Source organism: Papaver somniferum, unplaced genomic scaffold (assembly GCF_003573695.1).
Source record: "Papaver somniferum cultivar HN1 unplaced genomic scaffold, ASM357369v1 unplaced-scaffold_81, whole genome shotgun sequence".
NCBI lineage: Eukaryota > Viridiplantae > Streptophyta > Magnoliopsida > Ranunculales > Papaveraceae > Papaver > Papaver somniferum.
Genome location: NW_020651082.1, coordinates 6211301 through 6282007, shown reverse-complemented (window position 1 = coordinate 6282007; position 70707 = coordinate 6211301). Strand labels below are relative to the sequence as shown.

The 70707-nt window shown below is 36.6% G+C and overlaps 8 protein-coding genes across 12 annotated transcripts in view; 1 reads left to right on the top strand and 7 right to left on the bottom strand.

The window, feature by feature from the left end:
- Positions 1-11092: 11092 nt before the first annotated feature.
- On the bottom strand, positions 11093-12044 carry LOC113345515 (non-specific lipid-transfer protein 4-like). Its single transcript, XM_026589281.1, has 2 exons — positions 11594-12044; positions 11093-11436 (listed from the first exon to the last, which is right to left on the bottom strand). The coding sequence occupies exons 1-2, from the start codon at positions 11935-11937 to the stop codon at positions 11427-11429; spliced, it is 354 nt and encodes a 117-aa protein (XP_026445066.1). The 5' UTR covers positions 11938-12044; the 3' UTR covers positions 11093-11426.
- A 16143-nt stretch (positions 12045-28187) lies between these two features.
- Positions 28188-32867, bottom strand: LOC113345533 (protein BONZAI 3-like). The gene is made up of 16 exons (XM_026589296.1): positions 32441-32867; positions 31676-31723; positions 31419-31567; positions 31274-31322; positions 31109-31165; positions 30719-30898; positions 30482-30613; positions 30325-30386; positions 30124-30220; positions 29901-30015; positions 29726-29802; positions 29463-29600; positions 29211-29372; positions 29012-29125; positions 28708-28804; positions 28188-28609 (listed from the first exon to the last, which is right to left on the bottom strand). Exons 1-16 carry the CDS (start codon positions 32594-32596, stop codon positions 28437-28439), a joined length of 1806 nt encoding a protein of 601 aa, XP_026445081.1. The 5' UTR covers positions 32597-32867; the 3' UTR covers positions 28188-28436.
- A 3705-nt stretch (positions 32868-36572) lies between these two features.
- Positions 36573-37908, bottom strand: LOC113345170 (GDSL esterase/lipase At2g04570-like). The gene is made up of 3 exons (XM_026588988.1): positions 37526-37908; positions 36958-37441; positions 36573-36861 (listed from the first exon to the last, which is right to left on the bottom strand). The coding sequence occupies exons 1-3, from the start codon at positions 37787-37789 to the stop codon at positions 36836-36838; spliced, it is 774 nt and encodes a 257-aa protein (XP_026444773.1). The 5' UTR covers positions 37790-37908; the 3' UTR covers positions 36573-36835.
- An 8529-nt stretch (positions 37909-46437) lies between these two features.
- Positions 46438-48452, bottom strand: LOC113345492 (60S ribosomal protein L19-1). Its single transcript, XM_026589262.1, has 5 exons — positions 48280-48452; positions 47547-47669; positions 47048-47361; positions 46878-46927; positions 46438-46768 (listed from the first exon to the last, which is right to left on the bottom strand). Exons 1-5 carry the CDS (start codon positions 48389-48391, stop codon positions 46741-46743), a joined length of 627 nt encoding a protein of 208 aa, XP_026445047.1. The 5' UTR covers positions 48392-48452; the 3' UTR covers positions 46438-46740.
- A 200-nt stretch (positions 48453-48652) lies between these two features.
- LOC113345331 lies at positions 48653-49930 on the top strand. The gene is made up of 2 exons (XM_026589121.1): positions 48653-49705; positions 49828-49930. The coding sequence occupies exons 1-2, from the start codon at positions 49173-49175 to the stop codon at positions 49928-49930; spliced, it is 636 nt and encodes a 211-aa protein (XP_026444906.1). The 5' UTR covers positions 48653-49172.
- A 105-nt stretch (positions 49931-50035) lies between these two features.
- On the bottom strand, positions 50036-53944 carry LOC113345329 (kinesin-like protein KIN-14K). Of its 4 annotated transcripts, none has more exons than XM_026589119.1 (10): positions 53644-53944; positions 53412-53545; positions 53253-53331; positions 53041-53154; positions 52816-52961; positions 52588-52691; positions 51825-51935; positions 51428-51679; positions 51088-51223; positions 50036-50309 (listed from the first exon to the last, which is right to left on the bottom strand). In XM_026589119.1, exons 1-6 carry the CDS (start codon positions 53813-53815, stop codon positions 52677-52679), a joined length of 660 nt encoding a protein of 219 aa, XP_026444904.1. In that variant the 5' UTR covers positions 53816-53944; the 3' UTR covers positions 50036-50309; positions 51088-51223; positions 51428-51679; positions 51825-51935; positions 52588-52676. The 4 variants fall into 4 exon arrangements, with proteins under 4 accessions (XP_026444904.1, XP_026444903.1, XP_026444902.1 ...); XM_026589118.1 differs by having other exon boundaries at positions 50038-50462; XM_026589117.1 differs by having other exon boundaries at positions 50038-51223.
- On the bottom strand, positions 51096-52018 carry LOC113345223 (kinesin-like protein KIN-14C). Its single transcript, XM_026589027.1, has 4 exons — positions 51825-52018; positions 51659-51727; positions 51428-51558; positions 51096-51223 (listed from the first exon to the last, which is right to left on the bottom strand). The coding sequence occupies exons 1-4, from the start codon at positions 52016-52018 to the stop codon at positions 51096-51098; spliced, it is 522 nt and encodes a 173-aa protein (XP_026444812.1).
- Positions 53945-69262: 15318 nt separating the features above from the next.
- The window catches only part of LOC113345320 (kinesin-like protein KIN-14J), a 4468-nt gene continuing 3023 nt past the window's right edge, over positions 69263-70707 (bottom strand). For both annotated transcript variants that reach the window (XM_026589108.1, XM_026589109.1), the window contains exons 10-11: positions 70517-70652; positions 69263-69679 (exon numbers count right to left, since the gene is read on the bottom strand). In XM_026589108.1, the coding sequence (XP_026444893.1) occupies positions 70525-70652 (128 nt within the window). In that variant the 3' untranslated portion in view covers positions 69263-69679; positions 70517-70524. The remainder of the gene's footprint in view (positions 69680-70516; positions 70653-70707) is intronic.

Genomic DNA, 70707 nt, shown 5'->3' with positions numbered 1-70707 from the left:
GATATTGGAAGTGTTCTTATTTTAATATAATGTAAGGTTCTCAACCAAAACCACTTCATCCAAATAAAAAGTCAGGCAAGGCCACCATGGTGCAACTTTATAGTATTACATAAGCAAAGAAGATTATTTTTCCTTAATTTTGAGGTGGTGGAAGGCCCTAATATGAAAAACACTTTGCTAATTAAGATGCCACTTTAAAGCATTACCGTTCAACCATGTCGTTAAATAAAAAATACATCACATTCGAGGCAGAGTAATCAAGAATTTAGAGGTAGTGTAGTGGATGGTACATTAGTAGTAATAACGAAAATAACTTTGTTACATTGTGAGATATGGAAGGTCAGAAAGTCATCCTACGTTAAATAGGAGTACTTGATTTATAAAATGAAAATATAGGGCGATATATGAGGCTTGATTCAAAAAAACAAAGAAAATGAGGTTTGACACTTATCCAGCACCAGTAAAAAAGACCATTTTCGTTACATGAGTATATAACTATTGGAAAATAAAATCACCTTATACTTGTAATTATAACAGGTGGATGAAATCTCAGGTGGGCTTTTACCATGCCATATTTCAGTGTTAAATTCCCATTACTGCTGACTGTCAAATGTGTTCTGATTGTGTCCAATGGAGCAACTAAAGTTATAAACGCAACCCCTGCAATAACCAATCCAGAATCGATTAGATGATTCAACCAATCATAAAAACGAAACCAAATGCATCACCTATTAATCGAATCTGACTTGAAGAAGATAAGGCGCATGGGAGAATTACTTCTTGCACCTGAATTCTACTCAATCTGATGGCTTCACAGAGAAAGTGACATCTACATTATTACCCACTGCCTTGTTCTTAGAAAGAAATCTGGATTTCATGAAGATCTGCCAGTGTGAGGTATAGCCGTTAAAAGGTGTAGCACCTGTTAAAATACCAAAGAACTTCAATTGTTTTCACATATGCAGTCTTACAAAAGTTGCACCCGTTTTCCACCTCTCACTAATTCTGTTGAATCCACACTGTGATTTACAATTAGAAAGACCCGGTCTTGTTAAAAACAATGATAAAATCAACCTAATTAGCATGTGCTTTTCATGCCATTTCCCCCCCCCCCCCATTCTTGGTACCCGTCCATATTATTTGTAAATAAACCCCATCTATTAACAATTAGGCTAATCAACTTAACAGAGGTTTATCACCATCCAAATACACTCAAGTTTGAATTTTCGTATGGTTTAAGTTTAAAGTTGGAACTTACATTGACTTAACCCTTGAACCGATTCCCACTAAATATAAGTATTACTGGGATCCAAATTAGATTCAATTGTAAAATGGTGTGCAATATAATTCAATTGTAACATAGTATTCCTGATAATCAAATGAGTCAGTAATCAATTTATAAAAAAAGCTTTCACTTTTCAAGAGCCAGAGTACCTTGTCTTCAAAAATAATTTGGACTACGTCTCATGGTTTTTGGTTCAGCCCGTATAATAGATTGAACTGAAAAAATGAAAGATTGCCATTGATATGTCTCTGTAGGGATATTAAAACCCATAAATATGTGCAATCACAAATCTAGAATACTAACCACGGAAAACATCATTTACTTAGTGATTTAACACTGGAAAGAACAATTGAACCCACAACTTAAAAAAAGGAATCAGAAAATGTAAACTAAAAAGAAGAAAACCAAACCGAATTGAATTACCTTGTGAAGCTTACATTTCCATTAATTTTGCGCGTAGTACGCCTGCTGATAGCTAGACAATTTCAGTTTTCCCAAATTTAGTCAAAACCATTCTATATTTTTATATTTTTAAAGATTCTGTAAAGCAACATGATCGGGAGCAAAGCAGAATTACCAAATTAGGAGGAACATAAATATTCTTCCAAACGAAACTGGGGGTCACTAACAGAGTGAATTGCAACTAAAAGATTCTGAACATCTTTCAATGTAAGTTGAGTTGAATTACCTTGTGCATCTTACATCCATGTCATATCAAAAATATCCCATCGTACATTTCCTTTAATAAACTATCAAAATCACAGTTTTCCATATCATATTCAATTCAAGCCAGGACTGGACAAATGAAAGAAAATACTGCTAACAGGGATGGAATTAAACGGTAAGGGAAAATCCCACAATGTAAGAAGAGCACTCACCTGTAGGATTAAATCATCAGTTTTCTTCTTTTTTCCATTAAAGGTTCTTGCATTTATCTCCCTCCAAAAGTCCCACGGGATAGCATACGAAATCCATTTCCACATTGTGTTACACCTGCCAGTTGCACATTAAGATCTTTCACTTATCAGATATCAATGGAAATCTTTATGATCATATTCATTTGTATACATAATCCCTTAGGATTCGAGAAGAATCAAACCTTTACTCGACACTAATTCGAGATGGTAAACTTCTGCACTTGATAGATACTTACCTGTGGGAGAGCCAATATCTTCGATCAAACTCTCATGCCCTGCAAAATTTTAATAAAATTCAGAAATTTTAAGAAAAAATTAAACATATATTTTCAAATAAAAAAGTTGTTAATCGGAAATTTTCTGCATTATCTACCTAGATTTGTTGACAATGACGCAGAAACCCTATGATAACAAAAGAAAGATCAGATTGAAAATATGGGTAAAAATCAGGGCGAACCCTAACCCTCAGTGTACCGAAATAAAAGTGAAAAAAATAAAGAAAAGAAAAGCTTACTTTTAATCATGCTCATAAATCATATTTAGTGTGACCTTAATTACTCAAAAGTAATGCCTCCTACATTAATAACATTGCTGATTAATAGGGAAATTAGAAACGACTGACTGAGCAGAGTAATGGGAAGGAAAATATGAAGTTGAAGGGAAGACCAGAAGAGTAACGGGAAGAGTACCACGTAAACACAATTTTGGACATGTGATTTGAGTGTATCTAGGCCGCTCTTTATATGCCCAAAATATAGATCCACATCCATTAACAGTAAATGAAAACACAAATTCGTGGCTTAATCTGGACCGTCTTTTATATGTCACAAATGTAGATAACCGTCCATATATAAAAACACCATTGTCCCTTATAATATAGACTAGGATATGACCTGTGCCGTAACGGCATGGGGCTATGAGTTGTTTTTCTGTTGGTTATATATTTTTTTTCTTGTGAGACTACCAAGAGATGAGCGTGGGAATCCTAGGGGAACTGTAATCTTTCTCAAATTGGATTCTAAGCTTTGATCAATACTATTAACATCAACCAGATCGGTTTCTTGTTAAATGGCGATTAGGATGTCCACATGAATATACACTGACATATATACAACAGAAAATATATTTTTGGTGATTAAGATATCCAATGTAAGTGTGTACACTGGGATCTGCACCCGTTTTCATTTATGGTAATTGAGATAACCATACATTGATAGTTGTTGCAAATAATACGAAAAAACTTGAAAACCTAATGTCCCAAGAGGGAACACATAGAAATTCCAGGTTTGAATAAAAGCAACTTGTCGATTGCATTCCAAATCACAAATGCAGTTCAGTCATCATTTAAATAGATAGTCATTTTGTGCTAAAAAAAAGTTTAGTAATTTTTTTTTCGAAATTCAAAAAGTTGAATCTGAGTTGGGAATCCTTCTTTCATATCCTTAAAAAGTGTTATATCTATATTTTTGAATCGCTAACAATTTTATAATACGAATATTGACCTTGTGCTTGTATCAATGTATAATTAGCATGGTTACAGATTAGTAATACTTGAACTCATGGTAAAAAAAATTAATCGGTTGGGGTTATATAATTTACGGCCATTAAACGTCATTATTCCCTACAATATTATAGGTTTGAGAGACGTTATATTGTACTATGAAATCTCTTGATAAAGAATGATAGCTATACATTTATGGTTTAAACTAACATATGAAAAACGCCCAGCTTACAGCGTCACACAAAAATAAAACAAATAAAATGTAAAAAATTAAATCCTACAGCATTCCCTTGGATATCAGTGATACGGAGCGTCCTTAAATCTTTCTTAGCGGTGAAAAATGACGCACGTGATGATATTGCATATCATATGCGAAATATGCTTTTCCTTGCAAATTAATAATACAATCTTATTGTCTTAACTAAGCAGTGAAAGACTCACGTTAAATAAAATTGCATGTCCAAACAAAAGAAATTTCCCCCTCTAATATGATACATGTATAAGAGAGTTCTTCTTTATCAGCGTATGCGTTTGAGACCTAGAAGTAAATAAGAGACCCAGTCTAAATATGAATGGTATGAAAACTTGCAAATGGAACTGATGTTACACCTTAAACTAAGAGTACATAAGAGAGATAAAACATCCATAATTTTATAATTTTCTAGCATAAAATGAACATGACAATACAATTTAATATTAACATATTTTTTAAATCAACTTCTATAAAGTGTAAGATATTTGTACCGGTTTTGGTTACTTGGTATCTTCAATGAAATAAAAGAAGCTCAAGTGATGATATCCACGTAGTAAAAGATAGGTAATGCATCAATTATTAGTCATGGTATCTTTAGATGAAAAATGTAGATGAGTTCCTATGCACTAAGCTCTCTTATACCAAGATAATCTTTAAAAAAACTCGATAATTTAGTCATCGCAATCACATATGTGCATATGAGCCGCATCTTTTAGCAAAATTTGGACTTGTACCTTTCTGGAATACCAAAACTTCTTCATTTGCATGAACAATAAAATGCATGCAATGAAAATTTGTATATTTCCGACACATATAGATATAGTGACGCATCCCACGGAAAAAAAATTATATTATTGTATTGCTCCCTAAACCGCTTTCTTTATTGCTTAAAAATAATCTCTTGAAATCAGAAAATGGAAGATTATAGGTGAATTTTAATAAGCCAGTTCCGCGTTGCTTTGAGGCTTCTTAAATTTCAGTATTAGCAAGATGGTTGACTATGTATAAAGAATTTAGGATGATCTTTTAAGAGAATACCTATTTTTAAATGTCAACTGCATATAACCATTATTTGACTATGCATGAAGAATTTAAGACAAAAAAAATACTCACTTTGTAAACCATCAAAAGGCTATAAATATGAAGAGATGTAATTTCAAGTTTCACATGATACAAAAAATTTGAAGTATAACATACACACGTAATCAAGAAACTTTAATCCATTTTATACGAACATGTACACGACTCTATTCCAACAAAGAGTATGAACTCTCTAACATCAATAGCAATACAGTTAAAAAATGCTATTTACCGACCCGAGTTAAGTGCATAACAATGGAAACATAGTTTTCTTCGTCATTTATTTTCTCTCCATGTAAATCCTCTGATTTTTGCCCGAAGAAGTCAGAGTCTAATTAGAAAATTTCATGTCCACAGAAAAATAAAAAATTTAGTGTAAAAAAATAGAAATTAAATGATATGGTATTAAAAAGAACCTAACATAATAATAAAAATGAATAGATAGCAATATCAAATCTGATCAGTATCTTTTGACTGCAAATGAAAAAAATCGAGATAACAAAATACAATATTAATGAAAAGTAGCAAAGAGAAATTAAACTGCATAGGTGACACAAATATTAGGCACGAGGCACCCTTAATCCATTGATGTTAAACAAAAAATTAAAGAATAAAACTAACAAAAATTATCTCAATCAAGCAAAAAAACAGAGAATCATACCTTGAGAATAGAGGTGTGCAAAGGATGAAAAGCGAACAAAAATTAAAGAGAAAACCTAACAAAAATTATCTAGAGAAATTAAACTGCATAAATGATACAAATATTAGGCGCGACGCAACATGAATCCATTGATGTTAAACAAAAAATTAAAGAGAAAAGCTAACAAAAATTGTCTCAATCAAGCAAAATAACAGAGAATTATACCTTGGAAATAGAGTTGTGCAAAGGATGAAAAGCTAACAAAAATTAAAGAGAAAAGCTAACAAAAATTATCTAAATCAACCAAAACAAAAGAGAATCATACCTTGAGAATAGAGTTGTGCAAAGGATGAAAACCGAACAAAAATTAACAAAAATTAAAGAGAAAAGCTAACAAAAATTATCTAGAGAAATTAAACTGCATAAATGACAAAAATATTAGGCACGACGTACCATGAATCCGTTGATGCTAAACATAAAATTAAAGAGAAAAGCTAACAAAAATTGTCTCAATCAAGCAAAATAACAGAGAATCATACCTTGGAAATAGAGTTGTGCAACGGATGAAAAGCTAACAAAAATTAAAGAAAAAATCTTACAAAATTTATCTCAATCAACCAAAGCAAAAGACAATCATACCTTGAGATTAGAGTTGTGCAAAGAATTAATAGAGTTGTTGATTTGGATAAAAGAAACAGTTTGGCATTAAATGGGAGGAATAACTCCCAAATAAATGACATTAAAAATCTGAATTTATTGTCTTAAATAAAATTAATATGTGAATTAATATGGACCCTTCTTTATATGCCTAAAATGTGGATTAAAAATCTTAAATATTTAGCTCAATCTGGACCATTTTTTATATGCCAGAAATGTAATTGAATAACTTAAATATGTATCTCAATCTGGGTCATCCTTTATGTGTCCAAACTGTAGATCTCCGTCCATAGGGAAAAACACCATTGTCCTTTATAATATAGATATAAGATATATCATTATTACAAAACACATTTAGGCTAAGTTTTCCATTGTTAGTGGTGGTCAGGATTTGTCCAGACAAAGATAAATCAAGGGTTGTGGTTATCCTGACCACCCCCTACAACTCGCACACGTGGCATTAATTCTAATATTATGAATGAAAAATGAATACTCAAGTAAAGATATGGATTTTCAAAAATTATAATGGGGAGGTTCGAACTCATGACCTATTGTGTTATAAGAGTGGCCTCTAACCAGCGTTCCACCTTGGTTGGAATTAATAGAAAAGATAAATCAAACGTGGTGGTTTGTTCAACTTAAATATCATAATTGCTTTATTAATTAGTGTTTTAATAGACATTTTTGGCGACAATGAGTAGTAGAAGAGGTGGAGGCCGAAAGATTAGTGGTGGTTAAGGGCGGAGCCAAACACAGTTATATTTATTTTTGTTCTTTTATCGTAAAATGGGATACAAAGTCCATTTTTCACATGTATCCAACTTGCCAAGAATTTTTTCTCCCTCTTTCCTCAAAATACTGGCTCCGCCCCTGGTTTGTGGTGGAAGAAGTAGTGACGGCGAGTGTTGGTGAGTAGTGATGGACAATATTAATTTTATGTTGTCGTTACAACATCGATAACATCGTAGTGTGGAAGATGTGGTTGGTTGTTTTTAACACTTTTGATAAATGAAGGTACCATATATTTCAGGGATGATATCATACAAGATAATATTTTCATGATCGTAGTTGGATCACCCAAATGGTACCCCTGTTATCTTTGGTACTATATCGTATAAATCATGATTTTTTAATGTTAAAATAAAATTGATTGCAATACAAAAAAGAATATATACACGGAAAAAAAATTTATGAAACAAATCAGTTGACGACATTTTGTTCAATTTAAACCTCATATATGGCATTTGTGATTGAAAATTAGAATTGCATCCAACAACCTACATAGGGTGGGCGGCAGTGATGGTGGCAGTGGTGGAGTCAAAAATTGAAATTGAGGAGGCCTACTTTTTTTTTTAAAAAAGAAACATGTAAATTTTGGTGTACTAAACTATAAATATATATGGACAAAGTAATATTTATAAAATAAACTAAAATATTTATGTAGTTATTAAATATTTAAGGGGTTAGCCAGGTTAGTCAACCCTTGGCTCTGCCGCTAGGTGGTGGTGGATAAAATAAATGGATTCATATGGTTTTTTGGTGGTGGCGGTTATTGGTGAACAAAAACATATTATCCTAGTTTCGTAACGCCACAAAATATGTAACGTTATATTATAAAGTATAAAACGTGGTTGATCATTCTAATGTTAAAATAAACTCGATATAACACATGTCCATTTTAAAAAATTGGTGCAATCAATTTCCATGTTATGTAATAACTAAACGAACGACACGAATCAAGATCAGAACATATGAAATTATTATTATCGATTTGTCTATGTAAAGAGTGGTCGGGATTTGTCGTTGGCAAAGATAAATTTACCGCTGGGGTTGTTCAACTTAACATTTTTAAATGTTTTATTAATTAGTGTCTCATTGATTGTTCATAATGATTAATTAAATTCTATTATAAATGTCCCTTTAATAATCTAACATAAATACATAATTTTATTAATAAATAATTTTACTAAAAACTATATTAATTCTAATGGTGGTAGTGGAAGTAGGGGTAGTATAAACGGTGGCGAGTGTTTGTGAATGGTGGAGGCGGTAACATTATTATTGATGGAAGAAATAGTGGCGGCGGATGGTTTTTATGGTGGTGGGTGTTGGTAATAGTAGTGGATAATAATAGTTTTTGCTTTTTAGTGAGTTTTATTGACCGAGTAAAAAAAAATCTTCACAAAACATGCAACATTGTATTGTGAAAGATGTAATTGGTTGTTTTTAGCACGATTGATAAGGACAAAAACCAAATATTTCGAGGATGATACCGGAACGTATAAGACAATATGATCATGACTGTTAGATCACCGAAACGGTATCGTATTATATAAAGGAAATTGGTGTACCCGCGTAAGAGAACATTATCGCTCTCTCAAGTACTATTACATTCTTTTTCCTGAAAGACCATCAATGTCGAATTGTTTTGCGACAACTACCTACAAAGACAACAACTTTCACTCAATTCCCGATAACCTTATTGACCGGGAAAATGTATTTGCATTCTAAAATATTTTTTTGAAAATTATGTTTGTTCATCAAAATCATCATAAAAAACTCTAAATCATAAATCTAAATTTCTCCTCCGATGTTTATAGAATATTTTTTATATTTTACATTCTCAAATCATGCGACCTCTTGATTACAAATCAACAATATCAAATTACGGATCAATATGTATAGGTTTCATTCACTGGATTAGAAGGTATACTAGATACAGATGGGTAGATCACACAAAGCAGAACATGACTGAGAATACTTTAATAATTTGGTCAAGAAATAAAGTCAAAAATTTAAGATTAACTTTTTATACGACTAATTAGATCGGCTTCGATAGGAGCCGACTAAAATATGGATTAATAATAATTTCCACGTAAGACAATTGCAAAACATAGTTTGGCTAATTCTGCCTATGTAAAGAATGGTCAAGATTTGTCCTTCCTCAATTTTTATGTTATGTGAGAATAAGGTGATATCTAAGATTGAGGTACAATTCAAATCTATTAGATTCGTACCATTTACAACTGGACGCCTTGAAAAAATTGACATGTTTTTATTATTATTACAGGTAAGGGATACATTGACCACACTTGCGCAAATAGCTCACTTCGCAAATGATTGGTGTTGCATGTACTGTCTAGAATGCAACGAGGAATTTGAGGAAACAAGACACCAGAAGCAGTGTCCGGGGTATTTTGGATATAGTAACTTAGACCCGATGTAATACTTATGTTATTTTTTTTTTAGTTTTTCCACAATCTATTTATTTAAGAAAAATGAACATTGCAAATACATAACATCAATAAAAATTAGACAGATTACATTTGACAATAATGGCTACTGATGGTCCGGAAACGGCAAAAGAAAGGAATTGATGTAGAAGAATTGTTGGGATATACAACGGATTACTTGATACGAATGAAAGAGATATAACTATTTCGATTCTGAAATCACATAAAGTTCACAGTAGAAGATGACATCAAGTTTAAAGTTAGTAACAAACATAATATGGCTAACTAAAATGTTAAAAACAAATAGGATATATAAACTTAGAAAGTTGTGGGACTTTAAGAGGCCAATTTTGAAAACTACAATCTTAGAAAGCAACGATCCATAATACATATTTTTTTTTAATAAATATTCAACATAGAAGATGTCAACTTTTGGTAAAGGATCTATTGACAACCTATTAATTTGAAATAGGATCATGAAGTACAATATGTGTTCAAGGTTCTTCATGAGGTAATGTGTTGCCAGATTGTATTCCAAGTGAAGGTAGGAACATATAGAAGTGACAAAATGTCCAAGACTTTTGAAATTACCAAAGCCTTCGTTAAGACGAACTGCTGGGCACGATACTTTGTTGAAGATTTAATGGCAGAGGTTCGCATATATACAATCCCTTCGAAAAGGTAATGGGTACACATTTTAAACATTGTCATATAATGGGTTTTGAAAAATTACAGGAAAATCATGTCACGTTGGAGAGTTTGTATCATCCTTTCGATGAAAAAAAAATACTATTCTCTGCCTATTTGGAGGATCGACAACATGACCATGATAGATGAGTCAGCTTGAGCGAAATAGGAGCATGGGGAGACTTTTATGGACGATATTGATTAGTTGATTTCACTGAGATGAGCGCTGCTGACTACATATTTACAAAAAATATTTAAACTTCCATGTTCATGTAGAGCATTATCTCATTATAAGCAATGAATCTAAATAAAAAAGTGTCTGCAAGTTAAGATTATATTTCTTTCTTTTGAGCAAATCTCCGGCGGTAAAATATTAAAGGAAAAAAACAAGAAAAAAAGAGAGGAAAATCCCAACTATTTTTATAACAAACCCATATTAAATCATAAGGAATTGATAAGTATTCGGAACACAAATTATGCGATATATTAAAAATGAACCAACATCATGGCCCGTGCCGTTTAAGGGCTGGTGACATAATATAATAAAGTTAGGTATCCTCTCTATTTGATCATGACATTCTGCATCAATCCACATTTCTGAAAAGATTTCATGGAAGAAACTCAAAATTTTCCCTCAAATACACAAAGAGATAGAACTATATGGTCAGACTCAAATACACAGAGAATGCACATAAAAAGAAAGCTTTAAGCCTCCAGAAAATTAAAATGGAGATACTTAATCAGATGAAACAGCAAGTCAATTTCGAATACCCTACTCTATACCGCAAATCGTACTGAAAAGGAATATGCAATAGACATAATCAATAAAAAGATTAAGCTAACTAATAAGTAAATCTTCATTTTCATTAATTAAGGGTAGGAGGATTACATATATAAACTACAGGCAAATGTCTGGTCTGAAAAGACGATACTGAAAAAACCCAGCAGATAAACTACTTCTACAATAAAAATAACGACAACATCATAACAACACAGTATACTAGGAGGCACTAAGCAGTGAATGATAGCTAACGAAGCTCTGCATAATTATGTGCAACAGACCTCCTTATGTGGCATAAAGCTCCATCACCTAAACATCCATTTTATTCTTCATCATATAGTATCTATTCATTCCGGCTAAATGCAAATCCTCCAGTGATATAGTTTTGGCAATTACTGAACCCTGCAGCGACACGCATTAGCAAACATTCAGTACAAAACTTTAAGCAAAATTATATTAAATCAGAGCTCATTTACTCCGAACTCTGAACGACTTTACCATCTCTATTAAAAAGTTGTTAATTAGATATAAAAAAAAAACAACAACTACAGATACGTACTGGGTGCAGTCAGTGGAGGGGCTGATCTCGTAAGGGATGTTAACACCACATTTACTCGGGAGTGACGCAGCATTATCATAGTTGATCCCGGGAATACTAGAGGAGGCGCTCTTCAAACAATTACAAGCAGCTTGACGGTCTTCAGTGGTCGTAGCAGCTGCAAGGAGAGACTCAACTCCTGCACAACAGCTAGGTTGAAGATCAGACCCTGTCAGGTAACCAAGGCATGGTGCCATCTGTGTAGTCACCGTACCACATGAGATTGCACCTTCAGATGCATAAGGTGCAACCACAACCATGCAAGCAAGAAGCACACACGCCAACTTAAACATTGCTGCTGCCATTTTCTTGGTTTCTACTCTCTAAACTTGGAAAACAAGATTTTTACTTTTTACTAAACAAACAGTACTCTATTTATTGTATTGAGCTTAGATGATTGGAAATTTGGAATGCTTATGAGTTTATGGTTTGGTTGCAAGCCATAGAAGGGTTTATATATAGGGACCGAATGCTAGTCATTTTGTGCTGGTTAGGTTATAGTTGGGGGTTGGCTTAATTAATTGATCTGTTTTTCCTTAAGATTTCCTTGTCGATGATATGCTTTAACTAGATTGTTTTCTTGCTACACATTAGTTTAGGAAATTGAATTTGCCATTATTGATAAATATCGTTTGATAGTACATTGAGTAGTTACTAGTTAGATTTGGACTAGTCACTTAGAATTGTCTACATATATGTGTTGCCTGGTTGTAACTATGGTTGAAGCATTACTATCAAGAGAGATGGCTTTAATTACTGATCTACCTAATTACATGTTACAGGCCACGTATCAAATTCTACCTAATTTCATTTTAATCATGGACCATTTGGATTAATTTGGAAGTCGAATGTTGATTTTTTCCTTTCATATAATTGTACAAGAATTTTGAACATTCCTTACCTCGATCATCTCCAAATCTCTCCTTTTCCATAATTCTATCTATGTGATGTGATCTTAGACTTGGACAGCTATCCCAGTTTCTCTAAAATTGACTATTATCTGTTTTATGAACCCTCTTCAATTCTTTGATTAAGAAATTATTTCTTTTTAACCAACAATCTCAACTTCCCAACCATATTTGTCTACTAACGACATCCCAACCCAAATGTGTACAGCTCCGCATGCTGTACCTAGATTTTGTTTCAGCATTTGGTTCAATGACAAAGCAAAACGCGGAAGGCCTATTCACCCGACTGCACCGTCCAGCCGATGCATGATGTCCAAATTTTCAACGTAGTCCAAGAAAATAATCAAGTCCGAGGAAAATGAGATGCTTCAGAAGGGACCCACATGAATGAACGGGTATCCGTTTTCATATTGGACAGAAATAACTTTGTCTTATTTGAAAACGGGTACCCATCCCAACAAACTGGTACATCTCATTAACATCCATGCAACATTAAACAATCTTGTAATAGGGGCGGCAAGTGTGATAGCAATGTCCCTTTTATTGGTTAGGGGGTGTCCTATAGGGGGTGTAAATTGACTAGATTACCTATTTCACCTTAAATTGACTAATTTACCCTTGCTTTTTTTGTTGAAAAGACTGAATTGTCCTTCCCTTTTTCCTCCTCCATCAAAATTGAAATTTTCATCGTCGGAAATCGATTAATCGACGATTAGAAAAATTGATAATCGTTGATTGAAACTATATTAGAGATGCCGAAGAAGAAGGTTGACGAAGATTGTAGCCGTTCTAATGAACCAAATCCTCCATTAGGTCAAGAATATCAATTTGAAACTCCTCAACCGTCAAAATCAAGCACAATGACTTATTTGAGGTATGTTTCGAAAAACCCAGTTAGGGTTTAGTCCATTGTGTTTGATTTAAGTTAGTTTTGCATCAAAAATTAGGGTTTTGGATCGAAATTGAAACTGAAATTTGTGTGTTGCATGTGAGTTACGGTTGGTAATAACCCAGATACCAACCGTAACTGTATATTTTGATGAACTTAGGGTTGGTAACAACCCAAATACGAACCGTAACTTCTAAGTTTTGAGAATTAGGTTCAGTTATGGTTGGTATCAAAACCTTAGTTAGGACCCGTAATTCCTTCTGTATGTTTCAAAGTTTTTTTATGGCTTATATTTGCATCTCACTTACGAACCGTAATTGTGTTACGGTTTGTAACTTTAATGTCCATCATTCTGTATGTTAAGAATTTTTGAAGTAGTGATGTACGGTTCAAAAGTATAGTTGACTTACCAACCGTAGTTTAGTTACGGTTGGTCTCGATTCATTACTTAGCAACCGTAATGGGTTATGGTTTGTAATTGATGTCATATTACGAACCGTAAATAAACCTACTCACTATTTTTTTTGTTTTTTGTTTTCTATATTATTTGCTCTACGCTTAGTAAATCAATCAATTGTAATGCTTGTGTAGGAATCCTGATAGAGTGAAGAAAAAGAGAGGAAATGACTTAACCCCGGTTGATCATACGCCAACCCCTCGCGGTGACAAGCATTTAGGGATAGATAATAGAGGTATCCACAAGAATGAGAAGAAGAAGAATAAGTTTGAAATTAAGTTGAGAGAACAACCTGTGGCTGAATCTGGAGTTGAGTTAGAAGGAGTGGAACATAATGATCAAGAAGAGGTCGGAGTCGAAACTAACTGTGAAGGCAACGAAAATGGAATTTTTGTAGAGGAAGAAACTAATTATGATGAAGATGAATAAAAATCTAAAGAAACCGATGATGATGGAGAGGATGAAGAGGAGGAAGAGGAAGCAAATGCTGAAGAGGAAGAAGATGAAGAAAATGATGAAGAAAGGGAAGAGGAAGAAAATGATGAATAGGGAGAAAATACCAAGATAAAAAAGGTAGTTGTAGCTGAACCTCCAAGGCAAAAGAAACAAAAGAAGCCGAGAAAGGAGCCCGCACCGAAAGGGATGCATATTCCTAAAGGCAAAAAGTTGTTGTTTCCACCGAAGAAGAATAAAAGACCTTAAGAAGAGTCCCCAGATAAGTCTTCAATCTTATTTGGTTATACCGGTTCCTGGTCCGCAAAAGTCTGTCAGACAAGGGTATGCTTTTTGTTACTTTTCTTAAAACATTCATTATTTTGATACATTTTGTTTGTTTATTTCAGTTCACCATAATATGCTTATATTTTTGTATATTTGTTTTCTTAGGACCACGCAAGATGCATAAAATTGCTGAAGCGTCAAAGGGCTAAACATTGGCCATTAAGTCAAGAATGTGCTTCGGTTCGCAATCTAGTGGTTAGTACAGGACTAGGGCCTGGAATTCTTCATTTCCAATCGGAGTATGATAGTGTTGTGGTCTCTTCCTTCAGGGAACGATATTGGCTTGAAACCGATACGTTTCATCTTCCATTTGGAGAGATGACAATAACACCGGACGATGTGAAGCAAATTACTGACCTTAAAGTTGAAGGACAATCTGTGTTTGAAGGTTTCGACAACAAAATGTCTTGGACTGACCTTTACATCCTTGTTCAATAAACACTTGGGTGGGAGAAAGATGAAACTGAGATGGAGTTTCAGTTGGTTGGTGGTCATGAACCTGCTGAACCACATAAACCAAAAATCATCAAAAAGCTATTGTTGAAGAATTTGAGGACCAAGTTTGAAGGAACAGCAGCAAAGGAAAGGGTAGGTGAGGCGATGGATGAAACAAGAGTTAGGCGTACAGCCACAACGTATTTGTTGTATTCTCTTGGGACCGTATTCTTTCCGGATAACTCGGAAAATGGGGAGAATGTTCATTACCTACAAATGTTGAAGAATTTGGACAACATCAAAAAGTATTCGTGGGCCACTGCAACCCTTGCATATTTACTTGACAGCCTAAGAAAGGCCTCTAGGGTTGGAGCTACTGAAATTGCCGGGAATGTTGCGCTTCTAATGGTAAGTTTGGTTACATTTTTATTAGTTTGTTATATTTTTAGTCATGCGCCAATTTTTTATAATTTATTTATTTTTTAGGCATGGGTTTATGACCACTTTCCGAGCCTGAGACCTCCTACTGAATGGGAAGAACATGATTATGTTCCTACGGGAAAGAAGTTCAAGTTCACTGGCAGACAACTAAGGAACAAAGAGGAGAAGCTCATTAAAATTAGGGAGAAAATAGATGATTTAACTGATGAAGATGTTATCTTTGATCCTTATTTGAGGATTGAAAATGGAGTTGATGTTCGTAGGTTCACAGAGACCGAAGGCTACAACGGACCATTGTATCATCCCCACAGGTTACGTTATGACCAATCCTCGTCGAACTCTACGCCAAATTGGTCATATTCAACAAAGGGTTATCAAGGAAAACTTCAAATTATCCAAGCAAGGATCCGAGACAAAAGGCCCCATCATTGTACTCTACTATAGCCCAACTCCAACGGTTGATGTTTGGAACAACCGCCATCAAGAAACATACCAACTCGCAGCGGGAGAGGCAATTCCTTGTAACAACACGAAAGAAGTCGCTGCTGATTACATGGTTTGGTATTCTCATTTTGGTCATCCATATGTGATCAATAATGATGCGGAGGCCCAACCATATATTCAAGAGTCTATAGATCAAAGGAAGGAGGTCGACGAAACTAAAGAGAAAAAAAGTCTATTTGGTTTGACTTGGAAGAAGCTATATTTCATGTCGGTACGTAATTTTGTTATCCTCGTGACTTTGGATTTTAAGATTAATGATTATTATGAAATAATCTCTTAACACTCTTTTTGATATGTGAAAAGAAAGAGCGGGGACAAGCTTTGGAAAATAGCATGACTTCATGCATCCGTCGTAATGGTGTGATTAAAGCTCCTCAACAAAAGATCTTGCAAGAGAAAATAAGGAACATGCATAATCCAAACATGGTAGAATTGTATGAGGGGTTGGTCACGGAAGAAAGAGGCTTAAAGAGGAGTAGAAACTCTCTTAGAGGTGCGAGTAGTAGTCGTAGTCAACCTTCACCTAGCAGCGAAGAGACAAATGATGAAGAGGAGGTGCACGGTGTGGGCACTAGCCAAAGAGGTAGTCGTGGTCGCGGTCGCGGTAGTCGTGGTTGTCATCGTGATGGTCCTAAAACTCGTGGTGGTGGTAGCACCAACAAAAGGGGTCGTGGTGGCCTCCATGCTTAGTTATGGATTTATCTTAGTTGTGTGTTGTTAGTTATGAATTTCGACTTATGAATATTATGACAAACTAATGGTTGTGTGTTAGTTATGGATATTAGCTTATGGATATTATCTATGAATTTAAAGTTATGGATATGTGTTTTTTTGTGACAGCTTTTGTTTGAAAATTTTAAGTTACGGAGCCAATTACGGTTGGTAACCAATTATCGAGACCAACCGTATTTTCAGTTACGGTTCGTAATTAAATTCTTGTTTCGAACCGTAAAATACACTGGAACCCAATTCTTTGACTAACTTTGGTTACGGTTCATAACTCTTTCACCTTAACCAACCGTAAAAAACCCTGTAACTTATAGTTTTGGGATCTCACCAATTACGGTTAGGAAATATTTATGTTACCAACCGTAATTCTGTAGTTTTTATTTTTGGCAGAGTTACAGTTTGTAACTGTAGATGGGGAAAACGATTTGCTGGTTTTTACGGGATTGAGGAGACGACCGTGCGGAGGAGACTCCTTGAACCGAGCAAAATGTTTAACCTCACACAGATGCACTACAAGAAGGGAGTGCTTTAAGTTCGAGAGATCAATCTGTAGGACTCCGGCCTAAACCAAGACAATGGTCGTTCCAGAGTCAATTCGGTCACAAGAGAGGATGGGTTGATCTGTAGGAGGGAAGCAGAGAAATGTGTGAGATCAATGGTGATCGAGATTGTAGGTGTGTTGTGTATTCTACGTAAGAAAGTTCTGAATGATTGAATTTTACTCAGTTGAGAGCGATTGCTCAGACGATGAGTTCGTGTAGACGAAAGATTGTCTGTGTGAACTTGTTGAGAAACTCTTGTCCTTTCAATCAGGATTCAGTGACTTGTATATTGTTGAATTGAAATACCATGATCCCATGAAGTGTGACAGTTTCGGGAGTCAAAGAGTGGGGAAGTGGAAAATCGTGTTGAAACCAGTTGCCCATCGTGCGGATACTTGGTTAACTTTCCACCCACTACTTTGCTAACTCCTCCAACTGATTGCACGACTTGCTCACATTCTCATCGTGTGTATGAACACACGTGTCGTAGACCTCCAGACCAAAACCCTAGTTAATATCCCCCCACGTGACACGATTGATGTCTCGTGAATGTGGAGTCTGCAAGGCAGACGTGTATTTAGTTGGTCAGTTGCTGACTTTATGGGACGATGAGTCCTTTTATTGTTGAGTTGAGCATAATTTGCAAATGTTATGAGACTCATGAATTGAACATGTCTGTTGAGACGAAGATATAATTACGTTGATTGTTAAGGTGAGCAAATATTGCTCGTACGAGCAAATGTTGCTCGTTTGATAAACTGTTGAACATTAATAGTCAATATTCATGGACTGAGCAAGTATTTCTCATATGATGACTTATTGAATATTGATAGTCGAACCAATATTCATGGACTAAGAAAATGTTGCTCATCTGAGCAAATATTGATAGTTGAACCAATACTCATGGTCTGAGCAAATATTGCTCGTATGAGCAAATGTTGCTTATATGAGAAAATGCTGCTCGCATGAGTTATTGAATATTGACAGTTGAGCCAATATTCATGATTTGAACAAATATTTCTCGTACGAGCAAATGTTGCTCGTTTAATGAATTGTTGACATCGTCGAATATTGATAGTTGAACCAATATTCTTTTAATTGAGCAAATATTGCTCGTTTGAGAAAACGTCAATTTAAGATGCTGACATCTGAGACGAGCATAATTATTAAAATGTTGTTCACGCGAACGTAAAATTATTAGTGTTTGAATCTGCTCAAAATTATGTTTTGCAGAGCTCTGGATTCGAAACCCTAATTTTGATCAATTGCCGAATTGATGATAAATTGATGATTTATTGAAAATCATTCATGAAAATGAAGCAGGGACCAGCTACAGGGATGATGAACCGACCATATAGCGCCCAGATGCTCAAGTGAGCAAAATACTAAAGTCTCTTGAAGATCAGTTGGTGAAAGGATGATTAAATGCTGGTTTAATCATTTTTCAAATAGTGCTCGTATGAGCGCCAGGTAGTAGAACCTGATTATGGAGAGATGAGGGACTGACCAAGGGATCGCGAGATCGGACCTTGGTGGACACAGGACCAGCTGATGGTCGTTTTAACAAACTCTCAGCTGTTTGGGAAGAGCTTGGACCCAGTATGAGCAATTGAGCAAATTAGGTCAAAATTATTAAAACACGTGGGACCGGCTATTTTCAAGCCTCAGAGCCGGCCTTGGTCGGTCAAGGAGACATGCCCGCGTCACCATAATGTCCATGTCTCAGTCCTGAGAGTTTCGATATTTTCCGGTGTGCGTTTGAGCAACATTTTGAGAAAATATGAAGAAATCAAGGATTTTGCTGAAACAGTGAAACTTCATGAGATGAAAGAATACAATTATAAAATAATGAAGGAATCATGAGGTGTGGGACCGGATAGTCCAAGGCATGGACGGCCATCCAAGGAGCCAGTCCCAAGGCATTTTTTCCTAATTTATAATATTTTCATGATTTTAGGGAAATATCATAAAAATCAAGAAGTCTGTTGAAACCAAGGAATTTGTTGAAATTAAGGAGTTTCCATGAGATGAGCGAATCATAAAATAATAATAATAATAATGATAAAATAAGGGGCGTGTGGGACCGGCTATCGCCCGGTCCCACGGGTTTCCCTAATTTTATATTATTTTTCATGAACTTGAGTGAAATTTCATGAATCCAAGGAGTTTGCTGAAACTAGGGAATTTCCTTGAAGTGAAAGAGTTTCCATGGGATGAGGAAACAAATAATATTAAAATGACAAGACATGGGCGTGTGGAACCGACCATGGCTAGAGCATGGCCGGCCGAGAGCCGGGGTCCCGTGCATTTTCTCTCTAATTTATAATATTTTATGAATTGAGGGAAATATCATGAAATCAGGGAATTTTCATGTGATGAGGGAAATAATAAAATAATAAGGAGTCATGAGGTGTGGGACCGGCCACGGCTAGGGCATGGATGGCCGGCTAATAGACCTGGTCCCGCAACACCTTTCCTAAATTTTATTATTTCTTTGATACGAGGAAACACCATGAGACTGGGTAGTTTCCTTGAGACGAAGGAGATTTGCTCAAATTAAGGGATTTTCATGAGGTTAGGGAAAATAATAAAAATATGATAAAATATAAAATTGGACATGGGACTGGCTACAACAGGACCGGCCGGCCGGTGGGCCCAGTCTCCAGCACCTTGATTAATATTTTATTATTTATTATTTTCTTCCTACTTTGTATAGGTTCATCGTTCCTTCATGTTTTGGAATGCTCGTTTGCGCATTCAGGTGCTCGTTCGTGCATTATTGTGAGTACACTAACACCATTTTGGTCAGGGCTTACTCGATAGCTGCTCAGATGCCCGCACGTTGAATATTTATCACTAACCCGTGGAATTCTGCTGGGAAGAACCACAAATTGAAGTGACAAAATATTACTAAGAATCGTAGAATATTGTTGAATATTCAGTTAACGATTATAGATAATTAAGTGACGGCTCTATACTAGCAGGCATGCTGTCTAGGAGCATTAATTATCTGAGAGTTAAGAAACATGAGCTTGTTTAAACGTCATATTTCCTTTATATAGTCAGGGAAAACCTTGTTGTATCATGAAGACGTTGTCGCTCTATACTAGCAGGCACGCTGTCTAGGAGCCGTCCAATCTTTCGATTATATATAGAAATAATTACTGATATTGCTCAGTATTCATGAGATGTGACGTTGCCTCAGCTGGGAGACTACACATTTATATATACTCTGAGACACAGCCTTCTCAGTCAGAGATTTTATGGCATGAGCTTTCATGCTTCAACGAGAGACATGAGCCTCAATACTCATCTGATTGCCGGATCAGGAGCATTATAATTATGGTTTTACGATTTTAACCCTTGTCGAAAATCCACCATCTACATTAAGTCCCCTACTTAGTTAGGGAGAGTTATGTTCCTCAGTCAGCACTGAATGGTGATTTTCTACAGACAAAATAAGTAATTGAACTTAGTCGTAAGATAAGACGTTACCGGATTTTTGACTGAATGAGCAAACCATGGCTTGAATGAAAACCCAGTGGCATAATAGAGCGTCATCCAACGAGCATAAATTGGTGTAGAACCGTTGGTTTGGTGATGGGACCTTGATCGAATTAGGATTCACGGGCCCGGCCCGAAAAGGAAATCCTTGTGAAATTAGGTTTTGGAAATAAAAATTGATATAAAAGGGAATTAATCCCTTTTTTTTTCTTCCATGACCACCACCTTCGTCTCTTCATCACCTTCACGCCATCAGGGAGGAGCAGAGAGATTTCCGCCGGAGCAGTCGATCGTCAGCGCCGTCCGAACACCTTCCGGCCAACACCGACTGGTGAGTTTTTTTTTTGCTGATTTCATGAGTTGTTCATGCTTTGATCATATTAAAATTTTATACATGTGTATATATGAGTGTGAGTTTTGTTGAAAACCATTGTTTTATTAAACGTATGTTTGTTCGATCGTTAGTCTGAGACATCTACAAAATAGGCTAGAAATCAAGACTTATGGTTTTGATCACTAACACTGACAAACATGCTTGAGATATCAACGCATGCGAGTTCGACCGAGCAATGATCTTACAGGTCTCTCTGGCACATGAATCATATCTTATAGTGTTGATGTTCGATTAAGCTAATTAGGTTCTTTCCAATGCACAACCGGGATCTAGGGTCAGAAACTATTCTAGTTTGTATCTTGAATATTATTACTTGAATTTCCATTTTTTCTATTCATATTTTTCTATTTTTCAAATAATGGTATTGAATATATTACACCCTATTTGAAGAAAAAGGTTAAAATCGACTTTTCTACCCTCTTAGGGTTATTTGTGTTAATTGTACGTGAACCCTATTTACCCTGTAAATAGGTTCTGAAATCCTGCAGTCTTTTTCCTTCTTTGAAACTCTTTTCATCAAAAGGTCTCTTGTAGAGCTGTTTTAATTGTGTTTCCTTTCACAAACCAATATTTCAAAATTATGGAGACTCCAAGCACCATTTCTTCTGATGGAAGTATGATTGTCAAATCTTTAATCACGAAGGAAAAAGAGAAATCCCATTCCTCTACAACTTTGAAGAGAAAAAGGAGAATTTGAAGAAACCAAGAGCTAACAACTCAAATCTTCAAAAGTTTTTTGTTATTCTTGAAGAGTTAAAACAAACCAGGATGGAGATTCAGCAAATAAAAGCTATTGTACTAAGATATCTGGAGATTCAAAAAGCCCTGGTTCGACAGCAGTCAAGAATGTTAGTTGGAATTGACTCATTTCTTCATGAACCTTATCTTCCAATGTCTATTGACGATAAGGAGTTTGGGGACGATAAAGAATTTTTCAAGAATCTTAATGTCTTAGAAACTTCTTATGAGAATTTATTCTTGTGTTTAAGAAGGATAACTAGGGTTTAGTATAGCAAATATTGTGATTACACATAGCTATTTCCAACGATTTTCATCTTGCAATGTTTAGATTTATTTGTTTAAATTCTAAGTTGTGTGGAAGATGAACTTGCAGTATTTAATCTTATTGATTTTATATATTGCAAATGTTTTATCAGATATATATGACTTTACGTTCCTGAATTGTGCTCTTATCTCATATACGCTCAAAAGTTAAGTCTATTATGTCTTTATGCATATATTTATAAAAGATAGAATGTACTTCTTGAGAAATTCCGCAGTATTGATCTCTCCCTGATACACTTTTATGAGAAAGTATAGTATTTACTCCGTAAGTTTTCTTATGTTGAGTGATTTCTGGTTAGATAAATCAATAAAATCTTCTTGTGATTAATTTACTCGAGGTAAACTAAATATAAATCCATGTGATTTGTTGATGTCCGAAGAAATCCTTCTTTTCTTGTAAAAGTAAGGTCGCTCATGTTTTTCTCTTGGGAATGATATCAAATGGGAGAGAGTTCTTAAATGAACTTGTGCTTAATTGTCCTATCTTTGTTGGGAGAGCGGTTGTGGAATTTGAAGGTGTTAACTTGTATCTTAATAAAATCCATGATGAATACACTAAGTTTCGACTATGTGAAATCATCGAAAGAAAGTTAATATGTTTCTTTTTAGTCATGAGTTATATTTTGAGAATTCATTATGATTCCATAGTTTTCGTACATTTGTCATTTTATATTTACAAAAAGGGGGAGAACTATTTAGTAGTTCACACTACATACATATGGTTTACGGATCATTATGTAAGGGGGAGTGGATTCCATTCTATAGGAGTACCATGTTCCATCAAAATAAAATATTCGTCTTCTGAGCACAAAATTATCTTCAACCAAATCTTTTGAAGAATAATTATTTTGATAGGATTTTTATTTCTAGTTGACAACAATGTTGCGGCAAATGGTTCTAAAGAGATTTCTCAGTGGTGCATCAATACTCAACTAATCATCAAGAATGTGTTCAACGGTGTCAAGCAAAGGGAGATATTATGGAAAGCAAGAATTTCAACGTACAGGAGGTTGTTATCCAACAAAACTTATTGATATCTTGGAAGAAAAGTTGAATATCACAAGAACATGAATTAAATGTTTGCCAACCTTCAATATTTTTGTTTTTTACAATATTATTGAAGAACCAATTGACAAGGAAATTTCCAATTTTGCTCCCCGTGATGTCCTGCATGCTATACATCTTTAACATACCCAATTGGAACTTCTGATATTTTCAAATTTATTGTGCAAGAACTATTTGGTCCGAAATTTTTTTGGAGTGACAACTATGCTGGACGATTTCCGGGACGACTTGGAACCTTGTTTTCAATCGATTCCTTTTCAACAAAATATAGACAAAATCAGGTTATGAAATAGTAATCAACAAATCCCCTTAATATACTATTTGTATTAATTATTAAAATACCCTCGATTAATTCTGAATAATTTTATCATTTTATTGGTTCAGTTTCCGATTGACATGATACACAGGAACCTTGAATGATGCGCAGATTATACTAATTGTGAATATTGGTGAACAATCATCATATATTTCTATAACTCTACTGAGTCTGAGTCCTCATCAAAGTAGGTGCATGATTTGTGCTCCATGGACAAAAATCTAATAAATTTTTTGACATTCTGCTGCTGCAATGTTTATTTCAGATTTGGAAAATAGCATTGTTTGATTTGTGGATGCAGTAGAGTCGAAGAGTAAGAATAATCCATCTTTTGGACTTATTAACCTGATAAGTACTGGTATCTGATCAAACAAACTTTAAATTTATAATTAGTTTTTGAAAATCAAAGATCGAATCGTTTTTCTTTTTCTTTTTTCTGGAAATTGATGTTACGGTTGGGAGTTCATATTTTCCTAACAGTAGACAAATCCAGAATAAGTTACGGTTGGAAAAGTTATTTTTTTTTTTCGAAAATTCTTATACGGTTAGATTTCCTGACCGTAAACTGTAAATACGGTTGGGAGTTAGTGTTTTCCCACCGTAGATAAATTCAGAGTAACTTACTTTTGGGAAGATTTGAAAAGAAAAAATTGAAAATACGGTTGGGTTTTTAAACCGTAAATCATAAATACGGTTGGGAGTTCATGTTTTCCCAACTGTAAAAAATTTCTACATCCCTAGTTTGATCAAATCTAATCTATTTATCAATCAAAAAGAAAAACCAAAGGATGGGTTTTTCAATTCATACCCAGTTAAGTTAGTTATCGAAGGATAATTTTGTACTTTTACTATTATAAGATTCTCCTCTATCCATATTTAGGATATTTGAATCCATAGGATCCCTCAAAACCAAATCTTTGGAACCCCTATAATAGGCTTCAAACTAAATGGTAAAGTTAATATTATAAAACCGTATCATAAACTAGAAATTTGTTAGCGTTTGGGATGAAGTAGTCTACCTAAAAAGCCTCGTTTAATTGGGGGCCCCTAAAAACAATTAGGGGCCCTGCACTACAAAACAAAAGGGTCATGAAATAGCAAATATGGGTTATCTCTTATCCCACTTTTTTTGAAATGGCTAAACTACACTAAATGATTAGTGTTAATGATTAGTTAAGTTAAGTTAATTAGTTTGGTTAAGTTAAAATCATATTTAAGAGTTAAAATTTGGGGTAGGGGGATTTAGGGTTGAGAAAAGTTAGGGTTTTTAGAAATGGGTGATTGTAGTGGAGGAAATGATGTTGGTGAAGCTTCAAATAACAAACATGATTGTGTTGAAGGTGAGATTGTCTCAACTAATCCTATGGATTGGATGTTTGATGAAGAGATGTTAATAGAGGAAGCCATGAATATTGGTGAAAATGAAGATCTCATTGCTCAAAATGAAGGAACCAACCCTCAAAATGAGGAAACCCAAGATCAAAATAATTAGGTAAACATCTTATACCCTTCGATTTGTGTGTTTATTGCTCCAAGTGGTCAAATCATCCCCATTATGGAACAACTCAGTGTAAGGGTCATTAGAATCGGGGGGTGCATACCCAAACGACTCTGTGAGGTCGTCAATATATTGACACTATTAACAACGACTCAAATCTGCAACTTTTCCAGGTTATGAAAAATCGTTAGGGTAGTGTGATACAGATTGGCGACCCTTTTTAACTAGGTCACCCAGATTCGTTATGTTTTTTGGTTAACACAGCAACGAATCTAAAACCAAAACTCCCTGTAAAATGTAACAATTAGGGTCGTCATATTTGTAGTCATACGAAATGACGATCCTAGCTAGCCATCGCAAATGTTATGAAGGGTCGTTAGGTGTCGTAGTAATATGGTGTAACGACTCTTCCACTGGATTTTCATAATTTTTGATTTCATAGAATCATTTTATTGAATCGTAAAAGACATACATCTTGCATAGCGTTGCGTTGAAGGAAATGAAATACAATAGATAATAACGGTGCACTTAGACATTTAACCATAAACGGCGTAATTATACATAGTTCCTTCCAAGATAAACTAGCAATGGTCGAACTCATAAAAATTTCCCACGAAGCACCTCATGTCGCGCATACGCCTTCCCAAATGACGAATCCGACGAATCATTATCGGGGTCTCTTGGTTCGTCGATGGACAAGGGTACCTCATTCGGCTTTTTTCCTCGGAATGGACTGGCATTCAAGTATCTGGTGTGTCAGGGAGGTTTGGAAGGAGGAGTGGGCACGTGTTTCTTGTCTTTCTTTTTACTACAATGGTAACACACACAAAAAAGGAACAAATCAGTTGACTATTTCATGCTATCAGAATAAGGGTCGTCACCTTATTCTTTAAAACATAAACGACTCTAATAGAAAACAAGACGACACTGACAAATAATGTGATGACCCTATCAATATTTTGGACAGTGGGTATTTCTGTTTTGCAACTAGGGTCTTCAACTAAGAGTAACGACTCTAATCCATACCATAAGAGTTCAATGACGACTCGAATATATATATATTGACGACACTTCCAGTTTTTAAGACACAGAGACTGTTCTTAGCAGAATTAGAGTCGTCAATAGATTCGATTACAGAGGTAACGACCCAAATCTAGGGAAAAAAATTGTAGTAGAAGAATTAGGGTCGTTAACTTAAACATCATATAGCTTAACGATTTTTCATAGAGTTAACATGCATATGAAGAATCGTTAGGGCTTAATAAAATACAGAGTAACGACCCACTCACTGTAACTGAAAAAAATCGGTTCCAGACCTCAATTTCACAATCAAGACTCAAGAAAAAAATCAAAACAAATGAGGGTCTTAGTTCACTTACTTTCTAATCGGCGCCATTTCTTCTTCTAATTCTTCCCGGCTTGTTACTGCAGTCTTAAAGTTTTTCTTATCGACGATTACGACGATGAATCGACGAATATTTTTTTTTTTGTGTCGATAATGGAGGAGAGGGAGAGAACTCAGGTGGGAGAGGAAGGGAGGGAAAGAGAGTAAACTGATTTTGGTTTTAGGGTTAATAAGTTTTTAAGTAGTAACAATAAATTAATATTTTCACCATTTTTTAGAATCCTTCTAAATTTTTTGGTGTGGGTATAAATTGGTCAGAGCTGCTAATTATTTTTAGGGGCCCAGTTAAATGAGGCTGAAAAGACTTGATTTGCTCAAACTTTCCCCAACTCATTGGCGGCACATCTTAAGCGGTTTGGAAAAAATCACTAGAAACTTAAAAGAAAATTTTACTAAAATTCAGGGCCCAGATGAAAATTTTCACTTGGGTGGCACAAAGTATACCATCTCTCCCAAATTTTACTTTTACACCCAATCACAAACTAACACGTATCCTACGTATGATATTTGGCAAAATAATCATTTACTTCATATGTACTCCATTTGAATGGGATATATTACGTCTGGTAATAGTTAGAGAATATGGTCGGAATAAATACAATCATGACGACCATGTGTAGTCGACGACTTTTCATACATGGGAATCCCGAAAGCGTCAATTTCTTTTGTAATTAGAGGACCAACGAAATCATGTTCATTTCCATCCTGAGAAATGTTTGATTAGAGTAATTTATTTTCGTTATAAAATTCTCAAAAATCAAAAGTTTTCCGAAAAAGAATTCCTACTAGATTCATTAGTTAAATCTACCCCGCGAGTCCAATTTCGTGCACACTCCTTAAAGAGTGTGCATGTAACATTTCAATCTCCACCAATCAAAAGAAAATATCAAATATACCGTTTTTAAAGGCATGAAGGATAATGGGGCCAAGAGTTAACTAATCAACCAATCAAAAGAAAATGTCAAATTACAATCTTCAGAGGAGTGTGCAGTGTGCATATAATTGAACGGAAAATGAGTCATTTTTCCAAATATTTTAAAACATGGTTCTAATGGACGAGTAAAAATTATTATGGGTGACATGGAAGAAAAAAATAGCAAGGATGAAACTGGATTCATCCTGGCTTAAACTTAAAAAATAGCAAGGATGAAACTGGATGCATCCTGATGTAAATTAAAAATAAGAAAAAGTATTTGAAAATGGGTAGGATGAAACTGTTTACATCCTGGCTATTTTAACATTTTTGTCCATTTAAACAATATCAAAACCTAAATGTCTTTTTCACTCAGGAATTGTTTATTTTGGTCTTTTTAACCAATTTGTGATAATCGGACTCCTATCCCGTTGGGAGAATGCTGCGGGAAATATGTGTTTCAGAAACCCACATCTTTACACCTACACAATTCCTAATTATGGAATGAAGATTCTCAATGTATACACCTTGTGAAAAATACTCCCAATACTGCTCGGAGGGCAACCATTACACTTTCTATTTTATCAGATTGTTGGAAATTTGGGACATGTTCATATGACAAGATATAGGTAGATTTCCCCACATTCTCTATTTTTATTAGGAAAATGTGGGGAAATCTACCTATATCTTGCAAAAAAGCAATCATCTTGCTTTTATTAGGTAGATTTCCCCACATTCACTATACTCTAATAGCTACTATTCACAAGATGATTGCCAAAAAGCAAGACACAAGAGCCATAGGTACTTATTAAACTGTACAAAAACGCTGCCTACCATATTAACATTTCACTATACTCTAATAGCTACTAAGAAACAAAAGAAAACCCTGCGAAATCATTATTCACATTTTCTGGCAAGTGGCAATTTGGCTTAGGATTGGAATATGGAGGAGTTCTTCTTCACATATGTAACAGTTCAGTCGAAAAGTTTGGAACATGAGGCACCGCAGCAGCCATACCAGAAGCCTTGGCTTCATTGACGTTCAGCGGCTTAATATCCCTGCTTCGCATATACGCCAAAAATTGCCCAGGAAGTTCTTCTAAAAGAGATTGAACAACAGACAGCTGATTACCTGTTCATAAGATCAACCAAATATATTACTTGCTTGCAATAGACGGACTTTTACAATGTTAGGACATAATAAGCTATCTCAAGATATTTAACACTCACCCTGAACTTCGTGCATAGGCACAAACTGTACAATATCGCGCGTTGCTAACTGTCCAGTGCTGCTTTGTAAGCGGATGCCGTTGTCAGCATCCAGTATCTGCCAAACATATACAAGTATAAGAATCCTGAGAATCAAACTGCAATCCGCATATGAATATTAGAAGAAACAGAAAAGTGACAACAATCCCCCAGAACAGAGTCAATCCAAAAACTCAGAGAAGAGTTAAAGGTCACCATCTTTGTCACATGTGAACTTGAGAAGTGGCAGTTAGTTAGAGCGATTGGCTGGAAATTTATTTGTTACCTCCATATCTTTAAAGTCGTTGCCCCCCACACCGATGATAAGAATTGACAAGGGTAAATCTGAAGCTCTAACCAAAGAATCTATGGTTTCTTGAAGATCAGTAACCACACCATCCTAGATAGTAAAGCAATTCATGATCAGCTGAGAAAAGAATAAAGTGGAACTAAAACTGATTCAACAAAAATATTCTCCAACTTACTGTGATGATGAGCAAGACAAAGTACTTTGTCTGGTTACGCAAGGATTCGCCAGCAATTTGTGCAGCTCTGTTTATTACATTCCCGAACAAAGTAGGACCATGCAGACTAAAGTTCCGTAAGGCACTAGAATAGGCAGACATGATAGCATCTACTCCTTCAACCTGCAAAGAAAATGTCAAAACATAATCAATTAAAAAAATGAAAAAAGATAAAGAGTAACAATTCCATTGGACATTGGTAGCTAAAGTTACCTCAGGATCACCACGGCTTCCATTCAGGTTAAAGCAATGAGATACAACATCGTTAGGTGGCCTTCCACCAAAACCCCATGCAGGAAAACGCTTATCAGAATCATAGAACTGTATGACCTCTCCAACTTCATATATACCCTGTACAACATTCATTGAGCCATTATAAAAACGTATTGCAAGGAGCAACGACTGTGGAAAAGTTTGAAAAATATTTGATTTAGTTAAGAATATGACACAGTTGATTCAAGTGATGTATGGTTTACCTGCTGGTAGGCATTCAATCGACCTGATGGATCAATATAATGCAAAGACGTTGGACTATGAGGATCTCCATTTGACGCTACAATAAGAGATCAATCAAGTTTGTAAGCTAACTACAGTAAGAAAGCTAAAAAATCAGACTTTTGTCTTCTAAAACAATTGAAAAGGCTGACCTACCTGTAAAATCAATGGCAACCATAAAGTTAAGCTCGAATCCACTAGAAATGTAGTCCAAAAAACTATACTGTGTTTTCTGGATAAATTTATCCACAAATAGTTGTCCTTTCAGCTTCTGCAGAAGAAAAAAATAATTAATGAGAGCGAAATTTGGACACGAAAACCTGTCCTAGAAGTGGTTGAAGTTTTAGTATCGAACATGTTTATACAACTATATATGTACCTTTACATTGCCCTTCCTAGAAGATTGTATATGTAAATTTTCTCCAACTTTTCCAATGTAAAGTTTCTCAAGCTCGTCGACTGATTTCTGAATTTTTCTGATGTAATAGAAGTATTTTTAGAGTTAGAATTCTCTATTGCCAGATTAAGATGAAAATAGGTATAAGCTTAAAGAGAGAAGAGTTTCATTACTGGTACACACCCTATTAGTTCATGGTTCCCGCTGCTGTTGAAATCAAAACACTCCATCACTAAAGGAGTGTCCTGCAGCAAGTAACAAAATAGCATATGTAAGACTGTAGTTGGAACAATGTGGCACTAATAACGTAAGAAGATAAGAAAATTGCTACAGAACTTGCCTTGCTCCCGAATTGCTGTGATGTCAAACACACTGGTCTCCAAGTTGGATTCAAATTGTTTTCCACCACTTCTGTTTTAGAAATCGCGATATTTACACCTTCAGCAATTCTAGATATTCGTAAGAAAGGGTCCTGCAGCGTAACAGGAGGGAGTCAGATTAGGAGCTATTATATATATGGATGACAAATATAATAAAATTTGTGGAACAGATGAGTCATTCTTTAAATAATACGTACACTTTTAGAAAATAGATCCTTGTTATCCAACTTGGAACAGCGGAATACCATCTCAACAGCTTGCCTTGAAGTAATTGTTTCCTCCGCAAAAACAGTAAGCGTGCCTTGGTTTCTCATGACCCCTTGCTTATTTCTTACTGTAAGTTTAAGTGTCAAACTCTTGTTCTGTTTCTTAACTATCTGTCGAAATTAAAAAGACAAAATAAGTACAGATAGTCACATTTAAATGTCTTTCACAATATTTGATGAGGTATATCCTTCTTCTTATTCTTTTGGCTGAGACCTCGGTCAAATAGTGGAAACAGGACTTCTTATGTGCAGTAACAAGACTATTACCGGACAAGAATTCATTAATCTATTGACAAGATTGTTCAAACCCAACTAGATTACCTCCGACAGAGCACAAGTAGCCTCTCCTAGGAAGTCTTGCTCATCCAATTTCAACGTCTGTAAGATTTCAAAGACAAAGAGATTTAACTATCTTCGGTTTTTAAAGGAAACTAGTACAGTAGTACATGTAATAGGAGAAGAGAACAATATGTAAGATATATATACCTTGATAGGCATTTTATGGTATTTGGTGTCGATGTCAAACACACGGAACCTGAAACAAGTAGTACGTAAAGAGTATAAGAATGAAATACATGACTGTAACTAACAGAAGAAATTAACTTCATTTAGATGACAAGCCGTCACTTACACCAATGTCTGAACAATCTCAAACTGATAAACAGTGGAAACCTTTGTTATCCAAACAGGATCCAGTGAATTCATTATTACTTCTGTACGGCCAATTTCCTCAAGCATTCCATCACTTCTCTTTGCATACACTATGGCCATGGGGTCACTCTACAGTAAAAGTGGATCAAATAACAGATTACATACAACAGAGGAAGCAGATCCATTTCACAATTTATTGTAACACCGGCATTCGCCGAGTATAAACTCGTGACATACCTTTGAAAACAGATCCATGTCAATTAAGTGCTTGGCAGACAACGATAGCTGCAATACAAGTTTTAATGAAATTACTATATGAAAATTAACAAAACTGAATAAATAACATGTAAAGCCGCAGCCGACTATTTCAAATTTGGAACAGTGACACATAGTATTATATTACATGCAACTTAGATAAACTAACTTAGTCCCAACTCATCAATTTGTATAAGCTTTCAGTTGATGACCTGGTAAAACAATCATTCTACGTTGCTACAAAGAAGAATACGATACAGGGAAACAAAACTATTGAAAGCAAAAGGCCTCCGTAACCCCAACAAAAACACCACCACGAGCAAATCGCACTGAATCCTCAAACTTGATAGAACAAGCCATCTGTGATCCATCACTTGCTTATTTCTTTCGATACTTTCATCCATAATAACAGTATCATGTTTGGTCAATATTTGGGGATCGTTTAGTGCCAACTGCTAATTGCAATGTTCCTGCTCTCAATCCCATTCATTCAATTCACTCACATACTCCAGTCTAGAATCTAGATGTCATATTCTGACCTTAAACAATCCAAATCATTAGGTTCCATTATCAATAGATTCACCCAAACAATCCATATCATTAGGTTAACTCAAACTTTTAATATCAAACAATTTGTTTCCGGCAATGAGATAAATTATGAATTTTCAAAGTAAAATTAGGGTTTCATATTATTTTGGTTTGCATGATCAATAAAATCCAAAAGATAAAATACACTATTGTGAGTACCTGGAGTTGAGTAAAGAGTCCTTGGCAGCCATGGGATGTATAAAAATAGTCAATTGCATCGTTAGTCGTCGTCGCTGTAGAAGAAGTAGGGCCTGCTGTTTCGGTACCACCCACTGCTTGTTGTCCCCCTCTTACATCTGATAAACATCCACCCATGTCTTCTTTCTCTTAAAAATTCTTGAAATCAACCAAAAACAAAAACAATTACAACTTGTGAATTTTCTTAAAGAATTTTTACTGTTCAATACAATGTGTGTATTGCCTAATTTGAAGCGGAATACGAAGTAACCCGGAAACAGAAACCCCCGGAGTGTCCTAATTTCTACCGGATAAGTAACCGAGAAACTCGTCAGCGTCTTAATTAATTACGGGAACAAGAAATAACCGTGTTGTAGAATAACGGGATATTTGGATATTAAAAGTAGAATCAAAAAGGCTTTTTAAAAAAGAAAAAAAAAGGCTAACTTTTGGCTTTTTAACTTGGTTGAGCCGAAAAGTAACTTGTCGGATTGTATCCGAACAATGCTGCGGCGTAGGTTTATGTAAAACTTGTTGGATCCCAGTATTGTTTCTCTCGACAACGAATTTGGATATGTTTAGCTTGCTATATATATAATTGCCAAGTGGATAAGGAAAAGAGAAGAGTAGTTTCTTTAGAGTTTCATGATTGAGTGTCATCATTAAAGTCTTTGGCGCTAAATTTCTCATAACATTTATTTTTCTAATTTATATGGCCACTAGGACTGTCGAGAGACTCGAAACAAACTGCCTATGGAGCCACACCACTTGCGCATCACGCAACTAATATAAAAATGAAACAAGGATAATGGTGCGTGAATAACTTTTCAAACGCACAAGATCGTGTAAATTACTCGCAACACAGGAATAGGCGTGAGCGCGTTTGCATGTAACGGTCATGACGCGCTACGAAAATCTGCCAAACAGGTAAATAACGATGTTATTACAAGCACCAATTCAAGGAATTCGATTAAATAATCTTAAAAGAAAAACAATGTGTCAGTGGAGCTGCGACCTTTTCACAGACACGCTGGTTTTAAAACCTTGACCTAAACCAACGGCGCGCGTCTGGTGCCATCCCATTTGCTACGTGCCTTCAAACTTGAAGCCTCATGACAGACCGTTTTAATCACTTCACTACCGGATCGGAAGCTACAAGTACGGGTAAAAGTTTCATGACCGTCACTAAAAGATACGGAAAATGAGTCATTTGTCCATATATTTTTAAATCATGGTTCAAATGGATGAGTAAAAATTAGTATGGGTGAAATGGACAAAAAAAATTTAGCAAGGATGAAACTGGATCCATCCTTGCTTAAACTTAAAAAATAGTTAGGATGAAACTGGATGCATCCTGTGTAAATTAAAAAATAAGAAAAAGTATTTGAAAATGGGCAGGATGAAACTGTTTATATCCTGGCTATTTTTACATTTTTGTCCATTTAAACAGTATCAAAATCTAAGTGTCCTTTTCACCCAGGAATTATTGGTTTTGGTCTGTTTAACCAATTTTGTGTAAAAAATATTCCTCGATAATAATTTTTATTTTGGTCAGACTTGTAGAAACTTCGGAAATGATATATTGACCGGAGGAAATGCACCGACAGGGGCGGAGCCAGAAAGTATGAGATGGGTTCAAAATTTGCTAAAGGGGTGCAACAAAAAAATTTAAGGGTTGTAAAAGAGCAAAAATAGTAAAAAAAAATCTTGTTGGGCCTATATTAGATTTTGGAGCGTACACCGTGTGATGGGCTGGCTCCGCCCCAGTGCACCGAGCGTGCACCGTGTGAGAAGATGGTGAGACCCACTTATGCCCCACCCCTATCCTAATATAGAGAGGGTGATCCTGAGACCGTCAGATTCCCTGTCGGTGCACAGCTCGGTGTCCACCTTCCGTGGATGTATCATCACTGTAGAAACGAAACTTTGGGTGACGATGTCAATAGTTGACGTCATTACGTGAAAGATTGATGATGCTGTTCTCAAAAGGACGGAGACCTCAGTCGTTGTCGATTCATTAGTCAAGTCAATCACTACAATTCCACAGTTTCTGCAGCAATTGATTTATTTTATTTTTTTATTCGATGGAAAAGACAATTGATTTCCTTGAAGAAGAAGTACGAATACACGTTAAGACTTAAGAATGAGTACAATTAAATAATGCATAGATCACCTACTAGCTTGGAGTCTTGAGTTTACGTACAAGCAGATGTAATGTAACCATCAAAGGAGATCGGTAAGTGGTTGATTGAGTGCTCGCTAGTTAGATCGTTTATTATATCTTTACTATATGTTTAATAGGACTCGCTATCAGTAAAATCGTTTGCTCGCTAGTCAGCGGCAAGACAAGACGTACTTTTGACTTTTTATATAGGGGTACTTTACGTTATCTTTGCCGACGAAAATCATAATTTGAGTTACCTTTTCTATAAAGATTAAATTAACAATACCCCATTTCGGTAGATATTTCGTCTAAATCCAGTTAGCTAAGTCAGCAATTATACACACGTGGAAAAAAAATTAATATGTGTCTCTTTTCTTACCTAATATACCCTCCGATAAATAAATAAATATAACTTTTTCTTTCTCTCTCTGCACCTGAAATCAAGAGAGAAGGCATGACATCCAGGGAAGAAGTTGATACAGAGATCCCGAGCAAAGAAACTCAAACTGCTACTATCGTCAAAAGCAAGAAATTGAAGAAGATTCAGACAAATTTGATTGGATTGATGGTGTTGTTCGATGCAATTATAAAGATCTTGACATGGGTTTTATGGGAGAGGATAAATTAGATAAAGATGGTGGAGAATTGGTGGTCGCCATTAAGAAGATGGCTTGTAAAGGATTGAAGAGAGACGCTCGGAGCTGTACAGATGATGCCAATGACGAATTGATTGAATATTTGAAGTTAGGGTCTGGTATTTCTGAAATTGATTGATGACTCGAGGGATTTGAGTTGTTGGATCGGTGGAGAAAGTGATGCTGCCAGAGAACTAAAATTGTATTGTGAATGGTGATTGAACCGGTGGTGATTGAATTGGGCATGAATGGTGAATCGGACAGCTTGGGTTTGAGGTGAATTTGAACTGTGAAGCTCTCAGTACTCAATTGAGAAGACCAGGGTTCCAGTCTATGTTTATATCAATCTCAATTTCATTCTCAACTATCTAACTCAACAATTGAAACAATTAAACTCATAAAATCAAAACTAAATCAATTTAGACTTTAACCCAAGCATTTACGTTCTCTGAATTCCGCGTTTCCCGTAAGTCATCTCTGCTAAAACCATAGAATTATAGCTTATAATCCAGAAATTAGTCACCACATCAATTTCATCAACTTAAACTTGATTTCCCCATCAATTATATCCTAATCCATTCAATTACTTAATTACCCAACTTCAATCACTCCCCTCCCCTAGAAAATCAATTTCATCTTCTGATTCTTCAAAGGTCCCTGGTCGTACCTAAAGTTTGGGTTCTTTAATTTTATTAGTTGACGCCAAAAATGATGGTACATTACGTAACCAGATATTGCAGTCATGATGTCTATGTGTTCACGTCATTATGAAAAGTAATCAATATACATTAGCACGTAGACCTCACCGGTTGTGGATAAACATGTCAAGTCCATCACCTCATAATGATATTTTTGGCCGAATTCATTGAAACATGACTTGGACGACTTTCATCTACTTGGATCACCTACCCTGTTTGGACTACTAACTTACCCTTGTTTGAACTTTGTCCGCTGTTCAGTCTATTATCTTTACTACGGCACAAGTAGGGTGCACGTGGACAAACACAACACGTGGCTCTCCGCACGTTAAATTTACCTCGCGGCTCTCCCATGTCGGACTGGGTATCACAGATGAACAGATATTCCCTAGATGCTTCCCAAGACACGTTAAATTTATCTCGCCGCTCTAAAACTAACTGATATATCTAATGGACAAAATCTCGTAGTAACTGTTCTTCATTCATATTGCTCTATCTTGGTGGGGCACATCAATAAACACACCTAATTCTGTGAAGGATTAACCTTTCATGCAAATTTTTTAACACATCCAAAGTTCTATTAGTGAAGGAATCTAAAATAGCTAATATCTTCAAGGCATGCAATTAACGTCCAATGAGGAAAGAAGGAGTTCCCTTAAAACACAGACAACAATTAATGTCCTGATCGTATAATGAAAATTTCAAGTTGAAGCTATACAAACTCCGCCAAGCTCGTCTTCATCATATTGTTAGCAATGATGAAGTGCAACTTTTGGGACGGATAAACCGCATCCCAAAATGCATATTTGCTCGCGTCTTTACACGTTAAGGGATTCCATTGATGACATAAATAGCTCACTTCAAACCTGCCTGATCCGCATCACCCATTGTTTACATTCTCGAATCCTGATAATCAAAAACACAAAAATTACGTCTTCATATTTTCTGCCGGCCTCCGAATTATTCAAGTAAATGACAAAAATCAACTCCAAAAGAACTCACCGTATAAAGAAGGTTTCTGAATGACATCCATCACTTTATAATAAATGTCGGAAAATACCACCTTGCTCCCTTGAAGTTCACCTCTTAACTTGGCAGCTAAACTCTTCAGCTTCATATCAAAACTTTTAGCCGCACTGTTGAACTCTTCATTACAGGCATGGCCGGCGACCGAGGTTCTTTTTACAGGAAGACACCCAAGAGGAGGAAGTCCCCCTAATGATATTTTGCGTGCACCCAAACGGTAAAGCTCCACAATAAAGTTATGTGCAATTCCAGTCAGAAAATTCTCGTACTCTTGGAGGGTGAAGTGCAGTGATCTATCTGGTAATTCAAAGTAGTTTATTAGGAAATCGTTTGTTCCTAGACTTAAAATGTACACTGCATTCCTTATAATCTCTGTCGCCGCCTTTCTTCCGAGAAGTCTAGCTAATCTGACTTGGTAATCCTTGAAGTATTCTACTTGTTTCCACAGAGGTATCGCTGACTGTTGAAAATCAAAACATTTAACATTAATTCAAAACACAATTTCAGGATTCAGGCTTCAGGGTTTTATACGCTAAGTACTTACAGACACATCGGCTGTTTTATTATCAAAACCAGTTCCACCTGACGCGAACGTGACACCGGTTGCAAAATCCTCTATACCGTAGCTACTATCCAAATAGGCTGGCACCAAAGATTTATTTCCAAAAGCTTGAGTTATAAAATCAGTTACGATTCTACCGTTAGAAAACCTTCCAGTAGCTTTACCACCTTCAAGGTCTCGACCGTAGGGTGCGAAATTGCACTTGGAAATAGTTGGAAGAAGGTTATTGTTACCCGCATCAACCATCGAGGCTCCAAAAACTATTATAGCTGGGACTTTCGATTCGACATGGATGATTCCAGCTTGTAGCAAAACAAAGCATGATAAGAGATCAATGATGATATGATGAAACCAACTTAGAGCCATATTTCTCATTTGTTTTGGTTGAGAGAAACAATTTTACGACAAGTTAGATGATTATAAATAGTGCAGTCTTGTGGTGTGATCAGTGTTTGCGGTCTGGACATACTTGAAAATAATTAATTATAAAGTACGTGCAAATTCATTTCACAAGAGGAGCTGTATCTTTCCTGATGCAGCAATTCACCCAACTCTTAACTATAAAAGAAGAAACAGTTGGAGACATTGAAACAGGCAGATACGTCATTTCATCAAAGTCTTTCAACGCTAATGAAATCGACAATGGATGGATATGCACCGACAAAACAGGGCGAGCCCTGACATTGATGATACGCAAAGGCCGAAGTGGACATAAAAAAAATGTCGCCCCTCTTACCATTTGAACAAGTAGGAATTACCAATAGGTACTAATATATTAGTCTTAGTTAGTGGCAGGTCCACCCACTAAAGTCCAGTAACCAGAGGTCCATAATTAAAACAAAAAAAGAAAATGGACCCAGTTTTTTAAGCCTAGGTCTTGTACACATGCGGAACACATGAAACGTATTATTATAATTCCCAAAACACCCTCGAGTATATAAAACACAATAATGTGATTCATTTATGTAAAACACTAAAATAATCAAAACCCTCTTTTCATTTTCCTTTAAACCTTTTCTTTCAGAAACATCTCCTCTTCCTTCTCGAGGGTTTTCCTTCCCAGTTCTCAGATTTTCTCTTTAATGGCGGCCGGTTAAACATTGTGATTCCAGATATAAGCTGTTTCTACACTAAACAAGTCTCTCGATCTTCACTGCTGCTTTTCTTTCTACTAGTGCTTCCAATTAATCGCTCTGTCTTGGTAAGTCAACACTTCAGTTTAGTAATCTTTGCTTGAATGTACAATTTTTACATAATCACTTGAATTATCTTGATCTTGCATTGTTTGGTGATTTTTTCGATCTGTACATATATATGGTCCTTTTTGATGTTTGAGTTTTCGATCTCCATGCTTTATTAGTTTATTTTCATGAAAATAGGTCAGATCTAGATGGATCCTCACATTTTTTGTTTATTTCGTTATGAGATTTGCCTATACTAGTTTCTTTTTGTTAGTTTTAGATTTTTTTCACTTTGTTTTTCTTTATGAACCATCAATACATATATGATGTACTGGTAGTTTTGATGAAAATAGTTCAGATCATGCTTGTTTGTTGTTACAAATTGTTTGGATCAGCAGTACATATATGGAATACTGATAAAAATTGCTTTAATTTTGTTGTATTTATATTTTTTAATTTTTTTTTGCTTGATCTAGAAGTACATATATGCAATACTGAGATATAACTGTTTTGATTTTGTTGTATTTGTAGATTTATAAGTTTTTTTTGACAAGCAGTTGATTTTAACTTATGAATCATAGGTACATATATGGAATACTGAAAAGAACTTCCTTAATTTGATTATCTTTTTGTTTTTCGCTTCAAAACCACGCTTGTTTGTAGATTCAGATGTTATTATCCACAAATACATATGTCAGATACTGATATGAAGTGCTCTTTGCTGTGTTTGATTCATAGTTTTGTCACCTTTTTAGTCTTATCCTTCAGTAAGTATGTTAAATACGGTAATATGTCTTTCGATTCTCTTATTTTTCATAGATCTATCACCTATTCTTGTCATGCAGTTGATTTGTAATTCAAGAATCTTTAGTACATATGTCACACAGTGATAGTAAGTGCTTTTTGTTGTGTTTGATTCAGTACGTGTGTGAAATATTGAAATAGATTCTAGTTTTGTTGATGTGTTTTACGCGGTATGTATTCATATACAGGTTTGTACTCGCCATTTTGCAGGTACAACCATGGTTTAATTTATCTCCTTTTGGTATTGCTTCTTTTTCTCCCGCTGATGTACCTATGAAATCCATGAAAAGTAGATTACTGTGTAGAATAGGCTTTCATTGGTGTTTCCTTTTGCCGTGTGTTGTTTTTGCTGCTCAAAACCACCGTTACTCCATTGGTACTGCCTTTTGGTATTTCTTCTCAACCATATGTATCAAACGACATCAAAGTTGGTTGGGAGACAACCGGCCGTTGATGATGAGCATATGGAGCTGGTATTATGGTGTTGAGCTGTTAATATTGAACTAAAGCCCCAACTGCTATGGAGTTGTATTAGCCAATACAGTCTCCATGAGTCGTGTATACAAATAACTAATCTTAAGTTAATTACTATCAAACAATATTCCTATCTTGCAACGATTGTCGTTTTTAAGAATGCATTTTAGCTCCAGTCTGTTCTCCCTGACACCAATGTTGATCTTTTTTTTATCAACTCTATATACAACTAAATGGTTAACCATTTCTTTATTTTTCCTTTGCAGGAAGATTCGACCAAAGATGAGAAAAATGCTATTGAAAAATCGCCACAATAATAGGGATTTTGCGGTGTAGAATGATTGCTCTCACAGGTTAGGTTCAGTTAATATGTTAACTTAACTTTCTTATTTATCATCTGGACAGTTGTTAATGCTGACTAAGTTGAACACATCAGATGAAACAATGATAGAATACACCCAAACAATGGTTTTGATAAAGCTTAGGAAATGAGCATAAATTGGAGACATGGCGTAGAACTCAGGAATTGATTTAGATGTCTTTGAAAAGAATTCTTCTTCAGTGGAACATTAATTGATTTTTTCCATGACCATTGTCTTCTATATTGATATTAGCTGATTCAGGAGTTTGGGTTTTGCTATTTTATTATCCTATCGAGTATATATTTCCATGACAATAATAGAGCCTTGCAAGCAGATTAAATTTATTAATATGTGTGCATATCTGAGTTGCATAACAAATGTGACATAGAGAACTTCGTTGTTGGAACAGATGTGTACTTTTCTCAGTAACACTCAAGGTTGGGGTTCCTTCATTGATCCACCGAATTGCAATCCCTGTGCTTGCTTAGAACCATTTTTATTTTAGATGTTAAATTAATGTCTCATGCGTTTCAGGTTCGGCTCTTCTTAGATATGATTAAGCTACTGCTGATAAAAAATTTCTCATTATGTGGTAACAATCGACAGGTAAAATCATTGATAACCTCCCATGGTAATTTGAATTTAATTACACCCCTTTTAAATTCTTTATGGCTATGATTGAGGAAAACTACTAATGTTAGCTTCGGGGTAAAGCGCAGCTTATGCTGTAAATGTCTTCTCATTGTTGATACTTATGTTTTTTTCTTTTTCTTAATGTATTAATTGTTGTGTATTAGATGCTTTGAATTAATGGCAGGGGCATCAAGAATGCCAATTATGTGCTTCCAGTTTAGTTTTTTGGTTGTCGATTAACTGTAAGAAACTAGCAAAAACAAAAAACATAGTTGCACGACTTATTTCAGCAGAAGTAATATAGTTTTTCAGTTATATTATGACTGGATTTCTATGAGATTGCTGCTTTTGTTGACCAGACTTCGATGTATTTCTGCAGGATTTATTGGTGGAGACCACAACAGAGCAGGATGGCTCAGTCAGTAATATCACCGTGCATCCCACAGTTTTTCAGGTTCATTAAATTCTGGATTTATTGGTGGAGACCATTTGTCGTGCATTATGAGTTTTATTTGCATTGGTTTGTATGGTTCCTCAAATTAGACTTTGTATGTTTGGGCATAAGTTATGGCCCCTATGATGAACGTTTTAATTTTTGTGTGTCTGCAGGCATTGACACTAGCAGTACGTAAAGCGAGTTAATCTATATGCAGTTAAGAAGAAAACGATAATAGAAGATCCTTGCTTTGCCCCCAGAAGCATGGCAATACAGTCGAAGAAAAATTATAATCATCACAATGTATGTGATGTAATACGTTTTCTAATTTATTTATCATTGATTCTTACAGATTTTTACTCTACCTGGAAGCAGTGCAGCAAATATGTACTCGAATTTCTAAGCATTCAGATATATAATCGGATTTGTAAGCAGTACGACAGATATGTACTCAGATTTCTAAGCAGTGCGACAGATATGTACTCAAATTTGTAAGCAGTGTAGCAAATATGTACTCGAATTTTTAAGCAGTGTACCAGATATGTACTCAAATTTGTAAGCAGTGTAGACACACACGTTTGGTAGTAATGGGCATTATGGACATTTCCATGTTTTAATTAATTTTGGACCTACGGATAAAAAAAAATCCGGTTGGACCCTACTATAAATAACTATATGGGCCTAGGACCAAACAAGAAATTTTCCTTTGAACAACTCAGTGTATTTTGACCACGGCCCCCGAATCCAGCAGATTTTACTCAAGTCGTTGATTAAAGATTTTTCATGGGTTGTAGTAATAAAGGTTCGAACTCTAAGACTTGTGAAGGTAAAGGATTTTTTTAGACTTATAAAAATATATATACAAAATATTAACAATTTTGGGCGAGAGGTAACCAAGACACTAGATTCCACTACTACGCAAGATTGAATGATAAATATTTCAAAACTCTATTCAATTCTTAAGTCCTCTTTTATCTTTAATTCACTATCAATCATACAAATTCTCAAACATTATTTGTAAACCTTAAGCATAGATTATCAAGAGATTAAACCAAGCATAACCTATCAAACTGAATAACAAATAATTAAGACAATCATTCAAACAATTTAAAACTCTGCAAAAGCAGCGATTAGGTGAATTATATAATTAAATGAAATAGTTACCCATTTATGTTGCGTGAATAGCTTCCTCCATTGCCTTGGTTACGAGGAAATTAACTCATCATGTTGGAAAACCTCTCAAAATATTTTATTAAGCTCAATTGATGTTTACAATAAAGAGAAAGATAAGTAAATAGTATAAAACAGATTCTGCGACCCACAGTAACCAAATAAGACTGCTGCTTCTTTGTCGCAAACGCTGCGGGAATAAGACTGCCCTTTGTACGACCCACAGTCTTAGTCGTTGTTACTGTAGAGAAACGACTGCTGCTGCGAGTCCGTTCTTCGTGTTCTTGGTGTTCTTCATCAGCAGCAGCAGCAGTAGCAGAGTTTGATCAACTCTTGATTTCTGCGTCTGTGGCTCTCCTCTCTTCTCCCAACTCTCGACAGCCTCTCTAGTACTCCCCGGGAACATATTTATACACCTACAGCTCGTTGAATCTCCCTCAATTACTCCATATAATCTTCATTACTCGGTGTTTAAAGAAAATATTTTCCGAATATTTTCTTCCCTGAAATGATTCTCCACGCGTAAACAGCCTCTGATACTCCCTTATTTAGCTTCTACACGGTCCAAAAGTGTGCTATAGTCCTCCATGCATCATCATAACACGTCCGAATCCCTCAAAAAATCCTCTCAAACCCGTGACTGCCATGTTCTCTGATGATGACTTGTTTAGCCGATTCTAGCCAAATTCGATCGATTCTGACACTCATACTGTATTCCTTAAGCTATATCACATCTTCCTACCAATTTTTAGCCATTGAATCGCACCACAACACCTTCATTTTGTTGATTGAAAATCTGCCAGAGAGAGAATATATTTTCCCGCCAAAAATGAAATTTGAATTATGAGAAGAAAAGTGTCCTCCCCCTAATCCTGTACGGGTGTCCCTTTAGCAATTGGGGTGGAAATAGTAATTTTGGGGTGGAAATAGTAATTTTTCTGGGTTCCTCCGGTACATTTCTGGGACGCTTCCGGTGCATTTCTGGGGTGCCTTTAGTACTTTTCTCCGGGGTGTAAATCATCACTTTTTTGAGCTCATTTCGACGCAAAGGCTTATTTCTCTAAAAACATCTACAAAAACACAAAATAACACAATAAGTACTTAATCAAGTCTAACAATACAGAATATTGAGAACAAAATAGACACATAAATGCGTCTATCAGTCGTCTTATTAGAGACCGCAAAACATACTAAAGCGTGAAGCGTTTTTTATTTTTAAGAATCGATGCGTATGTTGAAGCGTGAAGCGTCGTTTCATGATTGATGTTTGAAGCGGAATTTTTCTATAAATAATAGTAGTTATTAATAATTTAATATTTAGGAAGATAATAATTGTCTAAATTTGATACAAGTTCAGTTAATTTCAAAAACAGTAGTGTGGCATCACTTTAGTTTAAGTAAGTTAAAGGTTCGAGATTCAAAACCCCTTAGAAATGACTTGACTAAGTCAAAAAGTGCATCAATTAAAGGAATCTTCCGCTTCATTGTAGATTCGTTTCGAAGCGAGTTGGAAAAATTTGGAGTGAAGCGTACGAAGCGCAGCATGAAACTGTGCTTTTAAAAACCATTCTGATATCTATCTCTTGACCCATGATTCTTTTTAGAAGTCCCTTCGTACTAAAGCTTGTGCCAGGCATTGGAAAACAGTACTGCACGTTAAAGAAGGAAAGCAATCTAAAAAGAAAAAAGGAAACTAGGTTCCCTTTAAAACCTATTTAAGCTCAAGGAAAGAGTTGGAGAGCAGGAATTTTGAGGAGCAGATGGGAGTATTTTCTTCTGCATTGGCTACCCTGGCATCACTCAACATGGCAACAACATCTTACAGCAGAGATTATGAGGATATTTTCACCGATATTGCTGAATTCGGAGAGGATGATTATGTAGAGTTGCATCCAAATGATAGTACTGATACCGAAGTTGAATCTGCTGATTCTGCCGATTCGCTTGCATGCAAAAGTGTGATACAATTTCTCAAAGGAAGAAGATTAAGAAGAAGAGCAAAAATAAAGAGTGTCAGCGGTGGATTGCCTCCTGGTGTAAGGGAACTGGAAGGCCCCGCCCTTGTTTAGACCAGGAAGAAAAGGAGGACATGGAGTTATAATCCGGGACAATGTTGGTAAACCGATTGTTGCTTCAGCTTTTACATCTACAGAAGCAAAATCTTTCATTTATCACCAGGTGAAGGCTGTGGCTGTAGGCGTGGAGCTTGCAGTGGAATACTCTCTAGAAGACATTCAATTGTTTTGCAATGCTAAATATGTTGCTCGGCTTGTTAACAGCGCTATCAGGTCAGTGACTAGATGTACAGAGCATCCTAGAAAATGTTTTGATGTCGTCTGTAAGAGGTGTATGAAGGATCTTACAAAAAGTGATTACGAATTGGTTTTCCCTCTCCCAAGGAGTATAGCAGCGGCGCTGCCTAAGTTCGACGTGCCATTGCATGTCGTCAAAGTTCCGAGAGATCTTAACAGAGCAGCGGATTATTTAGCAAAGAACGGTGCACCAGGGATGGAGGTGCTCAGTCCTTCTGGGCTTCCAGATGAATTGAAGGAAATTCTCTGCGAAGATTATATCGAGTCCGATAATTATGGGCTGCCTTGTTGTACTTAATCTGTGGGTGGTGTTCAGAGGCTGGTGCTGTCAAGGTGCAAGTTTAGTTGCTGGTGGTGTTTTTCTACTAACTAATCCTCTATGTTTGTTCTACCAACTAAATGTTAATTTATTTAAAGTGTGATCAATTATGTTTCTGTGGCCAAGCCATTCTATTTGATGTTTTTATCTGATTCATCTTATTCTTTTGATGAATATGCAATTCCATAAGAGTGGTGGTGTAAGAGATTGTGTGCACAGCAAATGAATAAGCAATTCCACAAGAGAATTTGACACCATACACTGTATATGGTGATTCCAAACAACGGGGGAATAGAATTGTAAGCTATGCATTCTAAGAGTGGATCACCTACTACCTTACAAGTACAAACAAATCTTAGTGGCAACCTGCCCTCCATAGTGATAAGTCCTCTTACAAATCTTACAAACAAAGCAAATCATTTCAAGGAATGAAAAATGGAATGAAAAATGGATTACTGACTGCTCCGAGTCCCTAGTAATTCTTACTTTCACACAGCATATAAAAAGATAGTGTGAAGCATTCCTAGTTTGTTTGAAGTGAGGCACCACTTCAAACAAACTGTAAAATAAGCTGTAAAATAACCCCAAAAGGTAAAGGTAAAAGAGAGCATGTGCCAGCAGGGCAGACATGCATGAGTTGGATCTAAGGTTTTGTCAACCATAACAAAGCTACACTACCAATGAAAACAGCATTAACCAAGCTACACTGACACGAAAACAGCCTTAACAAATCACAGGAAAAAAATATGCTGCATGGCAGGAAGTGCTCATTGCCCACTAGTGGGGTTTATTTATCTCAACTAATCAACCAAGGAGACCTACAAATATCAGGGGATTAAGAAAAGGTCTACATAATTGGTTCTACATAATATCCAATCCACCTTTCCTAATCTGAAAGTTAACTGTCATTTACAGCTTGGGAATGTAGATCTCCCACACATCTCCAGAACAAAATAAAATGGAGCCCAACACAGGTTGTAGTTGAGGTGAGAATGACAAATCACAAAAACATCTCAATTCTCAATAGAAATTCATTGAAACAATTCTACCTTCTTGTAGTTCCTAACAAGCCAGCAAAAATGACCTAAAAACTTGCAGCCTATTGACAAGTTAATAAGATCATCAACACACATAAAGTCCCATCATCTCTATAAAAGATTTGAAGGCATTCTAGGTAAATGTTCTAAGCTATAATATCCGAAATGAAAAGACAGGTTATTTCATCAATGCATCAGATAATGCTCCTCAACATGGTCGTGCACATTGTTACATCCATTACCATAAAGGAATAAACAGTAAAAAGATCTCAGAGCATTACTCAACACAAACAGAATAACTACAACTCCAACGGAGTATAAAGATTTCCAAAATATGAGCATCTTTAATCTTTTACTACTCAACAGTATTAGACAAAAACAGTAAAAAGAAAGGCTCCCAAAAAATCTAACTCTACTATGACAAAACCAAGTTGTTCTACCAACCTAAGATGTTCACCACAGTAGTGTCTCACTTCTTGGCTTTCTTTGGTGCCACCCTGCACAGCCAACACAACATCTTTGGTCAGAAAGATATTCCCTCAAACCAAAATAGAAGTCAACCACAGCAAACAAAAAAGTAGGAGAATTAGAGTTCAAAATCCTTACTCGGCAGCTGGTGGAGGTGCAACGGCAGCAGGTGCCTTGTCAACAGGTCCCTGGGAGATTCAATAAAAGTTAGAAACCACAGATTAAAAAAAAATATATCCATGATCACAGATGACGGGAAACACTAATGTGGGACAAGAAGTTGAATTGAACTACAGGGCTCTTCTCACCTGAGCTAATCTCTCCTCCCTTCTGGCATGCTTTCTTTCTCTGCTTGCCTTGTTCTTAGCCCTCTTAGCCTCAAACTGGTCAGCAATTGTCTTCTCTCTTGCCTTCTCAGCCTTAGACTTGTGAATACTTTCCATCAGCACTCTCTTGTTCTTGAAGACATTACCCTTCACCCTCAAGTACATGTCATGGTACATATGCTTGTCAATCTTCTTTGATTCTCGGTACTTGCGGAGTAAACGCCTGAGCACACGCATCCTTCTCATCCAAAGAACCTTGGTGGGCAACCTTGCCTCCCTGGTACCCTTACGCTTACCTATAAGCATTCAAGTAACAAAAAAGTAAGACATTACTTCGAATTACTATCTTAATCAAGGACTTCAGATAAAGGTCTGAGAGAAAAGATTCCAAGACCCAAAAGTCCCAGATCTCAGAAAGATCAATAGGAAATATATTAGCAACATAAAAGCAAAGGGCTGACAACATTTCTAAATAACATACCGTATCCAGAGTGACGACCCTTCGATTTGGCTTCTGCCATTCTTCGTGCACGAGATCGAGAGTGAATCTTGGTTGGCTTGCGGATGATGAATCCATCTTTAACCAACTTCCTAATGTTTTGCCCTGAACAAAACAACGAGATAAACAGTGGAGTCAGCTAAAAATGAGCCTAACAAGGATTAAGTATTACCTACACTAAATAAACATAATATCAACAAGCACAGAGGTACCTAGAAAAACCATGTAAACTGTTCAGCTAGAATAGCATTACAAACTAAAACCTCAACAATTTACAAAATCTAATTTCACATCATATCTCATTAAAATCAAAAATTCAATCACATCAAAACATTAACCTAATTCTCCGCATACGAACAGTACACTCACATCAGAAAGTTCAAATAATCTCCACATAGATGAACACAAAAAAGGTATTAACCGAAAATAAATAAATTTATATGACCACCTAAACCCATGATTGTTTCAGTCTTAAACATTAACCCAATATCACTAACATCAAATCAGGTATTTCTCATGTTAAAAACTAAATTAAAACCCTAATCAGTGATCATCAGAACATAAATCTACAGATACATAAGATCTACAACATCAACTAACAAACAAAACAAAACCCACTTCTGAAATCACTAGATAACAAATATTCAAACATCAAAACGAAGAAAACTTCAAAGATGATGAAATAATGTAGCTGAAGAAGAAGAAGAAGACATACTGGAATTGGCCATGGAGAGTTCACTGCTTTCATTTGGGTCTAGCCAAACCTTTCCTTTCCCGCACTTGAGAACGCTGGCTGCAAGCCTCTTCTGGAGCTTCAAAGAAACCATTTTTCCTCTCCTCCTTTCCGCTGCTGCTGGTTCTTCCCAAAATACTGAAGAAGAAACGTGGTGAGGAAAGAGTTATAACCTTTTATATCTAGGGTTAGGGTTTGGGACTTTTAGTGGCAGTTTTGTAGATTTATGTAACTTCATGGATATTAAGGTAAGATCTTACGGTACATGGGCCCAGTTGACTCGGGGTTCTGTTACTAGTGGGCTTGATCCAAAGTTGAGATAATGAAGGTCCATATCCAAAGCGGAAGACTGTAAATGATGGTTGGGAAAATTTACCTGCTTCAATGGTCCTACTTTACTGTTTTGTGAACCTCAGACTCTTTGATGTAAAAATTTGAAAATTAGAGGTAAGTATTTTTATTCAAGGTAGAATCAACATTTTTTTATCCTGGATACTTTGTAGGTTTAAGGCAAATAAAGAAAATTTTGGTAAACAAATCATCAACAAAATGATTTTATCAAGAAGTTCATCGACACCTGTCGTCCATGCTCGATGACGGTCGAGGAAGCTCGCGAAATTCGTTCACATCATCATCATCCAACAAGGAAAATCTTCACAAAATGTCGCTTCCGGCCCCCCATGTCGATCGGGTAAGCACATTCGACGTGTATCTTCTGAGAATAATGTAAAAGCAATGGAGATGGCCGAAGAATTTGATCACCAAGGTGACTCGCCCATGGAATACATTGCGGTGAATGTACATGCGAGGAAGTCTAAGAGCATGTCCAAACCAAAATTTGAACCAATTTTGTCAGTGTCAGATAGAAATAATGGATGCAAAAATGTGTACTCCAGAAATATGGATGCAAAAATGTGTACTCCAGAAATATGGATGATTTGGACTTGCAACTCGAGTTTAGTTTTCCTCTGATGTGTCACAATAGCATAGATGGAGAAGATCATAATAACGCAGGATTTACTTTTTTCAACATCTCAAACCGGGAAATTTTTCCGGCTCCAAAAGGTAGAGAGAAAGCACCAACATGGTTGTGCATGGCCATTGCTCCGGATCCGATGATTTTCAAGCGAAACAGGTGCAGCGACAATGCAATACAACAATATTACGAGAACATCTTAAAAGATAATCCATACAATCCTATGATATTGAGAAATTATGCTCAATACATGTATAAGATTAGAGGAGATCATAAAAAAGCCGAAGAATTATACTCAAGGGCATTACTAGTAGAGCCAAATGACGGTGACATCTTGTCAGAGTTTGCAAGACTGAGATGGGAAGTATATAGTGAAAAAGAAGCGGCATCAAACTACTTCGCAAGAGCGGTGCATGCCTCTCCGCAGAACAGGTAGAAAACACTTCACTTGATCGCTTGCACCCAAAACAAAGACAAGAAAAATCACTAAAAACTCAAAATTTCATGTAGTTGATAAGATACTTACTTTCTTTTTTTTTTCCAATGTGTTGCAGTGATGTGCTTGCAGCTTATGCTTCGTTTTTATGGGAAGCGGAGGAAGGAGAAGAAGCGCATGATTCAATTAAACATCGTCAACAATTATGCGAGACGAGATAGATAGAATTCTTATTATGTGTGATTGCTGTGCAATGGTAATATGTGAATCAAAAGGAAACAAATGCATCCATTTGTAACTCCTTCAATTCTTACTGGGAAAAAAAATAAAAATAAAATCATTTTCATAGCCTGTAAACATTAGTTAAACCAAGAATGAGTTTAGTTGCTAATACGGCGATACATCATTAGTGTGAAATTGCATCAGTTGTTCACCAACGGAAAAGAACCCTGCAAAAGATTGCTTGAAAACCCATCCTAACTCGGCTAAATTTCCTAAACATCTGACAAAAAAAAAAGGAAAATGCAAGGAAGTTATCTAATACTAAGAGTTAGCTTGAGAACTGCTGATTGATCAATCTTCCATCCGGCCTAGGTTCACCTAGCATCAAACCTAAATCCATCAGCGTTGTTGCTTGGACTAATCGTTTCCTTGCCAGAAACAAAAGCACAGACGTAGTAATAAATAAAACTGAGACTCCTCTTTGGCAAAAGAAAAGAAAGTAAAATTTGCTTGTGTGGGATCACAGTGAGACTGCAACCGAAGATAGAGTAGACAAAAAGTAGGGTTAGCAAAACAACATTTCCATAAAATGAAAAGCAGATAACTTAAATGTTGATTAAAGGTAAAATATAAAAACAAAAAGAACAAATAACTTAGGTTTTTAGTCGGAGAAGATGCCTTTACTACATTCTTTCCTCACATTTTCAAGCAATTTTACCTGAATCTCATATAAAACCAGAGTATTACCTGCCAATATACCACTCTTCAAACACTGCCACTACATAACATATTTTCTCCCATATGGTGACAAAGGCCTCGAAAGTAAAATAAACAAAGTGTCCCTCCAATCACAAACACTTAAACAATGAGGATCCAATGAAGAACTCCATCAGCTGTCATTAACCTAATTAATCTAAAGATGACCTACTGATCCTTGCATTAAATCTGAACATCCCAGTATAATCAAAAAGACAACTGACGAACGAATCACTATGTTAAATTGTTAATGACGAAGGTTATGTTTGGGACTTTGTTAAAAAGCTAGAACTTCAATTTAAGGAGCTAGGCTCATCTTGGCAGAGACACATGCACATGATCATTCTCAAATCAAGAATCATAAAATGAAGATAATGGCACAGATCTGAATGAGATATACCTGATTCGTTAATTCTCTGCAGAACCCACCTCAACCCCAGAGAACCTTTCAACAAAGTTTAAGGTACTTAGAGTCTCAGAGTATGCATCAACATCAGGATTGAGTTGCACAAACATGACAGTCTTTGCCTGACCACCTGTAACATACAATATTACAAAAAAAAAATATGAAAGCCGAAAAGGTGGATGAACTATAAGCATATTTACCCTGCCTTCAAGAACTATAAACCAATCAAAAAACATATAACTCAGATGTTTTTGGTCTACTCTTCTGCTTTATTATTATTTTATTTTCTCAAAAGAGGCCTGTAAATTCATAAATTAAATAGAAACAAACTTACCTAGAGAGCTCTGGAGTACTTGAGTTAGTTGGCTATCTGCATAAGGTACATGATCGTTCTTTTGGGACAGAGAAAATATAACATCGCCAAGGGCAGATGATGATTTGCTTATATATTGTGCTTCCCGGAGTCTGCCTCTAGTTCCCTAAGAGCAGTCAACACTTCCACTTCTAGCAAAATCTGCTAAGTGGAGACTACCATGCAGTGTGGCCTCTGTAACCAAGTCTGTACCTTTCATGAACTGTAAGAATACTGCATAAACATTTAACTGATATAAGAACTCTACGTGTGATGAAATATCTTAAAAACGTGTAAGTAATTGAGCAGACTCAGCTCACAAATTTCCCTGTAAATCTAAAGGTGCAATATACAAAATCATGAAGTCAAAATTACAAACCTGTGCGATCTAATACTTCTTTCATTTAGAGCAGTCAGACCTCTTGCCTGTTTTGCTAGTCCAATTTGCATGAATTTTACGACATCCGAGACTGATTCAACAGGGTGCATGCTGGCATCAGCAACAGTTAACCCATTGGGTTGTGAGCTAGTACAGATCCTATGTGTGCCGTTAAGGGAACAACACACAACCATAATATAAAAGGTAAATTTACATTGAATTTTGTTTTAAAAAACCAGACAGGAGGGTGTGAAAGATGGAGGAAAGATATTTTAATCATAAAGATCTGAAAAGTGTTCCTTCCAAGATTCAACCACACCCTACATTGCAAGTATAAGCTACTTAACTAGAATTAAAAATAAAAAAAAAAGAGAGAGAGAAATATGAGGATTGCATCTGGGAATAGATAGATGTGTCTGAAATACATCTATATCCTTAAAACAGAAAAACTTAGCAGTTAAAATAAAGGATGCTTATTATGAGAGACGCATATCTGGAGCAAATCACGGACTTGTTCATTATAGATTTCAACCATTTGAACATCAATTTTGTATCTAAAGGAGTTTCTTCTTTTCCGGGACATTTGAAAAAGAACATTAAGGGCTTCGAAATGGACACCCCAATTCTTTGGAGACAATGCATCGAGGCCAGTCTGAAAGACCCACATTCGTTATTTAGTCAATGACATGAATGTCTATTTTGGATATACAAATCGATACAAAGACTTGATATAGTGAAAAAAAATCAAGCAAAGTTCACATACCTTATTAGTCTTCTCCCAGCCAGACTGACCGAGAGTGAAGATGCACACATTGTAACCATCAATAATAGATCTTATCACTGGTTGTGTATCTAAAAATACTTCCTCTGGAAATAGCAATGAAAAGACACGGGTGAGTCAAAGTCGACAGTGATAGACATATTAGGCAAGTCAAACAAAATTCTGGTTCTAGAAAAAGTTTGAGTACCCTTAGTAGCTTGTTGATCATACCTTGTTAAACTTGAACAACATGTAACCATCATCTGTGTGTACGGAAGGGTCTGCAATAACAAGCTCCCCATCCTTGCCAATGTATTCTATAATTGTCTGATTTTGGTCTGTGCATGGTCGTACACAACCATAAACTCTAACATTTACTATTCAAGAAAACATACACAAGTAAGAAAAACAACATAGAGTATGCAATTAAGATTTTCTGTCGTTAAGCATTGGTACCTTTTGAGACTAGAAACTCATTATACAACCTACAATTTTGCCTAAACAGCCTCCGACTCTCTACAAGACAAGAGTGACAACTCTCTTTAGATTTATCTGAATCAAACCTTCCACCTGCACCATTGGGAAAAAAAAAGACCAAATCAGTTTAAGATGGTGAATTCTATTATGGTAACTACATAAAGCAAAATATATACTTCCACCATGCCTACCCAAGTCAGTAATGCCCAGACCATAGTTCTTCAATACCTTAACAGCATGCATCGAAGACTCAGCCATCTGCACTAATCCCTGTAATTTCTTACAAAATCTTAGTAATTACAGTAAACAAAACCCTTTGTAATGATTAGTTTAGGGGGACTTTTTACTACCAGAATAAGTTGTAAATAGAAGTTCTTAAAATTATGAAATGCTTCTTCTGTCTTATACCAATTCTCAACTTCATATTTAGAAATTGCTTGGAGTCCAGTGAACTTGTGAACCAACTCAGTTACATTTTCTGTTGCTATCGCAAAGCACAAACAAGTACAAGAATTAGTATTGGAACACAAGTCATGGATTTAGACAAATAATAATGATTTATTGGAAAACTCTCAGACTTACAAGAATCGTAAAAATGAATGAAGTGCATCACAACGAATTTTGGATGATGAATGAGATTCTTCCATGTTTTGGAAACCAATTTACATGCTTTAACTGTATCAACGGGCAGACGCTTGAAAATGTCCAATGTTATCTCTACAGGGAGACTGTTGAAATAATCCATCGCCTCCATCCCCTGGATTCACCCAAAGGTACACAGAAATCTAGAGCTGTAAGAAGAAATTAGGGGTTTTGGTTGTGTGGAAATTCGGGGTTTGAGAAATTAGGGTTTTTTTGGGTTGAAATGACCAATTTTTGAAACTTGAAGTCCCAGCCTAGGCCTTTTCGTATTTGGTGAAACGTGAAGTAGCCAATCCTCTTGTGTCCCAGCCTAGGCCAATCTCTTCCGTGGTTTTGAATAGACCGCGCTTCTTTTTTTTTTTTGACTGAAGCGTGTAACTAATTACAACGGGATTAGTTTACAATTTATCGTAGTGGTATCCACATAATCATGAAATAGAATTTGATTAATAAAAGCTTGAAAATGTTGTAGATACGTGGTATCCACCTTTTATATTGGATCTAGTCCCACATTGTTTGATCGCTTTTACTCCGCGTGATCCGATTTATTGTCCACGTGTTAGACCCAACGAGGCTATACGTGAGGGGGCGTGTTGAGATTATTAGTCCCACATTATATGAGCAATTAAGATCCTGCGGTTTATAATTTCTTAGGGCATTTTCACTCATTGCCAATCGGTTGTGAGTTGGATGCCCATATTCTATCATGGTATCAGAGCAGGTTATTTGCGAAGAGTCTTTGACCGCACCTTTACTCCACGTCACCCGATTTAATTTTCCATGTGTTAGAACCAACGGGGCTACACGTGAGGGTGCGTGTTGAGATTATTAGTCCCACATTGTTGGGCAATCTAAGATCATGCGGCTTATAATCCTTTAGGGCCTCTCCACTCATGGCCAATTGGTTTTGAGTTGGATGCATATATTCTAACATGGTATCAGAGCAGGCTATATGTGTCGAGTCAGTTGACCGCACCTTTACTCTGCGTCACCCGATTTACTGTCCACGTGTTAGACCCTACGAGGCTACACGTGAGGGGGCGTGTTGAGATTATTAGTCCCACATTGTATGGGCAATTAAGATCCTGTGGTTTATAATCTCTTATGGCCTCTCCACTCATTACCAATTGGCTTTGAGTTGGATGTCTGTATTCTAACATGGTATCAGAGCAGGCTATTTGTGTCGAGTCGTTTGACCGCACCTTTACTCCGCGTCATCCGATTTATTGTCCACGTGTTAGACTCAACGAGGCTACACGTGAGGGGACGTGTTGAGATTATTAGTCCCACATTATTGGGCAATCTAAGATCATGCGGTTTATAGTTCTATGGGCCTCTCCACTCATTTCCTTGGTTTTGAGTTGGATGCCCGTAAACTTTAACAGTTATCTCAACAGGAAGAAATTTGAAATAATCCATTAGGTTCATCCCCTAGATTCACAAGGAATAGCGATATCTAGAGATTTAAGAAGATATTAGGGTTTTTGGTCGAAATGACCAATTTTTGAAACTTCAAGTCCCGGAGCCTTTAGGTATTTCCGTATTTGGTGAAACGTGCAGTAGTTCCCCTCACTATTGCGTGCCAGCCCAAGCCAATCTCTTTTGTGGGCTCTAAATGGAACCCGCATGATGGTTTATTTTTTATTGGCCAAATGATGGTTAAGAAAGAAAGCAGCAACGTTGCATGGCTATTGCTCTAGATCCAATGATTTTCAAGCAAAACATGGGCATCGACGATGATAATTCTGATATGCGGATATGCCGAAAGATATGGCGTATATTTTTGATATGGGATAGGATCCGATGACATGGTTATATTGACGTTATGATAACATGGTTTGACCATTTTTTTTACAAAATCCAAACGACAATGAGTTTGAAGCTAATTTTTTGGTGACATGTCCTCCTTATATAGCTCTACTTTCCAACCAAAAATGAGAGTATTCCGATATACGAAATTTCACCAACCACAAATTTTAATTAGAACAGTTCATTTTCAACGGCTAATATTCAAAATGGTAGATGGTCGTGTTATACGTCTCGGAATGCTCTCTTTTTTGTTGGAATGTAGATCTTTATAAAAGTAACATGTCACCAAAAAATTAGCTTCAAACTCATTGTCGTTTGGGTTTTGTAGAAAAAATGGTCAAACCATGTCATGATAATGTCAATATAACCATGTCATCGGATTCTTCCCCTTTTGATATTATCCATAGCACGTATATTATGTTTTGATTAGTTTGTATTTTCCCTTTATCTTGTATTCTTTTATTACGCTAACAACTCTATATTAGAGCTTGTTGTAATCTTCTCTTTCAATATAATGAATCGAAACCTTTTACCAGAATATACATGCTATGACTAACTTTGTCATGGCGTCAGAGCCACACAAGATCTAAGATCTATCTTCGCTGCATCAATAGTCTTAAAATAAATCCTTTTCAGTTTTTCATGTTGAGGTATCATCAGTCTCTTTCCTTTTTTCTTTTACATATTTGTTTACCCTTTTGTTTCATATCAGTAATCCTTGAGTCAAAAATCCCATTGAGTGTGGTATCCATTTACTCTCTAGTTTTGTTTATCATGTCGAGAGAAGAATCATCACCTACCGTTGTTAAGATAGATGGAACCAATTATAATAATTGGTCATTTCTCATGAGTAGTTTTCTCAAAGGCAAGAGCATAGGATATACATTGATGATAGAAAAATGTCCAAAACCAGTCAGTACTAGCGGCAAAGACAAAGATGATGAAAAAGACTGAAGAATGGGAGATCAACAAACACAAGGTCCTTACATGGATAGGAAACACAGTGATCACATCTAACTTACCGGTTTTGAATAAACCAAAGAAGCTTGGGACTATCTTGCAAAGAGGTATACACAAGTCAACTTTGCTCAAAGGAACAAGCTAAAACAGGATATCTGGTTGTTGAAAAAACAACCTGACCAATCAGTTCCTGATTTTCACTCTGAGATGTCAATCATATGGAGCCAACTAGCTCTCATGGAACCTAAGTGGAAAAATGGTGCACAAATATGGGAGAAGTTTAGAGAAGAATCCAGATTAGTTCAACTCTTAATGGATTCAAGAGAAGAATTTGAATCAATAAGACCGTCTATTCTCCACTCCCAACAGTAGAAGATACTACCTCTGAACTCATTGCTGAAGAGATTCATAAAAGAATCATACCTGATGTACCAGTTGTTTTTGTAGTACCTTCTAACTTCAGTGCTCATTCTAATTCACAGAGAAATTTCTCTACATATCGTGATTTGTCGTAGGTACAATATCATAATTGTAAGAAATTTGGACATTGATGTAGGACATCTGGACCAAGTCACCCCGTTTGAACATGAGAGTCAAACCTTATTCTATTTTTAGTATTACTTCTTAAATTATGATTTCCCTATTTTAGAACTAATTTTTAGAACTTATTAAGTTTCCTAGTTTAGTATGATTTCTTTTTTCTAGTATATTAATTTAGGAAATAATGAAGCCTATATAAGAAGGCTTAGTATTGTAGAATTCCCACATACATTCAACATTATTATCTTATTTGATTTATAAAAGATATCTTATTTAGTTATTGTTCTCTGGTTTTCTTATATCTTTTATGAATCTATTGATTTCACACTAGTTTTTATTATCTTTTGGATCCTTGATCCAAGTTACACGCTTTCCGCTATGTTAGACATCTTGCCAAGAACTGCACAATGCCATTAAGTACACCAACATAAAAATTCTCTCAAGCCTCAACAACTCAAAGTGCTCCACCACCAGTCACACCTCAATGTATATAATGTAAATCCTTTGTACATACATTTGGAAATTGCACCTCACCATTCTCTAGGAACATGAGAGAAAACATAAGATTCAGCGGTGCACCGATACACTACTCATCAGGCTCGGTCACTACAGCTCTGGTAATGTCACTACCTGGTTCAGAACAAGCTCATGAATAAATGAATGAATTCTGCATCAAATGCTTTAGAAACACAAGGAAATATAGCTAATATCCAAGAAATGATTAAACATGCTCTTTCGATTGGTAACAATCCAACAATAGCTACTGCATTTTTAGTTCCTACATGTATCTTTTCAATTGAATGGTTCCTTGATTCAGGAGCTTCAAATAATATGACATATAAATCAACCTTATTTGAGATTAAACATCCCATTGTGATACCCAAGATTCATACAACAGATGGATGAAAATTATCTGCCGTCCATATTGGTCAAGTTAAAGTTTTGAACAAGATATATGTCTCTGATGTACTACTTGTTCCTCCTATAAAGATGAATCTCATATCTATAGGTAATCTTTGTAATTAAGGTTTTAACATTCTTTTCACTTTATCTGGTTGTTTTATATAAGATCCCAAAACAGGGAGGCTTGTTGGGATAGGTCGTAGAGTTAGTCGACCGTATCTCCTTGAGTCTCTTGTTATCTCTCGTCAACTCAAGAATACGATTGTTGCTGCTGCATATACTTTACCATCTACCATCTCTCCATTTATCTCATGTTTTATTTTTCCCACCTTACTTACATAATTAATAAAGGTCTGTTAGGGAATGTTCCTCTTGACAAAGATCCACATTGCATTGTTTATAAGCTTGGTAAATAATCGGCTCTTCCCTTTAATAAAAGTACTAGATTTTGTACTGCACTTTTGATCTCATCCATTCTGATATTTGAAGAAGAACTTCCGTTGCTACTAAGGGAGGATCATTATATAATGCTATATCCATTGATGATTATACTTGTTACACATGGATCTACCTATTCAGTTCAAAATCAAACTTTCTTAGAATATATATTGAATTCTCTAAAATGATCAAAACTCAGTATGGAAAAGTCATTAGAGTCTTTAGAGAAGATCAAGGAGGTGAATACAATTTCAACCATTTTAAATAACTTTTCAAATAATAAGGTACTCTTTTTTAGCTATCGTGCTCAGAAAAACCAGAGCAAAATGGTGTTGCTGAACGAAAACACCATCATAACATTGAAACTGCTAGAACTCAGCTCCTCTCCTATTCGGTTCACATTAATTTCTGGGGTGAATCTGTCCTCACAGCTGTCTATACAATCAATCGTGTTCGAACCATTATTATAGGAGGTATATCATCATATAAAAAATCGTATGGTAAGAAACCAAATTACTCAGAATTCTATGTCTTCGGGTCGACATGTTTTGTTTTTCTTATAGAAAGAGAACATAGTAAACTCAGCAAAAAGAATTCCATGTGTGTGTTTTTAGGATATGGCATAAAACAGAAAGGGTATAGATGTTATGATCCTGAGAGTGGCAAATTACATATCTCTCGTCATGTAATATATTAGGATAAAATACCATTATGGTCTCTCACTAGTTTCTAAATCATCTGCCTTAGAAAGTTTCATATATCTTGATCCATTTGATGATAATTATACACCCAATTCCTCATCCTCAGTTGATTGTACCACTAATATTCCTCTCACCCCTCCTGCTGAAGCTGTTGAAACTGATACATATCACTTTATGGTTCATCCTGATAATGTAACTCCAAGTGGGAATCTTGAGATAGAAGTTAAAACATTGCCTGCTCGTAATCGACGACCACCAGCTAAATTATCTAATTATCATTGTTCTTTAACAACTATTTTGTCTATTCATGAACCAAAAAATTACATAGAAGCTTCAGTAATTCAGAATGACAAGACTCGATAAAAGATGAGTTAACTGCACACAAGAAGGATGGTACATGGGATATGGTAGATTTACCTCCAGGAAAACCTGTTGTAGAAATTAAATGGGTTTTCAAGGTTAAAAAAGTCAGATGGTACTCTAGGTCGATATAAGTCACGTCTTGTTTCTCAAGGTTACACTCAAGAGTATGGAATAGATTACGAAGAAACCTTTTCTCTTGTTTCTCGTATTACTACAGTACGCACTCTTATAGTTTTTGCTTCGACTTGTAAGTGGGATCTTTATCATATGGATGTTAAGAATGCGTTTCTCTATGAAGATCTTCAGGAAGAAGTCTATATGCGATCACCTCCAGGTTTGGATCACTTTTGTCTAATCAAATTTGTAAGCTTCGTAAAGATCTATATAGTTTTATAACAAGCACCATGTGCTTGATTTGAAAAGTTTTCCACAACTATTATTCATTACGGTTTCACTTAAACTCCATATGACTCAGCAATGTTTGTCAGGAAAAAAAAAGAGGAATGGTACTTCTTCTCTTATATGTTGATGGTATCATAAGAACATGTAATGACATAAAACGTATTATTTGAATGAAATCCCAATTAAATTAATTCTTTGAAATGAAAGATCTTGGTCACTTAAGATACTTTCTTGGCATAAAAATTGATAGATCATCTGACGGATACTTCATATCTCAAGTTAAATATGTATCTGAAGTTCTTCTTCGTGCTGGATAAATTTACAGAAAAATCTTGTGAACTGAATGTAAAACTCAATCCTACTGATGAAACAGTTTTATCTAATCCAACTTTGTATCGTCAGCTTGTTGGTAGTCTCAATTATCTGACTATTACAAGACCAGATATTAGCTATGCAGTTCATATTGTCAGCCAATTCATGTCCATTCCTCGTACTTCACATTTTGTTATATTTTGATATATCGAATTCTACGATATATCAAGAGCACTTTATATCAAGGATTACGCTTTTCTTCTACATCATATTTTCGTCTTCGTGCATACACAGACTAAGATTGGGCAGTGGATGTTACAGATGGACGTTCTACCACCTGATACTGTATGCTTTAGAAAATTCTCTAATTTCATGGTGAAGCAAGAAACAATCAGTACTTTCTCGTTCAAGTTCTGAGGATGAGTATAAGGCTATGACACATACTACTTCTGAGATAGTTTGGTAACAATGTCTTCTTGGTGACATGGGAACTCACTTAACAGAGTCGACTCCTCTATATTGTGATAACAAATCTACTATCCACATTGCTCATAATGATGTCTTTCATGAACGTATAAAACAATAAAAAAACATATAGAAATAGATTTCCACTTTGTACGTCATCACTTCAACGAAAAGAACATTACACTGCCTTATGTTCGATCAGAGTTTTGACTTGCATACCTCTTTCCCAAGTCTCTACCTTCTCCTAGATTGCATTTCTTGACAAGTAACCTCGAGATGTGTTCTGCACCATCTTGAAGTTGAGGTAGGATGTTAAAAGATATGGTGTATATTTGATATTATTCTTGTTTCCATAGCACGTATATTTTGTTTTGATTAGTTTGTATTTCCTTTATCTTGTTTCATTTTGTTAAGCTAATAGCTCTGTATAAGAGAACTTGTTGTAATCTACTCTTTCAACATAAAGAGTCGAAACCTTTTACCATAATATACATGCCAGGACTAACTTTTCCACGATACACTAAAACAATATACTCGGGACATGTGTATAAGATTAGAGGAGTTCATAAAAAGGCCAAATAATTATACTCGAGGGCATCACTAGTCAAAACGAATGATGGTAAAATCTTTTCCGAGTTTGCAACTTGCAAGATTAAAATGGAAAGCATATGGTGAAAAATAAGCGGCATCAAACAGAATTTCATGAGAGTCGTGCATGCCACTTAGCAAAATAGGTAGAAAAACCTTCACTTGATCTTGCACCCAAAACAAACAAGAAAAATCGTTACTGAATCTAACTTTCATATGCAAAACTGTTGACATACAATGTCCCATATAAAAGAAGGAATGCCATTCTTCCATAGTACCATAGTTTGAAACATACATTCCCCTAGGTCTGACACACCCAATCTACCTCATGCACAATGTTTGTACCCTTATATTTTACACCAAAAATGGGCTCATTTAGGCCTAATATGATCCTCTTATTAGCCAAATATGGCTAACTGGGCCTTACAAGCACTCTATGAGCAAGACCATATGCAAATATCCAAGTCTAAGCAAAGAGTAGCCACGTCACTATTGTTGCGTCAGCAGGATGGGCCAATCAGAAGGCGTCACATCATCGGAAAACTACAGTCAGCAGGTCCTGTTTGCTGACGTCAGCAGTTGCTAACGACGTCAGCATATTCCGTTGAAAATGAGAATATTCTGTTAAGGTCGGTAACACCGTCAGAATATTCTCGGAATATTCCGTAAAAAGGTAACGACGTCAGCATATACCATTAACTTCTAACACCGTCAGTTAAATATTAATACCGTTAATCGCATAAGCATGACGTCATTCGCCAGCGTCAGCATGAAAACAACATAAAAGATTCGTCGTCTTCTCTGGTGCAGTTACCTTCTCCGACAACGGTTGCAGCAGCATGTTACCGGCGGCTCTTCCTCAAGCTACCACCGTCCGGTCACAGTAGTGATGCTCCAGTGCTTCGCAAATTAACTTTCCTCCGTAGTCCCGAGTTATTTCTGCCCAACTCAGTTTCCTTAAAGGATTTTTACTCCCACCTGGTTGAAATGAGTCGGCTCACCGAGTTCTAGTCGAGTTGAATCTTTGACTCACTGATGTTTCAGCCCATTCTCATTTGGCATGCGTATTTCTCCGCACCATTGTGTGGGCTTAATCAATTGATCTAATTCTTGGGATTGGTCTCTTACATCCATTTTATCTTGGTTAGTTCCATAATTTAGAGGAGTATTCCTGAAGAGTCCATAACATTTGGTGGACAATTTATACTGGGAATGTTCTGGAATATGCCAAGAGGCATGCAGGGAAAGTAAATGCAATTTATGCCAGAAGGCATGCAGGGCAGATTAATCCAATTTATGCCAGGAGGCATGCAGGGAAAATCAATGCAATTCATGCTTACCTCGAAATAAGGGTAAGACCCTGATTGGAAACTTACAAATTGATGGGTTCACAACCCTAAAAGGTATGCAATCTCAAGCTAACTTAAGCATCGGAGGGTTTTTTGCAGGTACTCCCACAACACTGTTCACGTGAAGAGAAAGGAAACATTTCGATCATTAATTCAATCACCATCAGATTCGTGTTTGAGGTAGAAATATTTTACCTTCCAAACATTGGCGCCGACCAAGGGGATCAAGAAAAGATAATCGTGTTTTTCCAAATCGAGTTATGGTAGTAGTCAAACAATCTGCGCGAAGGATCTATTCTGTTAGAATTCCTCGACAGCACAGGAGACGCGAATCTGAAAGGCACGAGATTGAGGTTCAGTCAGCACCGGCACTATCCACTGGAAACATACAGGGTCGAGATTGTGATCGTGACAGAGCCCTAGATCGTGGTAGAAATCGAGATCGTTTTCGTGACAGAACCCCGGATCTGAATCGAATAAACGAAAGACAACCTATTATCAAATACGAAGGAATGAATGTTGGATCCCTACCTGATGGATAAAACCCAGAAGTTCGAGCAAACATAGGGCATTTATTCAGCGGTCCGTCAAGGAGGAATAGTGATCGACGGGACCTGCAAGACGGACGAACCGCGACCCCTAGTATAGAGGAAGAACTGTCGCACTATCGGCTGAACGAGGTGGAGAAAGAGAACGCTCTCCTGAGATTAGAACGTGAGAACCAGTCTCATCCAAGGACTGGTAGTCTGAACAACCATAGGGGTCGGTCTGTATGGGAGCGTCTTGGAAGTCGAGTTAACCCACAAGCTGCAGACCAAAACAGAGAATTGATCGATCTTTATAGACCAGAAAAAAAATTGTTGGTAACTGGAGATCTACCTATACGAAGGCGTGTACGATCCTGACGGACTGGCACCCGAGCACGACCAACTACAACTCAGCGTAGTACGACCATAACTACCACCTGATCAAAGCATCTCAGGAATGGCAAAGATGAGGTTCGAGATCGGCACGATGAGAGAGAGTTTTCGCACGATTATTATGCTCGTTCGGAGCAAGGAAAAGCTGGAAGACCGTCCACTAGACCCCAAAGGAAAAGAATGAGAACTAAAGGTGATATTCTATAGGATCAAGACTATGAGCAGGAAGACAGTACCTCTGATGGAGACGTGAACGAATAACAGATACTCGCATTTGCAAGATGATCGAGAAAGTAATGTCGAAAAACCGCTCGAGATAGGAAAGGATAGACATGTTGCATCGATCCGCAGGATCTCCTTTCAAACTGAATATCAGATAATTCCGGCTGCCAATGAATGTTTAAGTTCCGAAGATGCCAGAATTCGATGAGAAAACAGATGATCCGGATCAGCATGTTTTACACTATGAAACTTCCATGACTCTTTGGCAGTACAACGATGAGTTGATGTGCAAGATGTTTCCACAATCATTGACTGGTGGAGCAATAACGTGGTTCAATCAGCTCCCGGCAGAGTCGATCGGGACCTACCATAGACTGCTGGTTGACAAATTCTGCTCTCACTATAAATACAACAGGCGTGATCGGAATGGATGCCACGCATTATTCCTTCTAGGAATTCGGAAGGAGGAAAGCGTCAAACAGTTTACTCGACACTTCAAGCAAGAGTTGGACGATGTGGACGGTGCCAACGATCAAGTTGTCATCATGGCTTACAAACAGGCATACCAGTATGATCATAGAGGTGCAAAAGCTAGTAGGGCGATTAACAACTTTAAATCGTTTCATTTCACGCTCGTAGGATCGATTCAAGTCATTCTTTGACGTTTGAATAAAGCAGTGAATTTTGGTTGGACGGATGAGTGCGAAAGAGCCTTCAATGAGATCAAAAAGTATTTTTCAACTCCCCCAATTTGGTAAGTCCAAAAACTGGACATCCTATCAGAGTCTATCTGGCTTCAATGGAGAACATTGTAAGTGCAGTGCTATTTGTTACGGATCCACATGAAAAACATGTTTACTTCGTCAGTAAATCTTTGACGCGGGCGGAAACACGGTACAAAAAAATTGAGAAGATAACACTTACACTATTCCATGCGTCTTGTCACCTCAAACCATATTTTCAAGGGAGACAGATCGTAGTCTACTCTGAATATCCGTTGAAGAGAATCCTGGAATGTGTTGATGATTCCAGCCGACTAGCCATATGATAAAAATTTCTGGGGGCATATTAAATCAATTACAAAACCAGAACTGCAGAGAAGGGATACGCTCTGGCTAGACTGTTAGCATATTTTCCTGTGGACGATATAGAAACAGTTACCGAAGAAGAAGAGGAGTTGTGGAACAAACCCACAGAGTCAACCACTAATCAGACTATGGGCGAGTCCGCAATGGAGGTTGATACACCTGAGCCACTATGGATTGTGTTTAGTGATGGGTCATCGAATGTTGGTGGAGCTGGATTTGAATGTGTCATCCTTACTCCCGAAGGTTCAAGGATCGAGAAAGCGACCAGATTAGAATTTCGAGCATCAAACAATGAATCTGAATATGAAGCAGCAATTATCGGTTTAAAGGCTGTCAAACAGTTAGATGCGAAGAACGTGAAGCTGATAATTGATTCTATGCTAGTAGTTAACCAGTTTCTGGGGACCTACAGAGCCAAGGAAGAGAGCATGGCCTTATATTTAGATCGTATGAGAGAGCTGGTAAATGAATTCAACCAATTTTCTATTGGGAAGCGACCACGGTTGGAAAACAGGCAGGCATACGCTTTAGCATATCTATCTTCCGCAGTTGATACCGATACCACCCGTTTCGTTGTAGTGGATTTCCAAGAGTCACCTAGCATCTCCGACAGCCACTTTGTTCTGGCTCTCGAACGCGCCAGTGGGGAGAGAGGGTAACTACTTCAATACATGGAGATATCGAAAACATTGATAGCAATATGGATGTTGACAGTCCGGTGATATATGATTCAAGCAATCTTGCTGAAAACACTTCAGACTGGCGTCAACCTTATATTCGTTATTTGACAACCAGTGAACTCCCATAAGATGAGTATCTCGCTTCAAAAGTGAAAAAGAATGTATGGAGATATTCAATGATCGAGGGACAGCTATACCGCAAACTTGTAGCTTTGGAGCCATTTTTGCGATGCATATCAGCCGAAGAAGGTCAACGGATATTGGTAGAGGCTCATGAAGGAATATGTGGCAACCATTCTGGAGGGCGCAGTCTCGCGCACATACTTTCTCAAGGGTACTTCTGGCCATACATGCAGAAAGATGCTAAGGAATACGCGTAGAAATGTGTGCCATGCCAAGAGCACGCTCCAATTTCTAAAAGGCCTACCAACGAATTGCATCCAGTTTTAAGTCCCTGGCCATTCCCTAAGTGGGGACTAGACATCGTCGGACCACTTCCCAAATCTCCTGGAGGTGATAAATTCGTACTAGACGCTACTGATTATTTCACCAAATGGGTCGAAGCAGTGGCATCGGTACATGTTACCAGACATGATGTGAAAAGGTTCATATTGGAGAATATCGTTTGCATATTTAGGATCCCAGACGATTAGTATCAGACAATGGAAAGCAGTTCGATTCTGGAATGATCAAAGAATTCTACAAGAACCTGAATATTCTCCACAATTTTTCAGCTCCTTATGATGCTCAGTGCAATGGGCAGGCGGAAGCGACCAATGGCGTTATTATGGACAATCTCAAGAAAAGGCTGGACAAGGTGAAGGGAAAATGGACAGAAGAGTTCCCAGGAGTCTTATGGTCCTATCGAACGAACCCAAAAAGATCCACTAGATTTTTCCCATTCACACTGGCCTATGGGACAGAGGCAGTCATACCTACTGAAGTACATCTCAAGACTACCTAAACTCGTGCTGTCAAATCTGGAAAAAACGACAACATACTAGCTTTGGATAAAGAGCTGATGGAAAAGCAGAGAGAAAAAGCCATGCACCATTTGGTTCAATACCAGTAGGCAATCAAGATGATCTATGATCGTAAAGTCAAGGAACGATCATTCAAACCAGGAGAATATGTCTTGAAGAAAACTTGAGCAGCCACAATGGAACCAAACTATGGAAAACTCCGAGCAAACTGGGAAGGTCCGTACATAGTGGACATGCCAATATCTCGAGGTTCTTACTACTTGAAGAATCTCGACGGTCCCCAAGATTCAAAGCCATGGAAGTCATGGAATTCGTTCCACTTGAAAAAGTTTTATCATTAGCTAAATTCTCATAGAGGTAGTTTCCAAAAAATTCTACTGCACTACATCCTTTTTCCTTTATGTTGGTTTTATCCCACTGAGTTTTCCACGCAAAGATTTTAACGAGGCAGATGTTGTCGGGCAGTATGTACTTATCTTGTTACTCATATTCATATATTTAATTCAACCTTATTTTCGTACTCCAAATCATGTTTGAATGGTTCGCGTGATTTTAAGTTACTGCGGAAGGTTCAAATTCGCAGAGAGCCAAAAATGGCAAAACAGTACAGTTCGAGTCCGCTGTCATCAACATCCCCGACACCTGCTACATATGGTAAATGCATATTTCGATCATATTTTAACAATATAACGTAGACTCATCACATGGGACACCCGACACCTGGTCGCAAAACTTCTATTTTCCACTAGTGTTCACCTTATTCCAGGCGTACACCTATCACATGGGACGTCAAAAAAAATGTGGCGAACATTTTCTCCTGTCCAGGCATGTGAAAATGTATACATCTTAACTCTTCGCGCATCTTGAATAGTAGGATTGGCCCCTGCGCGAATTCAAGATAACAGAAAAACTCAAAATCTCATTCCATGCGCGAGCGAAATGCAGCAAGGAAGTGCACTCTTGCGCGAGCATTAAGCAGCATGACACAACTACATGCTGGGGGCGAGTTATATATCACCTCAGTCACTTGGGGGCGAGATATATAACACCTCAGCGCAAACATTACAATACCTTGTGGCAAGTTGCATAACACTCCGCACAACGTGCTTGAGAACGAGTTGTGCAATACTCCCGGACAATGCGAAGTTCAGTCGCCAGTGAAATTGGGAAACCCGATCTTTTTAACCCGTAACAAGTTATGGATTAAGATGGGGCAATGTTTGTGCCCTTATATTTTACACCAAAAATGGGCTCATTTACGCCTGATAGGATCCTCTTATTAGCCAAATATGGCTAACTAGGCCTTACAATCACTTTATGAACAAGCTTATACGCAAATATCCAAGTCTAAGCAAAGAGTAGCCACGTCACCTTTGCCACGTCACCTTTGACACGTCACTATTGCTGCATCAGCAAGATGGGCCAATCAGAAGATGTCACGTCAGCTAAAGACTACAATCAGCAGGTCATGTTCGCTGACGTCAGCAGTTACTAACGACGTCAGCATATTCCGTTGAAAAAGAGATTATTCCGTTAAGGTCAGTAACTGCGTCAGAATATTCTCGTAATATTCCATTAAACGGTATCGGCGTCTGCATATACCGTTAGCATCTACCAACGTCAGTTAAATCTTAACGTCGTTAACCGCATCAGCATGACGTCATTCACCAGCATCAGCATGACATCATTCGCCAGCGTCAACATGACAGATCCGTCATCTTCTCTGGCGCGGTTACCTTCTCCGGCAACGGTTGCAGCAACAGGTTTTCGGCGGCCATGCCGCCTACCACTTCCGTCCGGTCACAGTAGTGATGCTCTAGTGCTTCGCAGCTTAACTTGTCTCCATTGTCCCGAGTTATTTCCTCCCAACTCAGTTGCCTTGAAGGATGTTTACTCCCACCTGGTTGAACTGAGTCGGCTCACCGAGTTCTAGCCGAGTTGAATATTTGACTCGCTGATGTTTCAACCCATCCTCGTTTGGCTTCCGGATTTCTCCGCCCCATTGTGTGGGCTTAGCCAATTGATCTAATTCTTGGGCTTGGTCTCTGACATCCATTTTAGCTTGGTTAGTTCCAAAATTTAGAAGAGTATTCCAGAAGAGTCCAGAACATTTGATGACCAATTTATACTGAGAACGTTCTGGAATATGCCAGGAGGCATGCAGGGCAGATTAGTACAATTTTATGCCAGGATGCATGCAGGGAAAATCAATGCAATTCATGCTTACTTCGAAATAAGGGTAAGATCCTGATTGGCAACTTAGAAATTGATGGGTACACAACCCTAAAAGGTACGCAATCTTCTCCACTAAAACTCCTGTAAAAGACTCAAACTAACTTAAACATCGGAGGGTTTTTTGCAGGTTCCCCCGACATTGTTCACGTGAAGAGAAATGCAGCGTTTCGATCATCAATTCAATCACCATCATATTTGTGTTTGAGGTAGAAATATATTTACCTTCCAAACACACACATTTGACATTTTTTATCCGTCTTGTATGTCTAGTAGTCAGATGACTCACATTATAACACTAGGCAATACAATGAATGATCACCCCCTTTCCTTTGGAGAAGGTCCAGAGAGACACAACCGGATAAGCACAAGATGAATACATGTATATGGTACTCCGTCCGTCCCAAATTAGATGAGCTAGTTGTAGTTTGCACAATTTTTAAGACAAGGAGGAAAGAGGAGTATGTTTAAGTGTTTTTAACAATTATACCCTTATGGATAATAACTAGTAAAAAACTTAGAAATGATTTATCTCTTAAACTATATCACGGTTTTTCGTAAACTTTATACCGTTGAAAAGCATTTTAAGACACTTACACAAAGAATATAAACATGACTATCAAATTATACATATTTCTTGTAGTAACGATAATCAATTAAAAGGGTAATTCTAGAAAAATCTCTTAATTGGAGAAATAGCTCATCTATTATGTGAACAAAATTTAAAACCAACTAGCTCATCTAATTCGAGAACATTTGGACAAAAACAGAAATGCTTACAATTCTAAGACAAAAAATGATGCAGACAGCTGCAAGGAAGTTATCGAATGCTAAGGGTTTGCTTGAGAAATGCTGATTGATCAATCTGCAATCTCGACTAGGGTCGGCAAGCATCAAACCTATATCCATCAGCGTTGTTGCTCGGACTAATCATTTCCTTCCCATAAACCAAAGCAATGTGAGACTCCTCTTTGGCAAAAGAAAAGAAAGTAAAATCTGCTTGTGCGGGATCACAGTGTGTCTGCAATGGTGGATAGAGTAGACAAAGAGTAGGGTTAGCCAAAAAACATTTCCGTAAAACGAAAAGCAGATAACCGAAATGTTGACTAAAGGTATCAAAAATCAAAAAAGAAGCAGTAACTTGAGAGAATATACTCCTAATTTGATAAAACATCGATGACGGTCACTGAATATTTTTAGAGAAGATTCCTCTACTACATTCTTTCCTCACATTTTCAAGCTCTTTAAATTTCTTTGGATGTTATCGCCTCAGATGAAGTAAACAAGTAAAGCTAAGCTCGTTAAATGCCCACAACAATAGCAAGACACCCATTCTAAATCACCACAAACCTTACGAATTCTTCGCAATTTAACCCAGTTTCAATCTCTCAGTCAGAAACATCCAAAGCATTACAGATATCCCTCTTTAATATATACAGAATCTTAGAAAACCATAACATTTCCTGCCAATACCACTAACAGAAACTTACCATTCTTCAAACATTCTGCCCCAAAAGTAACTAAAAAAACAAAGTGTCCCTCCAATCACAAACACATAAGCAATGGACATCCAATGAAGAACTCCATTAGCTGTAATTAACCTAACTAATCTGAAGATGACCTACTCATTCCTTGCAGTAAATATGAACATCCCAGTATAATCAAAAAGATAACAGACAAAAAAGCAATGACGTTATATTGTTAATAATAATGAATGGCTACATTTAAAACTCTGTTAAAAAGCTAGAAATTCCACTAAAGGAGCTAGGCTAATCTTTGCAGAGCCACATCCACATGATCATTCTCGAATCCAGAATCGTAAAAAGATGACAACGACACAGATCGGAATGAGATATACCTGGTCTGTTAAGTCTCTGCAGAACCCAAATCAACCCCGGAGAACCTTTCAGCAAATTTTAAAGTACTTAGAGTCTCAGAGTATGCATCAACAGCAGGATTAAGTTGCACAAACATGGCAGTCTTTCCCTGACCACCTGTAACATACAATATTACAGAAAAACCGTGAAAGCCGGAAAGGGAGGACCACAA

Excerpts from the sequence above, each read along its gene's own strand:
- LOC113345533 (XM_026589296.1), bottom strand. The coding sequence starts at position 32,596 with ATGGGTGGATGTTTATCAGATGTAAGAGGGGGACAACAAGCAGTGGGT. Across the intron at positions 31,568-31,675 it reads ACATGGATCTGTTTTCAAAG|AGTGACCCCATGGCCATAGT; the intron begins GTATGTCACGAG and ends CTTTTACTGTAG. Across the intron at positions 28,610-28,707 it reads GCCTATGCACGAAGTTCAGG|GTAATCAGCTGTCTGTTGTT; the intron begins GTGAGTGTTAAA and ends TCTTATGAACAG.
- LOC113345515 (XM_026589281.1), bottom strand. The coding sequence starts at position 11,937 with ATGGCAGCAGCAATGTTTAAGTTGGCGTGTGTGCTTCTTGCTTGCATG.
- LOC113345331 (XM_026589121.1), top strand. The coding sequence starts at position 49,173 with ATGCAAAAATGTGTACTCCAGAAATATGGATGCAAAAATGTGTACTCC. Across the intron at positions 49,706-49,827 it reads CATGCCTCTCCGCAGAACAG|TGATGTGCTTGCAGCTTATG; the intron begins GTAGAAAACACT and ends AATGTGTTGCAG.
- LOC113345223 (XM_026589027.1), bottom strand. The coding sequence starts at position 52,018 with ATGGTTGTGTGTTGTTCCCTTAACGGCACACATAGGATCTGTACTAGC. Across the intron at positions 51,728-51,824 it reads AGAAGTATTAGATCGCACAG|ATATTTCATCACACGTAGAG; the intron begins GTTTGTAATTTT and ends CACGTTTTTAAG. Across the intron at positions 51,559-51,658 it reads ATTCTTACAGTTCATGAAAG|ACTCCGGGAAGCACAATATA; the intron begins GTACAGACTTGG and ends AACTAGAGGCAG.
- LOC113345170 (XM_026588988.1), bottom strand. The coding sequence starts at position 37,789 with ATGGTTGATGCGGGTAACAATAACCTTCTTCCAACTATTTCCAAGTGC. Across the intron at positions 37,442-37,525 it reads ATAAAACAGCCGATGTGTCT|TCAGCGATACCTCTGTGGAA; the intron begins GTAAGTACTTAG and ends GATTTTCAACAG. Across the intron at positions 36,862-36,957 it reads TCAGAAACCTTCTTTATACG|GATTCGAGAATGTAAACAAT; the intron begins GTGAGTTCTTTT and ends TTTGATTATCAG.
- LOC113345492 (XM_026589262.1), bottom strand. The coding sequence starts at position 48,391 with ATGGTTTCTTTGAAGCTCCAGAAGAGGCTTGCAGCCAGCGTTCTCAAG. Across the intron at positions 47,670-48,279 it reads ACTCTCCATGGCCAATTCCA|GGCAAAACATTAGGAAGTTG; the intron begins GTATGTCTTCTT and ends TGTTTTGTTCAG. Across the intron at positions 46,928-47,047 it reads GGGAGGAGAGATTAGCTCAG|GGACCTGTTGACAAGGCACC; the intron begins GTGAGAAGAGCC and ends TGAATCTCCCAG.
- LOC113345329 (XM_026589119.1), bottom strand. The coding sequence starts at position 53,815 with ATGGAGGCGATGGATTATTTCAACAGTCTCCCTGTAGAGATAACATTG. Across the intron at positions 53,155-53,252 it reads TCTGGGCATTACTGACTTGG|GTGGAAGGTTTGATTCAGAT; the intron begins GTAGGCATGGTG and ends CCAATGGTGCAG. Across the intron at positions 52,962-53,040 it reads TGAGTTTCTAGTCTCAAAAG|TAAATGTTAGAGTTTATGGT; the intron begins GTACCAATGCTT and ends TTTCTTGAATAG.